Raw genomic sequence first — 67,818 nt, 5'->3', positions numbered from 1 at the left:
CAGAAGTGTGCCATTGCTGCATTCTTAGAGGGACTGACACAAGATGCTCTTGCAAACCGAAGGCCGGGCTGGTACCTGGCGATTGATCAGCAGTACGGGGCCAGGCTGCTGCCAGGAGCATCGCGGGGATGGGAGCTTCTGACTCACATGCGGAGAGCAAACAGCTGCAGTGGTGCGAGACGTCGCCCCACGGCTGTCTGTGCGGCCTCTCTGCAGGAGGCTGCCCCGAGCAAACGCCACCCCATGGGACGGATGCTGGAGCCTCAGCTGTCCCAGCTCAGGGCCCGGGGGAGGCACCGAGAGGGCAGGTGGAGAACTGGGCGGCTGCAGCGGGGGCAGCGACACCTGCGCCACGAGCTGGGGAGGCACCTCTGGCACAGGGGCAAAGCGTGAAGGGGGGAACACCATGCACTGTCCCAGCACAATGAATTAGATCTCATCTGCTAGGACCCTCAGCAAACAGGTTTCCTCTCTGTTTCCCTGTCATTCCATGGGATTTGGAGGTTGGAGCATGGAGGGGGTTGGTCTCTTCTCCCAAGTAGCAAGTGATAGGACAAGAGGAAATGGCCTCAAGTTGCGCCAGGGCAGGTTTTGACTGCATATTAGGGAAAAATTCTTCCTGGAAAGGGTTGTCAGGCATTGAACAGGCTGCCCAGGGCAGTGGTGGAGTCACCATCCCTGGAGGGGTTTAAAAGGCATTTAGACGAGGTTCTTAGGGACATGGTTTAGTGCTGGAGTTGGGTTACGGTTGGACTCGATGATCCTGAGGGTTTCTTCCAACAGAAACTATTCTACTCTATGATTTCTTGCTGGAGTGCGCCCACTTTTGCCCCCTCCTCGCTCAGCCGCCCTTGCTGGAGCTCGGGCGTCTCCCACGTCCCGGCTCTCTGCAAGGTGCACGCAGAGGGGAAAGGCCCCGGCACAGGCAGCCGGCGCAGCAGCCGAGACACAAAGCAGGGATGCAGGGAAAGCTGCTCTTTTATGCCCTGTCTCTTGACTTTCTTTTTGGCCTTTTAAACCTTCTCTGCTCACCTTTCTCTTTTCGGATTTTCTTCCCAAAGTAACTGCAGCAACACAACCCACTGCCTTGCCTTTCGTTCTCAGCCTCACAGTCGCCACTTTATTTTGCCTTTTCCCAGTTTCATGAAAGAACGCAGTCGCATGAATAACAGGATTATTTATCATCCTCTCCCTCCCCTTTCAGGATGACTTGCTGTTTATGGAAAGCACTGGAGTGCAGGAGAGATTGTGCTACAGTTAAACAGACAATGCTTAAAGGGCCATTGCCTGTGCTCTGGTTTAACATTGTATTTCTCACTGATTTCCAAGAAATAAGGAGATCTGTGGCCAGACTGATGGGTACAGCATCAGAAATCACTGCTGAAAGATAAACAAATGCTAGACTCAATAGGATGGAGATGGTGGCTCTGCACGTCACTTTTTGCAAGAACCAAGAAATTCACTTCTGCTGTAAATGCAGGTACGTGTCCCCTTTCTAGCCCAGCGGCAGATCACGGGAAAGAACGCGCTCCTGGTGAGCACAGGGTGGTGGCTGGCAGGTGACAGACCAAGCCAAGACATCTACACGTGACACAGCCAAATGATGCAACCGCCGCACGCTTCTGGGAGGTCTGTTGGACCTGGAACGTAGCGGGACAGTGCTAAAACTAGTCCTGAGACAGCGGGTGGCTGAGAGAAAAGGGCTTTGGAAACGGTTCCTGCCAGCTCCTCATCTGCAACTTGGCCACAGTCACACGGCAGGTTCGCTGCGTAGCTGCACTCCATCCTCTCTGCGTTTCTGATGCCCATGTGCCTTGTGTTTATGGGGGATCTTTATCAGCTTTTAGTAAGAAATTGCATAAGCACAAAGTAATGAGAACAAACAGCTGGAAAGCACTGAATTCCCTGGGAATTTCTACTGAGGAACAGATGCCACAGCACGGGTCGCCTGCTCCGGTCTGGCCACCAGCATGAGTGGGTCTGTGCGCAATGGTGCGCCCCGAAAGGATGGAGGCGCCAGAGGGGATTAGCCTGGGGGACTTGGCTAGTGTGGGCTCGTGAAGCCCTCTGGAGAGATGCTGCCCTGGACCGGGGTCTTCAGGCATGGTCCTTTGAACTACGTGCAACCACTGAGTTCATGTGAGCACCAGGCTCGTGTATTTCTAGATGTAAGAAAATGAAAAAGGAATGTACAGAACTCTACACTGGAAAAAACCCTGAAACCAATCCTTCTATTTGCTCTTGTCCTTCCCCTCTATTAACTGGGTTTCTGTGACAAAAAGGGTCAAAAATTCAATTAGAAAACTTCACAGCCATTACAAACATCTGCAGCTCAAAATAAATGAGCAATTCCGCTACAGCAGGCTCTGCATCTCCTGTGTCCTCCGGGCACTGCTGGATCCTGCAGTCTCTGGTGTGCGCAGAGCTGAAAATGTGTGTATCATTCTCATGAGTTTTTATTGTAAGGGAGGGAATCTCACAGGACAAATGTGTAATGTTGTAAAAGCAACAAGGTTGCATGGATACACGAACACAAACGGGGCGGCTTGCGCTTTGAGGATATGAATTCTTTGGAAGAACAACTATCTCACTGTGTTTGGATGGAGCTTAATAAAATGGACCGCTCCAAGCTAGGCCTCTACAGCCTTCCAAGCTACAAACAATGAAGAATAATATCAATTTTATGGTACTTCGCATGGCTGAGTTACACCCTGGATGGTCTCCACAGGATCACTGCAGTGTGCTCTGACTTGAGGCGGAGGAGAAGAGCTTTACACCCACACGAACGCACCGCATGCGGGACCCCGGGCCGACCCCTGAGCGCGTTGCTTCCATTTACAACGTATATCAGTATACCTTAAGCCGGGCTGGTACTTCCACGGTGATTCATCTGGATGAACTAAGTATTACTGACAAAACACAGCCTGTTTTTAACAGCCTTCACGCACCGGGCAGAGGCCACCCCGCGCTCGCAGCAGCTCCCTTGTCCCACAGGGGTGGAGAGCAGGGAGCAGCTCCCTACACCCACTAAAATAGCGGCCTGTGCTGGTATGCAAGTGCCCTCGGTTAATGCCTAAACATGGTATCTCGCTACCCAGGCTGGCAGGGCTGCCAGTTCGCTCTCCAGCCCTGAAGGTGAACTGCGTGTCACTCGGCGGTGGCTCCCGCAGCGGGGAAGGTCAAACAGGCCCAGCGCTCGCGCTGCCGAAGCTCCTGGGTGAGAGGCAGCCGGGCAGGGGAGGAGAGCACGTTAACAAGGCCGCTGCTAACCACCCATCTTTGCTCTTCAACCATCTCTCCAGGGAGAGCTGGGTCTAACCCTCACCCAAGTCAGAGGAGCAGTTTGGGGGTGGATCAGCTCCAGTGGGACCCCGCACCACCTCCAGAAATGTCACGGCTCCACGTGTCAGCCCACAAGGTGGCGAGGGCCGTGGCCACCCGCTGTGCCCAGGGGCCAGGTAAACATCTTGGAGCCCCTTCTGCCGCTCCACTTAGCTGAAACCTCAGGGCAGATTTGCATCTTATGACTGTTTAAGAAAATTATCAACCGTGAAAGCATCTGGAGAGCTGCACCAACAAAAGTTTCAAAGAAAACAAAGCTTAGCCAGAAGGACGGAGCCAGTGCAAGGATCCAAAAGGAAGAGCTGGAAAAGGAGGAAATAATGTTTGTAGGTGTACCAGCTGGAATAATAACTGTCTTGCTTGTTCTTGCAGCTTTCCTTGTTGCTCTTTATGGGCCAGGTTTCAGGGAAGGGAACAGTTTGCCTGCCATCAGTGCTTTCTGCACTTGCAAACTCTTGGCTGTACTTCACCTGCACCTGCGACAGCTTTGTGCCTGCAGCTGGGGGCAGAAATGACCTTCCCCCACCATGCACACGTGTCCTTCTGAAGCTATTGGGCAAAGCAATGTTCAAAATCAGAGAGAAACCACCCAAAGTGCGTGAGCTTCTTGTCTAGGTCTGTGGATTTAATGTTTTGAACTTTTGTCCTTTGTGTTATACTGTGTTGCACCAATGCTGAATGGTGTGGGCCCAAATCACTGAGAGGTCCCTTTCTGGAGACAGGACACTCTTGGCTCTTGGTCCTTTTTCAGCCGTGGTGGCAGAATGTATCCCACAGAACACACTAGAGCACTTTGGCCAGCCCCAAACAGCCACTACAGGCCCGTCCAAAAAATAACCCTTTACCCAAACTCATTCTGTTTTGTTAATTTTAACATGATTATCGATGAGGCAAAATCCACGCTAAAAATTGAGTCTGAGAAAGTCTCAGGCAGGTTGCCCAGGAATGGGATCGCAACGAAACAACTCCTCTTGCAACTTTAAGGCTCGTCGGGAGGGCCGAGCAAGCGCTGACGTTTCAACCCGACCGCTGAGATAGTTGCCAGGGTTGCAGGTACCACGTTGCAGCCAGCCCAGCGCCCTACGCGGCTTCAGCCGTGTCCCGAACATCCCAGCGCCCGCCGCGCTGCGCCCACAGCCCGGCTGCTCTCCCGCAGCACGGCCCCGCACGCTCCTCTGGCTCGACCCGTGTTTATAACCCAGCCAGCAGCGATTTAAATGAGCTTCGTAGCCGGTGCCGGCAGCCCGATTTGGGGCACCCTGGCTTCACGCGTCACCGCCTCCAGAAAGCACCGGTGCCACTGAAGTAGTTTTGTTTTGTGCCACAGAGGTTCTGCATCTCTTCCCCCATGCCAAGTGCTGCGCAAACCCTGGAAATCCTCCCTCTCAACACTGTGTCGTAGTATAATTCTATTAGAATTCCTGACATTTGAGGGGCTTCTAACAGTATGTACTTACAATTAGGCAAGCAATATCTTGCTTGCTGCTCTCATACAAATAAAAAAGCGCAAACCCTAATTTTCTGGTGTTCTGTTCTTTGTACTGGTTTTCTGTTAAACCTATAAATACCATCCTGTCACTCTTTCCACATGTGTGGCTTGCGGGTATTACATAAAAGATGATGTTTCGTGTTTGATGCACACGTTTAATAGTCTTGTAGACTGGCGGAAGGTGCCATGCTGAAGGAAAGATGCACTTGTATAGTGTTTTCAATGCAAATGTATCTTTGCATGCTTGTAAGGACTTAAACGGCACAAACGCATTTTTAGATCAAACAACAGGCAAAGAGAAAATGTGTTTTGTAAGCAGACAGACAACCCGAGTGTAAAGCTGTTTGCAGAATCTGTGTGAATTGTATTTACGGTCTTTGGTCTCTTCTGGGATCTTACATATTTTGCATTATTATCAAATATTTGCAATGATCCATATAAGCAGCCTAATGTTAAAAGCTACTCCGAGTGTAACTGAACCCAGAGGAAAGATGCTTATCTGAGCTCCACAATGACAGATTTAAAAAAGATGCTGATGCAGTATGTTTCTCATAAAATGAGGAAAATGTAAGAAAAATCAAAACTGCATAGATTTTTTTTTTAATCAAGAGATAAAGTAGGTGTTATCTCTAGGTTGGCTTTTGCAGTGGAATACCACTTGAAAGAGCTACAAATACCCAGCACTTCTGACCCCAGCCACGCTGACCAATGAAGGAAGGAAGGAGAGAAGTAAGTGCTCTGCAAGCCGGTAATGTCAGAATCTATTTCACTGTTTGGTAATTATTTCTTTTGATTACTATGACAACACAGACCATAAGAATTGTTTCTTTAAGCCCAGCAGATGAGACTGTTTTTTTTTTAACTAAAGTCATCACTTTTTACTTCTGCGATGCCAAACAACCTTTGTGTAAGAAAGTGATAGTAACTACCAGCCCTGCTCCATCTCCTTTTTGCCCCGTGCTCGCCAGCGCAGCCTGTGTGGATGGGGCTGCTGCACTGTCCACTCGGACCATTTTGTACATCAGGAGACATTCAGAATGGCTCCACACTGCCTCAGCACTTTGCTTTATTTTTTTAAAAAAAGCACCATTCTCCTTTTTAAAGTGCTTCCAAATCTTTTACATCTCTTTCCCTTTTCAACCCCCCACCTTTTTCTTTTCCCCCCTTGTGGTCCTGGAGACCACCCTGTAAGTCTACATGACATCATGAGAGAGAATTAAACGTACTTGAAAGGCCACTTCTGTTTTGGTGGGAACTTCTATGCAATTGCAAAGTGCCCATTAAAGCACAGGTTGTTTCCTAGAAGCATGTCCAAGCCAGTAGCGTGCAAAGCCCTTCAGGGCTTCTAGAAAGCATTCGCTTTTGAAATGCTGAAGGAAATTCAGAGATGAAAGGATAAGTCTCCCTGGCTGTGCATTTACAGTCTATTGTCTTCCATGAGGGATAGTATCACTCCTCAGTTGTGTTATTGCAGTTAATCCACTTAAATGCTATTGGATTTTCAGATGAGCTGAATTCTTTGCATCTGCTATTAAGATGCTTTGTTTAGATGAGAAAGGGCTGTTATTTAAATCACAATGAGTTCAGGGAGATGTCAGGGTGCAGCAGGCACCTTGTGCCAATCTGTGCCGGGGGAAAGGGGGCATTTTGCTCTGCGGGGCGACGGGGAGGGCGGATGAGAAAGCAGAGCGAGCTGCCGCCGCCCGGCTCCGGCGGCTGCGGGGGCAGCGGCACCGGCTGCGGGGGCAGCGGCACCGGCTGCGGGGGCAGCGGCACCGGCTGCGGGGGCAGCGGCACCGGCTGCGGCGGAGCCCCGGGCGCAGCGCCTCCGCGGCCGCGGCGGGGAGCCCCGCACCCGCGCATGCCGCAGCCGGGTGCCGCAGGGCGGAGGGCGCGCACCGGCACCCCCAGCCGCTAGTTATTTACTGGGGGGGGGCTGGTGTATTTCTTAAGGGGGGGGGGGGCGCTTTTCTCCTTTGCAACAGCAGCGAAGAAGATACGTTAACCAAAAAAACAAACCACAAACCAAACACAACCTATCGCCAGCCTGCCCCCGCTGCTGCAAAACGCGACTCCCCCCCGCCAAAAAACAAAACAAAACAAAACAAAACAACAACCCACAAACCCCCCCCCTCCGTGGTCATGGCGATCTCTTCCGCCTTATATAAACGGCAGGGGCACAAGGTGGATCCCGTAAGGTTACACGGCGGCTGTTGCGCAGCAGCTCCAGCCCTTCCCCGCTGCTCGGCGCGGCGGCTCCCCCGCCCCAGTGCCGCAGAGGGCCGGGGTGGCGGCCGGGCTGCCCCGCTCCCCCCCCGGCCCTCCCCCGGCTCCTTTTTTCCCCCCTGCCCTTCCAGGTGGGCAGAACCCTCTCGCCCCGCGAGCAGGGGCTGCAGCTGGCGGCGGCCCCCACGACTTGTTGTTTGTGGGTTTGGTGCCGGGAGTACCGGGAGGAGGGACGGGGGAGGCGCATGGCAGGGAGGGGAGCGGTAAATGCTGCTCCGCGCTGGAGCCACGCTCCAGACAGGCCACCGCTTCGGAGCGAGCCCGGAGTCCTCCCTCCGCCAGGAGTTGCAGTTCGTCTCCGATCCCCTTGGGATTTAAACCTTCTTGCATATATATATATATATATATTTTTTTTTATTTTATTTTTTCCCCTTCTTCCTCCTCCTCGCTTTTTCTCCCGTGCAAAGTGGAGAAGGAACTGCACCAAGGCAGCCCGCGAGATCTTGCAATATTGCTCCGATTTATCGCTGCTATTATTCGTAATTAGTTATTATTTTTAACCTCACCCAGCCGGGGAGGGGAGCGGGACCGTTCTCAGCGGGAGAAACAATTCGAGCCGTACCAATAAAGATTTTTTTTTTTCCCTTTTTTGAGAAAGGGGCAGAGGGTGGAGGGCGAGCACAGCGGGTGGGGGAGCAGCCGGCAAACACAGAAATCCCTGAGTCCCGGCGCGGAGCGAGAGGCCGCGGCGGCGGGGGGAGGCGGGACCCAGCGCCGCCCGCCGCGAGGGGGGCAGCCGCCCCAGACAGGTGATGGGCGTTTCGGCTGCGCTCCGGATCGACTCCTTGGGTTTCACTTTGGTCTGATCTAAGCAAATATGCAGAAGTACCGGCTGGTCTAGTCCTAAGAGCCAAGAGGAGCGAGCGAGAGCGGCAGAAAGGAGAGCAGCCACGCTCCCGTAGCGAGGGGAACATACAAACAGCGGCAGCGCCGTAATTAAACCACCACCGCCCCGAGGCAGCCCCGACCCACCCTGGATGCGGAGGACCCCCGAGCCACCCCGCTGCCTTTCCCCTGAGGGATGGTACTGAATTCCTGCGCGGCAGGAGCCGGCCTGCAGCTCCTCTCCATCAGCGTTGCCTTCCCTCCGTGTCTAAAGTGCACTAGACCGAGATGAGGACCTGGGCTTGCGTTTTGCTGATAGGTTTTGGCTACCTGTCCTTTACCTTCTGCGAGGTAGGTGAGAGCGGCTTCCTGCGTTCTCGGTCTCCGGGGCCCGCCGCAGCCGGGGGTCGGGGCGAGCCGGCGGCGGAGGGCGCGGGGGAGCGGGCTGCCCACCTGGGCTCCGCGGGCATCTCCGCGCCCCGGCCTCGCCGAGCGCGCTCGCCGTGCCCCAGCCCCTGCGCGCCCCAGCCAGAAAGCAAGTTGCCATTTCATGCATGCCAGAGATGAAGGGGAATGACCGTGCATTCCGCTCCGGGGCTGCTGGCTGCCCTTAAAAATTATACAAATAATATATAATGTATATATATATATTACATATTCACGCCCCGAGGGTGCAGAAGGGCTGCGGCTATTTGCAAACAGAGCGGAGCGCGGAGCCGCCTGGCAGCGGCCGCCCCCGCGGCGCACGGCGCCGCACGCAACCGGCCGCGGGCACCGTTAGTGCCGCGGGCAGAAGTTGGTTGGATCCCCCCGCCCTAAAACGCCCCTCCCCGGTGTTCGAAGATCACCCGGCTGAGAGCGGGCGAGGGTCGGGCTCCAGCGCGGAGCCCCGGCTTGGGGTTGCTACAGGTGGCCCCGGTCGAGGCGAGCGCTGTGCTCGGTGCTGCACGGCGACTCTTTTAACTTTTCTCGGGACCGGGTGTGCTTGGCACGGGGAGCCCCGGCGTGGGCGCTGGTAGGATGGCGGTGGCCCCGTGGGACGCGGTCCCCCTCCTCCTCCCCGGGTCGGGGCAGTCCGCGCCCGCGGGGGGCTCGGGCAGACTCCAGCAGCCGGCTGCCCGGGGTGGGTTTCCAGCCGTCGAGCGGGGCGCGGGGGCAGAGGCGCAGCTGTGCCGGGCACAGGCCGGAGCCCCGCGCAGCCGCCCGCCGGGCCGAGCCGTGGCGCAGTTCCGCAGGCGGCGCGCAGCTCCCGCGGGCGCGCAGGCGGGGGCGGCGGGGAGCGCCCCAGCCCCCGGCGGAGCGGGGGGCGTGCGTGTGTATTTTTCCCCTGCTTTAATCCAAAGATATCCAACAAACACCCTGCACCCTCCATAAAACCCCAAAGCCCCAGGCCCCCAGCCCCGAAGCGCTAAACCCCCGGCGCTGCGCGGGGCTGCGCGGTGACCCGCGGTGTGTGTGTCTTTGAAGGAGGCCGAGATCCCGCAGGAGCTCATCGAGCGGCTGGCGCACAGCGAGATCCACAGCATCCGCGACTTGCAGCGCCTCCTGGAGATTGACTCCGTAGGTAAATTAGTCCCGTCCTCCTTCCTTCCGCGCCGTCGGCCGCCGCCGCCCCGGGGGGAGGCAGCGCGGGCGGCCGCGGCGCAGCGCCCCGAACGCCTCTCGCCGCTCCGGTGGCGCGGCCCGGGCTGCCTGGCCCCGGGGACGGGAGCCGTGCCGGGCGCAGCCTCCGGAGCCAGGCTGCCCTGGGCACGGGAGCTTCGGTTCAAAGGGAGGCGGCGGCCAGGGGGCCGAGTGGGAGTTAAAACTTCGCGGGGGGTTCAGGGTGGAGAGGGACCTGGTGACCCTCCGTGTTTTCAGACCTCTCCGGCTCTCAGCGGAGAAGAATTTCTGTAAGGTTTGTTGTTGGTCTTGCATTGCTCTGTTATCTTTAAACTACTGTCCTAGAGGTATTTAAAATATTTGAAACAATATTTATGAATGAAGTAATGTCTCTTCAAGCTCTGGGCTTTATTAAAAGGAAAATAAACCGGCCACGCTGACTTTAAACAGGAACCTGCGTATGAAGCTTACCCTTAAAAATACACTTTTTTTTTCCCAAAAGAAAATATTGCAGGGTTATTTTCTGCATCATTAGGCATGCAAATGGGTGTAGTGAGAACGTGCAGTTCAAACAGATCATTGCAGCAGTAAATCAGGTCTAGAAGCACTGTATTACTGTGTTTCTTATCACTTGGTTTCACTTGATGCACTTTGTTCCTGGTGATTTCTTCCCTTAGTTGAGAAAGAATAAACCTGGCACGTTTGATGTGCCCAAGGGAAACCTGCATCTTTCTGAAGAGCAGACATGGAGAGAAATGAATGAGTTCTTGCTTGCGTTGGTGCTGGGCCGTCTCCTTTTCAACCATATGCTGTGTGTTTTTGTAAAGTCTGCGCCAGGTTCAGTCACCTTCATTCAGCGTTGCAGGATCCTTCTAGAGTTTTAACTCACTGCTTTTTGTATAGTGCTGTATTAATGAGCAGGAATGGACTAGGAACATGTTTTACAGCCGTAGCTTTCAATTTTCATGTTGATTAGGGACTGAATGGTTTCCCATTACACTGGAGATGGGAATATTTCTCTCTTGCACAATACTTTACCAGAGAGGCTAATTACTAATTACCAGATTTGTTGGCATCAGTTTAATATTTTTGGAGAGCAGTGCTTCGTCGTTATTGCTTATCGCTGCAATTAAAGAGCTTTCACAACAGGGAAGGGGTGTGCGGTGCATATTTCCCCACCGAAGGCTGTTTGGGCACCGCTGCTGCAATTGGCTCCCAGTGAATGCATTGGAGGGCTTGGTGGCTGTTGCAGAAGGGCTGGGGCTGAGCGCTGGCCTTTTAAAATGCTGCGTGTTTCTGCCGCGTTTGAGGCAGGAATCTGTAGCTACCAGAATACATTATTTTTTCAAATGCCCCAGCGTAAGCAGCACATGCTTCATTTTTAAATACCACTTAGAAAGGGAGCAAAAGTTCACGTGGCTCCGTTGCAAGAGAACGAAGCAGACAAGTGAAGCAACGGCGGGAGCTGAATAAATCAGTGGATGTAGCAGAGAGAAATTTATTTCACAAAATAATGATTTACCTCGTGGCAAATATTAACCAGGGGGTGCATGACCAAAAATTGAAGAGGTCGGCCACAAGTTTACCATTTGATTTTGCTGTTTTCCTGCAATTTGTCGGTTTAGGAACCATTAGAGAAACAAGACACATAAATATTTGACTATTTCAACATGAAGCAGTAATGCTTTCAGACGTGAACTCAGTATTAAAGACTAAAAATATTCAGCCTTTCACCCTGTTCTTGCTTTGTGCTCCTTTGCTGAGCACCGGCAGGATTGGATCTTCATAGAGTAACTGGTCCTTACTCCCCACGTTTGCATTTTCTGAGCACAGTCTTCACTGTCATGAGTAATTCTTATTAAGGCTTTATCAGAGTGGCTAATTGAACATTGAAATTAACGTTTTCTTCATTAAACAGGATCGGGCCTGTTTACTATATTTAGTGTTAGCTCGGATTAGCAAATCGAATGTATTCTAGTTGTCCCTGGTAGGATGATCTTGCTGAAATGCGTTTCCTCAGGGCTGTCAGTGCGTTTAGCGCAGGACGAGTTCAGTGGGGGTTTGCACGGTAGATACAGTTCTGTGTCTTAAACTGAGGATCAGAATAAAACCACTCCGGTGCTTATTTTCTCCCTCATTTTAGTGCATGGTGTTGCCGGTCCTTCTGCATGCGAGTAGCCCTGTTTAAACTCAGTGGGTGGACTTGAGAATTAAGAATGATCTTGTAGGGGAAGAGTTTGCAGGATCAGGCACGCATGCAGAAAATGTCCGATATTCCTGAGCAACAAGGCAGAATCTGTGAAAAATGAAGGGAGAACAGTCATTTCTCTCTCCCGCAATGCAAAGCTTGTATTTTTAATTGGAAAAGTAAGTTTTGTGAGGCAGAGTGGGCAGGTTTTTCTTCTATTCTGACAGATTTGGTGTCTATATTGTAGCGCAGAGATGACTGATAACCCCCTTCATAAAATTAGAAACCACACCCCCAGACCATCTGGCATATTACTTAAAGAAAAACACAACCCAACATGGAGCTGATCATTGTATTCAAAAAGGAAAATCCAGGCCGGTTTGTCAGCGCCCAGCGCTGCGTGTCCGGGTCGAAGTCCCCGTAAAGGCAACATACAGATTGTGTTTATATCAGAAAACAGGTTAATTTGCTGCAGTTGGGATCCATAGTGAGCGCCGGTTTTGTTGGCGTGACGGAGAGCGGTGTGTGACCCTGTTTAAAGCCGAAAGCGTGCGCGGTGCGGGAAGCGGCAGCTGTGGTGTGCGCGGTACAGTTTACTACGAGCAGACTCAGCCACCGAAACGGGGGCATTTCCTCGATTCGGTGAGGCTCTCCTTGGCTCAGCAGCGTGGGTTGGCTCCCCGCGCTTCACCTCTCCCAGCTGTCCCGTGGGAGGCAGAGTTCATTCCATCACCTATTATGTTTTCCTCCCGCTGGGAACAGATTTTCCCGGTCGTCTCCCGCGTGGGGCAGTTCGGGGCTGGGCGGGCATGGTTTGAGGGCAGCAACCGCAGGGTCACCTTAGGCCATGTGAATTTAACGGCCTGTGATTAAGAACTGGCAGAGCAGCTTTTGCGAAGCGGAGAAGTGTCCTGAATTCGCCGTTAATGGTTTCGCGGAAAAGCGTGAGGTTGCTGCAGAGCTCAGCCTATTGGAAAATCTCCTGGGGACTTTGTGGCGCTCGAATTAAGGATGTGACGGTGCGGTGTGTTGCCTTTCCTTGCACCTCTTAAGCATGCCGAGAGGTGGGCATGTGCCACGTGTGTCCTGTGTTTCCCCTCGGACACAGCAAATGCTCCTTCTCCTTTACAGCTGGTCAATCAGATCTAGGTAAAGGGGAAAGAAAGCTAAACAAAACAGGATCTTGCAGGCTGCTACTTATATTTCCTTTAATAGATCAAAGTTGAAAACTTAATGACATCGAGCTCTGCGTTTGGATGTCAGGAGGGCATATTTTGCATCAGCCAGAAAGAAGATCAAACAGATTGACGTTGCCTTGGGCTTTCTGGCTCTAGGACCAGTTTGTAAGGCAGACCATTTGGGTTTATTGTACCTTACATTGAATTCCTGAAAAAAAAGAGATAATGAGAATTTGCTAAGCTGCTGCTGTTGATACCAGAAGTCTTGGACCTATACTTCTTGGATCCACATCAACGTGACATCTGTAAGGGTTTGCTTTAAGACTGCGTATATCGGAGATTGTACCTGACATAAACTGTTTGGGAAGGAGATGACAACGGGAAAGTCTAAATCGGTAAATATAAACTAACAGTAGTCTTAGGATACTTTCCACATGCTTGTTTAGGGAGAAGAGTAGTCACATATTGGCAGAATGTCCCAGGAGCTCTGTGATTTATACTCCACGACCCAGTGGGAAAGTGCCAGTTTGACTGAAAAGAACAATTTCAGCTACACTAATGGATTGACCAAGGCTCATGGCAAGAGTTTTTCTACCCATCGTTGATATGTTGTCAGTACATAGAAGATTACAGAGAAATTTCTTGATCGTCTGCCATGAAAGCATTTTTTTGTTATTAAAATGCTAAAAAAGAGAGCGACGTTAATCTGGCTCTGTGCAGCATCCTCCATCTCCGCTTAGTGACAAGCAGTGTTCCATTCTAAACTAAGAACCACCCGTCTCTAAGTTTTCTGCTCAAAGCCTCATTTTGTGAGGCGCTAAGCACCGATAAACACCTTATCCTGCAATTTCATGCTCTTAAGTCACTACAACTGATGCAGACCAGTTACCAGGCTTCTCTCAGGTCATATGGAGAGTGTTGTTTGTAATTACTGTACCATCGTTGTTTTAATGAGATAAATGAAAGTCTTCTGGCCACACATCAGAGTCAATCGTGGGTTTCAGAGGTGACTTTCTGATTTTCCATCCTGGTTGGGCAGGGCTCCCGTTGACTTCAAGACTGCTTGAAGTGCCGTGATTTTCCCGTTGACTTCACGGGGCTGTGGAATTCCTTCCAAATGCTGGTGAGGTCGGGGGACACCAAGTGCCTTTAGCATTGTAGTGTCTTCTGGCACCAGCCATGTGCTTCATAGTTCTGTTTATTTAAAAGATAGAGTCAATGCTGTGTTGATAGAAATGGCACAATTTGTGTTGCATAATGCATTGGGGTTTGACTGGGAGTTGCTCTGCAGTCTGCTGTGCTAGCTGCGTAGATCTCTTTTCTTAACCCTCACAACGAGACGTGAACTCACAAAATGATATACATGCCTAAGATATGTAGCGAGACAGTGCGATACAGTATGAGCCAGAGGCCTTCTTCACCTTAGAAATCATCTTCTAAGCAACACATGCTCCTCGACATGTCATTTTGCTTTATAAACATGATGATAGAATATGGCTAATTGCAGCCGAGTTGAGCAGTTATATATAAGCACATGGCTTAACATATTGGTTAGCTGATCATACTATTCCTTTTAGTCTTACCAGTTTCTTTAAACAAGACAGCAAGAAATCAGTCCCGTTAGGAGGGAGCGGTGCCAGCGCGTTGGATGCGGGATTAGGGCGGGTGGCTCGGGCCGTAGCGCTGGCATCAGCCGCCGTTTCTCTCCTCAGCAAGATGTCTGTGCCCACCAAGCAGTTCGGATTAGAGGCATTAGTTTTTTGTTTAATCTTTTCTAAACACTGCACGCGGACAGGGATACTTCTCGCTCTGAGCCCGGCCTGGGTCTTAGGCTGAGCAGAGCTCACGCTGCTTCCTTTTGAGTGTTGCTTCAAATCGGCTCGAGCCGAGGGAGAGGTTGTGACAGCTCGAGGCTGCCAAAAAGGAGCTGGGTCTGAGGGTGTTGGGTGGCTGAGCGTTAGGGAAGAGGGCTGGAGGGGGACCGGAGCGGATCCTCGTCCTGCACGGCACCGGTCGGGGTCCGGGGGTGCCCGGTGCCACCACAAGGGGTGCGGGAGGCCCGGCCCCGCGCCCCAGCTCAGCGCAGACTTGCCGTGGGGTCTCAGGCGAGCCGTTCTATTCGCCCCACTGATGAGTTTTATGGAATATGGGATACAATATGACAGGACTGGGACTGCGGGTAAGGCCTGCTGTCAGCTAACCAGGTTCCAAAATTTCCCATTGAAATCAATGGGAAACAAGCACTCTACATAGGAAGCAGGAGCCAGCTTATTTGGGTAAATGGAGAGTCTGGACTTCACACTGACTTGTTTCAGGCAAGGGAGGAGAACAGACAGGACCCGCGGGTGATCCTGGCACTACCTCTTGGACCTCTCATTTCATCTCTTAGATAGTGTTTCCAAGGAGTGGAGAGGGACCCCGAGGCACAGAGCTCCTTCTGAGGTGCTGGAGGTACCGCTCTCTTCACGTCCCACCACGCTCTGCTGGTGATTCCACCAGCTCCATGCTCTTCATGCAGGATTTCCTGCGGGGAGGAGGAGCTTTGTAGAGCAAACCCTTACGATGTGCGTTACTAATACGGCTGAGAATAAAACCAGTTCCAGGGTCACAATGAGCTGTGGATGCAGAGTGAACTGGCAGCAGGGAGCGTGACAGTGCGGAAGACACAGGAGCGTGGGATGTTGTAGCGTGTACAGAAGGTAACTGAGTACTGTGTAATAACCATCACGGTTTTCTTTGGAGCCAGCAGTGAAGCCTTGGGGCTCTCCGTGACGTTGCAGAGGGCACTCCGAGCAGCAGCGTGCTCAAAGTCTTAGTTTGGTGCACTGGAATCTGCTCGCAGCCCTCGGTTTGCTTACATTGCCCCGATCCCCTGTTTGCAGACTGTGCTCGTCGCTGTCGGAACCCCGCGGCACGGGACACGACCTGGACTGCTTCACTTAACAAAACTAAATAGTTGGAGCGGTTGTTTTGTTGTTTTTTATGATAAATGAAATGGCAAGCTTTCCGTCCTTGCTTTTTCTCATGGCCCTTTAACCCATGTGGTAGGCTTATTTAGGGAACAAGACAAGCCTGGATGCCGTCCCAGAGTTTGCAGTAGCTTCAGATGCCCCTCCAAAGGTTAGGATACTTCACAGGGGATTTGTTCTGCAACAGAGAGGCTGAAAGGAAACCCATGCTAGTTACTTTTTGCTTTTGATTCTGTCCTAGTACTGCCCTGAAAACCAAGCACATTTACAGAGGCAGCATTGTTGCTGCTGGGTGTGTAATACCATATTTTCTACCATAGCCTCGTGCCAGAACTTCAAAAACCTGCTCGCAAGAAACATTTTAAGTGCAATATCATTGTTCTTACTTCTGCACCTTTCCAGGAAGAAAAGCTTTATTATGCCTTTCACATAAAAATGCAACTGTTCTGCTTTAGATACGCTTTTGTGTCACAGAGTGTGCACTGTTCTGGGGGCTTGCATTGACATGGATATTAGAATTCAATTGTGCATGCTTATACATGACATGTGATGTTTATGTCTTCCTTGCCTTATGCCCTTGCAGTTGCAGTGACAGGAGTTACCTTACGCTAATTGCAGCAGGATTTGGTCTTGTGCCTACGAGCAGCACAGATTTCTATGTATGGAACAGCACTGTAGTGACCTTCATGCGAATAACATACCTGAGGTTTAATATTTTGTTTCCTCTTCTAGGATACGATGATGTTTCAGAAACAAACTTGAGATCCTATAGTGTTCATTCTGCTAAACATGTGCAAGAGAACCGTCCTGTGCCCATTCGCAGAAAAAGAAGCATTGGTAAGAAAACAGCCATTTGTACTTGGGGAGCAAAACCAGGGGGTGCTTGTGCTCAGCCAAGCAGGACAGTTCACTGGGAAAATGGGACATGCACAAAGGAAAAAAGGCCATTTCTAGCTCCTGCCCTCCACTTTGCACAGAACAAGCCGTTGCTGAGAAGCCGTCTTCTGGAGGGTGTCCATAGCACACAGACAAGCACAAATTCTTTACATTCACTTTCTTGTTGCAGCATGTTAGAAAGCTAGACCTTGGGTAGAAAATGCTGTGATATTCCATGTATAATTCATAGTGTGGGGAACAACTACAGCAGTGTGCTTTAAAAAACACCAACAGTTGGTAGAGTTTTCAGTACAGAAGCTCCACAAAAGGAAACAGCTTGACTCTTTATTCCAAAGAAAAAACCAGTTTATCCAAAAAATTAAAAGCCATTGATGGGAACGCTGGCGCATTGATTTGCTTCACTGCACAGGGCAGCAGGCGTGTTTACAGGGGGATATTTTTCTTATTAAACAATAATGATGGTGATACAACAAAGCCCAAATATACATTTAGAGAGATGTTGATGAATTTTGGGACAGGACGCCTGCAGAGAGCAGCGGGTCCTGCCACACGCGGCACCTCGCTCTGCAGGGTGGCGAGTGCCTCCCGTAAACGTCAGTGAGACCTGGAGACGCTCAGTAACTCGCAGGAGTTGCCATCTACCGTGCAGTATTTGATCCGTTAGTTTTCTTGAGTTTGTGGCGCCGAGGGTTGAGAAGAAGAACTTCTCACTCTATTTAGCCGGCTGAAGCGCATCCCTTTCAGAACCCAGCCTAGATTTTCGTGTTACGGGCACTTCTTGTGCTTCAGAAGTGACTGAAGAAGTGCAGGCAGCGTTCAGTCCCTGACACATCCACCCCAAAGCCGTCCCTGCTCCCACTGCCAGGCAAACAGGCCAAGCTGCCTCCAGAGAGCTCCCCATCAAGCAAGTTGTCTCTGCAATTATTTTCTGGACTCTTTTGAATTATTGGCTTGACTTCTTAGGCAGTCCCTGAGTTGAGAAGGATACGTGGTTTGGATTTTTCATGGCAGCAGCGCAGAGTCACTCTGTGATTCCCATGTGGCTGAAATTGTTCTTCACAAGCTCACCTGCCCTGAGCCCAGAAGGCTGTTGTTTTAGCTGCAGGTTTTCTGGTCGTACCACTCTTGTGGTTTTGCCTCATTCAAGAAATAACAAATTAAATACAACCCACCGTGTACAAAGCCTTGATAGCTGCACTCAGGAAAAGTTACATTTGCCCTTTGGGGTGGCAGATGGATGGACTCCCAGAGGTGGGGATGTAAAGGAAACCCAAGACTTGGGATTTTCAAGCTGGTGCAGGTTGTTTCCCTGCTGAGCCGATTCGGGTGTGATACAAATATCCTCAACGCACCTTCTGTGGTGGCGTTTGCCGGGTGTGTGTTTGTGTGATAATATGTGTGCAATGGTGACCCCAGTGTTGTAAAACAACAGCTGCAGTTACGCGGTCACCACGGGGCTGTATTGGAGGACCATCCAACCCTGTTTTGCTGTCGCTTCTGAAGAGCCAGGGTTGTCTTATCTAACGGCCTTTGCTCCCAGCTGTGTTGGGAGCCAGACCCCTTAATTCAGGGCTGGGCTTTTGGGAGTGTTTCTCTAGGGTAGCACACCTGGTTTAACGGTGGGCAGGTGGTACTCAGACCGAGAACATCATCTCAACCTGCCCACCAAGGGTGCTGCTCATAAATGGCGTTAGTAGAGTGTGTGACCCCTCTTGTGTTCGCAGAGGAAGCCATCCCGGCTGTCTGCAAAACACGGACGGTGATCTACGAGATACCTCGGAGCCAGATCGATCCCACCTCCGCCAACTTCTTGATATGGCCGCCCTGCGTGGAGGTGAAACGGTGCACGGGCTGTTGCAACACCAGCAGCGTCAAGTGCCAGCCGTCGCGGATACACCACAGAAGCGTCAAGGTGAGCACATCGGGGCTGCACGACCCTCTGAAGTCTAGAAACTCCAGGTGTTCTTGTGGCTGTTCTGGGGGAGCTGGATTTTATTCCCCATCCTCGTGGCCGCAGGGTCCGATACAACACCCCTCTCCAATCCGAGTGGGCAGATGGCCTTTCAAGTTCCATGATCGCTGGAGAATCTTGGGTTTGGATTTGATTTTCACAGGATTCCCTTTAGGTTTTTATTTTTTTTAATGAAAATAAAGTTGATCGTGTCTTTCCCATGATCTCGCACAGTACAAATCTTAAGAGTTAAGAAGATAAAATGACTCAGGGGGCATTGGACTTAAAAAAAAAATAAATCACAGTGTGGAATGCTGTTTTCTTAATTAAATATTATGCAGCCTAAATTGGGCTTTTATATTTGACAACATAACACTTTTGATCTGAAAAAATGTGTTTCAAATTATCTTACCCCGGGGATAGAAGACTCAGCGGCTTCATGCTGTATTTACTCATTAGACAAAATCCCTGTTGCAATTTTCCAGTAAATATTACGTGAAATATTTCTTATGTTCATTTGCCTTCGCTGTGTTCTAATTTTTATCAGTATTTAAATAAGTACTGTTGATTTACATCTGTGTGTCAGAGATTAGTCTTACTCCGAGCATTTATATTGTTAAGACTATGAGTTCTTGTTGCCCTAAGTATTTTAAGAGCAGAATTTTACAAAACCCAACACATTCTTGAACATAAAATTGCCCGGTAGAGCACCCAGATCACTGTGCTTGCCATGGATTTCCTATTGAGAAAGGTGCTGTTAATGTAGCCCTGGGTGTCCTGGATACAAAATAAGGCATCTAAGCCGTTTCATTGTTTTTCGTGCACACAGACCTGCATCTGAGCAGATTTTGCTTTTTAAATTTTCTGAACATCCGAAAAATGTTTTAACACCCAGATAAGCTGCAGAAACATCTGAATGTATTCCCTCAGTCTTTCCCCAAATAATTATACTCTACACTCGCTTGCTGCCCTTTCTTAGCAGGATTCGCTTTGCAGAAACAAGTTAAAATGAGGAAGAAGATTGGGATCAATAAGTTTGGGGCTGAGAACAAACTGGGGGAGTTGAAGCACTGCAGCTGTAAACCATCCAGAGCAGGCGCTAAACAGCAAGTGCCTCAGGGTTGTAATTCCTAGTGCTGTTGCCTTTGGGTTTGGTGCAGCTTCCAGTTAGTTTTGTGTAGCAGTTTGTGCTTACGAGGCAGCTCGAGGTGCCCAGAAGGAGCTGAGCTGTGCGTTGTGGACTCCCTGTTGGTACCTGTGCCTGTTCCCTGCCCTGCGGCGATGGGGATCATGGGCAGAGCGGTCTGGCTGTCACAGTCCCCGCTGTGGGGACACCGGGGCTTCCCTGGAAGCTGCAGACCCCACAGCGTGCCCCAGCATGCTGCCGTGGTAAAGAAATCAGGGTTTCTCATTCCGTCTGCTGAAAGCGGTGTTAGTCCTTTTAGGTTTGCGTTCATTTCAGTAGGGCGCAAGCTAAAAGTAGGCTCAGCTCAGCAGCTGCTCTTTGTGGCTGTGTAAATATATTGCCACCAGCAATATCAATATACGTCAGCCAGCTTTGGAGGACTATTTTATTTCCAAAGCTCCAAGACTGCCCCAAACAGTCATTAAGTAGAAAGGGGAAAAACGGACAAGAGGTCAAGCAGGAACAGGATGTTCATTGTAAAGGTTGTAGGCTGACCCCACTGTCACACCAGAAATTTCTGAACGGAGTCCATATTTATGCCCTCTGGAGTCAGAGCCTCTTGTAGCTTGGGTATAACTGATGGTTCTATGAGGCGTTTGCCATCCTGCGATCAGAGCTGCTGTCTGCTCGCGCTGTTCAGTAGCCGGTCCGGGGGCTCTGCAGAGGTGGGGGAGCGCGTTTGGAGGGTCTTCTCAGCTGGTCCCGCGGGGCGGCTGGAAAGCCGTCCTGTGTTTTCCCCTGATGTCAGGCGGCATAAAAGCCCCCTTTTGATTAAACGTTGAAAAGGCTTTCCCCGCTTCCTCCTCATTGACAAGGTAGTGAGATCATAGCTGGCCCATTCACACTAGAAAAATGTTCACCCAGAAAGGTCAGCAAGTGGGTTTGCATCATCCGACGGGTGAAAGCAGAGGGTGTTTTCTTTGTCTTACTGAGGGCCACTGGAGTCAAGGTTAAGAGACAGTTGTGCGGCGTGGGAGGAGGAGCAGAGGTGTTTGTGTTGGGGTATTTCTGTTGTGGGAACGTGGTTCAAAGGCTGTGGGGTTCGGGGATGTTCTTGCTCGGCCTTCACTGAGCTTGGGAATTGGAGCTGGAACCCCGCGCTGGGGTTGCTGGTGGAACAGCTTCCCCGAAATGGATCCTCCAGGGTTTCCCCTTCGTGGGGTAGATGGATAAAGGGTGGGTTTCCTCTGCACCACAAGAGGGTGGGATGGTGGGAGCACAGCCTCCTGGCCCCAAAGAAATCTGGGCTTGGCAAGCTGCACCTGCACAGCGCTGCAGAAATCAAACAGGAATAGCACGGCTGGGGGGGCGTTGCTCTTTGATCGGAAGGAGAGGATTGCGTTTCTGTCCGGATAGAGAAGTGGTGATGAGGTTTGGTGAGTTAGAGGTGTTGGTGTCTGTTACAAATATGTTTCCTTTCCTGTCTGCAAAAGCATTTCAGTAACATCTGCAGATTCTGTTGCTTCCGCTGCTTGCGAGAGCAAGTATTGACCAAGTAGCAGACCGTGATTTATCTGGGGCGTTTCTGAACTGAGACTTCCCAAGCGGTTTCTCATCATGTTGAGCATGATGTTCTTCATGTATTTGATCACAGCAGTGTATAACAGTTAATATTATAGAGCAAATCCTGCCTATACTGCTAATTTTGAACAGCCAAGCTGAGTATCATGGTTGTTTGCAGGAACGCTTATTTCCAATCTAAGAAACAAGAGCTAAAACCGCTCCATCTACCTCAGCTTTGCCTTCTGCCTGGCCTTGAGCCATAGCCGTGTCAGCTTTAGCCATTGCTGAATATTCAATGTTGAGCTGATTTGGGGAAATTTAACCCAGTATATTCTTACAGTAAATTGAGGCAAAGACCCAGAGAAAAGGAGCTGGAAAGGGGGGGAATGCAGGAACATCTCCTCAGCTCATATCTGGGGTTGTCCAAAGGGCTTTTGAAGAGAGATGGGAAAGAAATGCAAGAATTCAGAGGGAGTTGTTCAGCAGCCCCCAGCCCCTGATGAGGTTAAAAAGGCCTCGCAGAACCAATTGCGTGTGTAGGAAAAATGGCTGTATATGTAGTGTTTGCAGGTTTAAGAACATTTTTCTTCCGTGACTGTTTCTGTCATCAGGATAAACAGCACTTTGATTTTAGCTGTGGCTTAACTGGAGATTAATAGCACTTGGTTGGGACCTGCGGGCAGGACCAGCTGACAGGTATCAAAGGTCAGTTTAAGAATGGGGGACAAGACAGAAAACCAGAAAGAGGGGCCCGCAGAGGCTGAGAGGAACCCAGCACAGGGTCTGGCTGCTCGCAGGGGAGAGGGGACACAGGGACCCGCACGAGCCGTCTCTCCCTGGAGCGGGTACTGGGTTTGCAGCAGCACCCTCCAGTTGTGCCCCCGGACCGTCCCTCTGTGTGCGCTCAGGACAGGGCACCCCTGCTCCTCGCTCCCAGCAGGGAACACTCAAACCACCCCAAATAACTGTGCACCAGGCTTTGCAGAGGAAGGGGTTTTGCCAGAGGAGCGCCCCGTGGGTGTCTTCAGTGCGTGTTTTGGGATGGGACGCTGCCGGGATCTGAGGGGGCAGGGCTGCCCGCCACTCGCCGTGCCACCCGTGCAGGGAGGCGGCACAGCTGGCAGGGCATGCACAGCTGGCAGGGCATGCACAGCTGGCGGGGCAGGAACAACTGACGGGGTGTGCACAGCTGGCAGGGCATGCACAGCTGGCAGGGCGTGCACAGCTGGCACGGTGTGTCCTGTGGGCATGGTGTGAGTCGTGCCCGCCTGCCCATGGACTTGCAGGCCCCGCAGAATCCCCGATCCCCGTCTGCTGCCTCTACGCGCTGTTGACTTATGTCTTCCTCGCAGACTTGCTGGCTGTAAAGGTCATGGTTGCAAGATGAAGGTGTATTTTTCCTCCACTGTATCAGTATGCGTTTATTTCAGTGTGGAAGAAAAGCGTTCAGTTGTTCTTTGGTTTGATTTCCCGGCCTGTATTTAGCGATCCATCCCATGAGTTTTTGCTGTTGTGAGGAATTCTCTGTGCTCAGACTTCTTTTGCAAGGTCCTGCCCATGATGAATATTGGCTTTGTGCTGGGGGCGTTTTGGCCATTTCTGCTTACAGTCTTGTTCTTTTCCTGCTATTATTACCTGATTCCATCTCTCCTGGAGAAGCTCTGGGAAAGGTGTTCCTATTACATTTCCATTAGGCCACATGTTTTTATCAGATTTTATTTTCATTTTTACTTAGCCACCACACCTCAAGACAATACATAGAGTCCACAGTGAAGCAAGTGTGGTGCCACTGATTATACATCATTTGACGAAGCTGGTCAGTTATTTCACTGCCTTTCTTTTAGAGAGTTTTTAGGTAGCGATACTTTGTGGTTTGAGAGGATTTGAGGATTTTTAGTTTTGTTGCATTAGAGACAAATAAAAGAAGCTGATGTTTGTTGAGGACCGAGCATCTCCAAGCATGTGTAATACACTTAAACTGTGCAGGAGACACTGGGGAGACAAATACAAGGAAGAAACAAAGATGCTAACACAGGGCCAAATCCTGTGCTGTTCGCTTAGCTGTTCTTGATCATACCCACTGAAAATGTGACCTGCGTGTGTCATTGTTCCAGACGAGCATCCCGTGTGGCAGCAGGTGACAGCAGGGGACACGAGCACAGCACCTTATCCTGTTTGTGCTGCTCCAGTTGGAGTGTCCGCAACATCTTCCAGAACAGCATTCCTTCCACTCGTGTAGCATGAAGTAGGGCAGTGGAACGTGTGCTAGATCGTACTTTAACTACAATAAAAACCAGCTTTGAATTGCTGTATAAATTCATTATGTTCTTCAAAGTATTATCTTGGTTTTTTTCCCTTTTGTTTAATACCAAATAGCCACAGAACTGCATGTATCTTTATGTTTGGAAAACCAAGCAAAACAAGGACAGACTTTAAAAAGCTTGATTACGGTTTATTTTTGTTGCGCGTAGTTTTCAATCCGACTGGCTGATTCGAACAGCTGTAAGAAGCATGGCAGATCTGAAAGCTATTTTGTGATTCCTGCGCCTCGTTCTTTGTCTCTGATGATTGAGGTGTCTTAATTACTGTTTGTTTTTGTAAATCTTAAGGGTTCGTCATCCTTTGATGCCAGATGACTCAGTTGTACCATAGATTTTCAAATCTTTGTGTTCCAAGGCTTGATGGAGTTGGGTTCTGGTAGGAGATTTGGCCATGGAAGTGTTTCAGCAGAAGCATTCTTGTTTGTCACGGCCAGCTCTTAATTGGTTTGTATGGAGATCTGATAGTTTTGGACGGTACCTTTCAGCGTGGGCACTTTGGTTATTGCATCTGTCTCTCTGCGTCTTTGGTTTGCTGGGTAAATGGAAATCGTCTCCAGACCCTGCTGACGAAGAGGTGGGTCTGAGCTGGCTCCATGGGCGCCAAGGCAGATCTCCCATCGACTGCAGTGGCACCAGGATTTTGCGTCTGTTCCTGTCATTCTGTGGCCCTTGGTAGTTTGTGTCTGCAGAGCGAGAAGGGTGATTCTGGAACTGGAATGTGTTTCGTTTTGTTTTTCCCCAGTGGCGCTGTTCTCCTTTTGGGAGGGCCAGGGAATGATTTTCATAGTATAAAGGTTGATTGGGAGCATTAAATCCCTACCAAACACACGAGTAAACCATTACTGGCAAAGTCTAGTGTAATTGTGGATGCTGAATTTGGTACTAACTGCAGCTTTTGGTTGGGTCAGACTTTACAGCTCTGTCGTGTTGCTTCTGCAGAGACAACCTTCTGTTCTTCTAATTCATAATGCACACCTGTGCTATGTAGTCTTCCCGTTTGCAGGGACAGCCACATCGCAGCCCCCTTTGTGACAGATAAATCACTGGTAGGACTGAGAGGCCATGATTTAGTTTCATCAATTTCCATTGCAGGCAAATGATTATCACCTATTCATGCAGTGTTTAACACGACTGTAATCTGAACACCGGACCCCTTGCACACGTCGAGCACTCTCTCTGTCCACGTGGTGCTGTATTCCTTTGCATGGCCGTGATTATCATGCCTGTAACACCTAGCGCAGGTCTACACGCAGCGTCCCACAGCCCACGTCGGCAGCCAGCTCGTCGGTGTTCCTGCCCCCTGTTCCGTTCCTCCTCTCCTGGCCGCCGAGTTGGTCAGGACGTCCTCTTCTTCGGTGTCCCCACGCCCCAGCGTCCTCCTTTTCCACATTGGTTTCCTTCGAATGAGAGACCCACATGTATCCGGAGCTGCTTGAGGATGCTCCTTCCTCCAGCCTCACCTTGCCCTCCAGACTTGGTTGTTTTAAAGATGCTTTGACCCAAAGTGGAGCAGTGCAGTTGGAAGCAGTTGGGTGGATGGAGGGGAATAGTGGGAATAGTGTACTTGCCAGCTATCCACAATAAAGTCAAGTACTGGATCCAGTTTGCGAGTGGTAGTTCCCTTGGACCTGAGAACAGTGCATGGGAACTCGTGTAAATGAGTCCCAGGTCATTGCAAGGAATGAGTAGGGTTGAGTTGCTGCTTTCTAAGCTGATATTCAGACGCTGGTTGTGTAAAGAGTTGGGCACTTAACTTTCAGAGGGCTCTGGAGACACCAGTTTTAAATGATAAAACCTATTCCAAACCAACCTAATGCCTTCAGTGTGAGCCTGCAGCTTGAGAGCAGTGGTGAGCTCAACATGAGCACAAGATCCCGCTGGAGTGTCAGTCTGCAGGAACATCCGCTGCTGTGAATCCCTATGGAAGTTTATTGTGATGTGTGTGAAAACCGAGTTGCTTAAAGCTTCAAAATGAACGGGAAATTGTTTTATCTCTTGGGGGAAAAGAAAATTGTTTCAAACTGCTGAACTTGAATAAACAAATAGTCTGTGCAGTAAATGGTTACACGATGCACAATTAAGATAAAACGTGATTAGTATGCTAACATTTTATATTGGTTTGGCTACATTAAAAAATAGATGTAGTTATCTGTCTTCAGCTCTGAACTATGACTGTGTTAATGTGTCTCAGTACATACCTCATCGTATTTTATAGGTGGCAAAAGTGGAATATGTTAGAAAAAAGCCAAAATTAAAAGAAGTTCTGGTGAGATTAGAAGAGCATATGGAATGCACCTGTACATCATCAAATACTAATTCAGATTATAGAGAAGAAGAAACTGGTATGTTTTCCTTTTATTTTTGCATTAATGCTGATGTCGTATGGACTTTATTTTTATATTAGTAAAGAATGTAAAGCAAACTTTGCTTCCAGTGAACTCAGCAGAGAAGCTCCCAGCTGCTTCTCTGTGTGCTGAAGATACAAAATTAGGGATAGTTTGTGCTGGATAGAGTTGGGATTTGAAGTTTAAAGTGTGTCAATTCTCATTAGGTTAGCCTTTAAATAAATGCAAATGTCCAATAGGATTGAGGTCTTGCTTAACTAAGTTAAAGTTTGTCATGTTGCAGCTTATTGGTGAACTCTGTTGCCTAATTTCTTTAGACTGTGTGGAGACAAGGCTAAGCCTGAGATTTACTTGACCTTGGGGAAAATATTAATGAAATGAATATAAAGCACTTAGGAATAAATTCAATATTCAAGAGTAAGGAGTTTTGAAACAACATTGCCCGTTCCCGTTGTTTTCTTACAAGAATTTATTGTCAGTTGTCACGTTCAACCCAAGTTTGCCTTATCAAGTTTGCCTTATTTACGTTACCATGGGGGAAGATTTATGTGGAAAAAAGATTGATTTTCAATCTGACTTTGGTAAAACCACCTCAAATCTTTAGCTCAGATCCTCCTACTGGGGTGCAATCAATCCAGAACTTGACACGTATTCGAGAGACCCGCTATAGGAAGCTCCCTTTGTCCTCAGTCTGTGGGAAGCTGCCTCAAAAGTGTGTTCACATTTCTGCTGGGAATTTAGGGGTGCAGGAGACCCAGCCCAAACGTAGGAGTCGGTGAGGAGCAGGTAAATACAGGAGGAGAGCTGCCCAAAGGCGATGGGCTTTGTCTGCTGTATGGTGTCCAGCGTGGAGACATAAATCTCGTCTAAGCAAATGTAAACTCAGCTGCTGTGTACAGAGCAGAAGAATTAGGATTTGTATAAAAGCAAAGTTAAGCCTCTGTGATTTTGTTTGCCATCAATTTATAGTCTGAGCTGAGCGTTTTAGCTGAAACTAGGTTATGAGTAGATAAAAATCGCATTTGAAGTTATTATTTTTATGTGTGTATGGTTTGGTATTTTTCCTATGTCTTCTGCTTGGAAAAACAGTTTTCACTACATCAATTCTAGTTTTTCCAAATGTCTTTAATCACCAGAGACGAAGCAGTTCAGATTTTAAGGTGAAAACTTCTTTGTGATGTGTGTGAAAAATGGAGTAGAATTGTGATGGAAGAATTATAGATTTCTAGGATTTAATTCCTGATAGGAACGTAACTCGCACCAGCGAGTGGCTGGTGAGCTGAGAGCAAATGTTGAGTACTGCATGGGAACAGTAATCATAGATGGATCTTGGACATGACGTTTGCAATGCCAACTTTGTTTATTATTTCTTTACTTTTGTATAATTACTTTGTAAAGGGAATGTCCAATCAGATGTTATAAAGTTATTGCTTGAACGCAAAGGGTAATGAGATTTCTTTTAAATGTAAAAGGTTTGAGTATTTGTGACTTCAGTGTTCAACGAAACGCGTTACCTTAGGGCTTTTTACCAGCCCTGCCCTTGTGTTAACAGGAAGGCCTAGGGAATCAGGTAAAAAACGGAAACGAAAAAAGTTAAAACCAACATAAAACCTTCTGGAACTATTTGATACTCAGGTAGGACCTATATGCTGAACACCCTAATGGCACAAGTACTGGAAAACTTAATCAAATGTCATCACTTCAACTTAATCACTGTTCGAAATCTTGACACTTGCTACCTCAAGGCTGCAAAGAGATTAGATTTGATTGGCTTTGATAATTCTACTTGCTGGTATTTTTCCTTTAAGCTCCACATCACCATCAGCATCTTACATTCTTCAGCTACTTCCTTTTCTTGCTTTTTTTGTTTTTGGAGGGTGCTAATACTTCAGCTTCTGAAATCTCAAGTTCCATTGCCTCTGCTTTTGTTTCATTATTATTGATTTCCGAGGTCGAAGCATCACATAATAATGCATGAACGAATTTCCAGGTTCCAAATTGTCGCTTTCCCAGTCGTTGGCTGTAAAACATTGAGTGTACATAGAGAAAATACCATTATATGCATGGCCATCAACCCCATGTTTTGGCATGAACTGGGGTTGATTTACATGCATCTGCAGTGGTCTGATGATCTGCCTACCTGACAAGGAAGATGCTTAGAAATGCCATTTGTTGTGCAGGGTTTTTGGTCTGTTCAATCTCATTCGGATGACGACTGTCATCAAAATCCATGAGGTTTTCAGTGCGGTGAAAAACCCTCTCAGTGCAAAATTGGCTGAAATCCCTTGGCCAACATATTAGCGATGTATGATGATGGCGATACACCTTCCAAATTCAGTATGGAATTCCCGTTTCTTAATGACTCGAAACGATGCGAACTGCAGCTCTTGCAATTGATTGTGGTATTTGGAGCGGGAAGGATGTGGAGTTTGCAGTGTATGATGTGCCCAGCGCCTGGATGATGCTCAATTGAATTTCAAGCACCTATTTTTGCACATAAACTCCCAAGGGCAGTTTTCATTTATACCGCTGTATCATTTCCAAAGAATGCTAAACTTGCTATCCTGTTTCAGATTAACAGGTATTTATTGGGAGTAGTATGATAGAAGCACAGATTTTCTAAAATTCAACTTTAAAAGTGAGCATGTAAACTCAATCAGAGCAGCATTTAGAACTTCTTGTCCCAGGTTAGTGACTCTTCATGCAGAACAGTTTTTCTTAGTCATCTGCTTAGAGGATGGGACATTTGATTCTAATCATAGAGTTATTGTATCTTTTTTCTCTCCTGCAGATGTAAGGTGAAAATAAGCTAGAAAAAAAACTTCTCTCTGGGACATGGATGTACATGGTTTGTTACATTCCTGAACCTACTATGTATGGTGCTTATTGACTGTATACGTTATTTGTTCTCCTGTGTGAAAAAAACTGGCTCAAAAGAACACTTAATGAGAACAAAGAGACAATGTACATTTGTTCAATGTGACATCAAAGCAAGTATTGTAGCACTCTGTGAAACAATAGGAAGCTTCCCTGTCCAAAACAAAAAGAGAAAACAAATGCAAGAAAAAGAGGAAAGAAAAAGAGACAGTTGAATGAATGGAGGATACCAAAAGTACTCAAAACATGACAAAAATCTGGGTGAATAGTGGATTTCTGTCCGAGGAGTCAACGGTGCTTTACGTCAAGAAATGTGCCCGCGTTCTTGGTGGAGACGATGGACACTGCTGGACTTCAGGCACAAAGAGCAGGAATGTATGAAACGATCGAATGCCACGCAGACACTATAGAACAATACATCCTGGCTTGGTGGTGTTTCAAAGTCCATACAAAAAACCTTCTGGGGAGCCTTAAGTGGATTTTATTTTATGTTATTTTTTTTTTTTTACACCATAAAGTGATTATTAAGTTTTCTTTTTACTCTTTGCCTAGCTTTTTATTATCTCTTGGACTACATTTGCCAATAACACGTATACAAGACTGGTGTAACAATAAGCAGAACACAAAACGTTATGGTATTTCTCCTAGTGGGATGCAAACTAATGAGATGTATTAAAATAAAGATGGTATACCTATGCATAATTTTCTAGACGTTTCTTGGTTTATGTTCCCCAACCTCCCCCATAATTTAAAGCATTACAGAAAAAGAAGAAAAAAAAGAGAGATGTGCGTGAACAAATCATAGGATATCCATGCAAAAAGCCTTTTTCTTTTCCTTTAGGACTTATGCCAGTTGCCTACTAGTGATATTGTGTTAGCGATTGTCATTCTTCTCAGTATACAGATACCTTGATTTCACATGTTGGAGCTGTGTGAAATGTACAACTTCTTGTATCTGCATTGTACGATGTCATGGTGGCATGGGAACTACCTTGCTGCAAATATTTGAACAAAACCTAAAATTCTTTATTTTTGGTAAAATGTTATGCTTTATGTGTATTCAACAGAAATATGTGTTTTTTGTAAAGGTGAAGTTTGTATTTTTATCTAAAAATTAACAGTTTTATATACCTGAGAAAGCCTGCTATGTTTTCTTGAACCAAAAAAAAAAAAAAAAAAGAAAAAAAGAAAAAAAAAGCATTTTGTGGTCATATTTTTGTAGTAGAATAGCCCAGATACCATCGAAGTCTATTTTAACTGTAGCAGGGCAGATGAAAGCTCCGGCAGCAGCCCCGCGTTCCCAAAGCGGGTGGCTGAGTCCGCTGTGCTTTGGGAGCGCGGGGCCGTGGGTTGGACCATGTGCCCTTGGCTTTGTTCTGGTTATCGCCTTGGACGTGTAAAACGAACCACTGGACTCTTTCGTTCCTGAAACACCTACAAAGAGGTGAAAGGGTTTTCTTGTCTTGAAGACAGTGTTTCCGCTCAAATAAAACCCATCTTAAAATGTGAATGGACTGTAGAACCTTAAAACAAGAAAAGCGAGAGAGCTTTTTCCATGTCTCTAACTATAGTTCAAACATTCCCCTTGTGTTCCTGTGGCTCTGTCTGATTTCAGCCCTCAGAGCAGCGGTAGCTCACAGGCGTTATTGGCTTCAGATGCTAATGCAGAGATAGACTTAGTCCCCGTTCTATTTTGTGATCATTTTCCCAGTGTATTCGTGGAGCACCAAAACTGGAAATACATTTAACTAAGATTGTCTGTGCTTGTTTTCCACTAAGTGTACTGTTCACAATGTTATGCACATGAATGTATGTGTCTGCGTTTAAGAAAAGTGTATAAAATGTAATTTATATATTTATGTTTCAGTGGGATGCCAATAATGTTGCTCCGGTCCTTTTTTTGTCTAAAAAGATATCTAATGAAAAAAACCCCACCATATATCCATTAAAACCATGTAGATGAGAAGCGTTATGTGGCCCACTCAGACACTGTGCAGAAATGAAAGGATGTCAGAGTCACTTAAGTGGAATAATGCGCAAAGCAGCTTTTGGAGCCCTGTGGTTGCGCTGGCCTAAGAAGGCTGCGCTCAGATCTGTGGGCCAGGTTCCCTGGAGTAACTCCCTTGGGTATAATGGAGCTCTGCTGATTTACATCACGAGTAAGTCTGGCCCTATAGTAAAATCTTGGAAAAAATAAAAAGAAAAGCCAGCTGAGAGGCTTTATTGGTGCCAGCAAATAACCGTGTTATGCCAAATTCAGCAAACCAGGAGAGAATGGAGACTGAACGGAGTCTTTTCCAGTAGTTGTTTGTTTGAGACTTGTAGTCTCGAGTTAATTTTATGAACCGCACAGGAGTCTTTGTTGTCAAGCGCAGTGTTTATATGGCACGCAGCAGCAAACACAGAAATCTCAGGGCTATATTCTCAGCTAGTATGAATTGGCAATGTTTTTGGCGTGGCTGCCCCTAAGCTCATTTACATCAGATGAGGATCCAGTCCGTGGTTTTTAAAATCGCAGGAGCAGTGTCACAACGTGAGCGTCATTCGCTGTGGTCCAGCTGAGATATTGCCTGCCAGCCCTTTGGACATCGCGGGCTGTACTCTTAGTCCTGCTTCTTCAGAGCGGCAGATCCGCCCCGAAGGAACAGTATCGTCAAAGGTTGTGACACAGGAGACGTTAATTCAAAGTTAAGTTGGACATTTCAAGGGCCATATCCTCAGCTGGTGTAAATCACCATCGCTCCATTGCCTGCAATGGAGCTGTACCAGCTTACACCACTTGAGGGGCTGGTCCCTCATTCTCGCTCATCCCGTTCACTACTCGGTCCTGCAGGGATCTCAGATTTTCGTGTACTGTTGATGTAATCCTGTGTTCTCTAATACTTAAGCACAATAAGTGAATATAAGAATGAGTGTCAGACTTAACTTTGAATGTCCAAGCTCTGAATCGGTTTGTTTCACCATTGTGGCTGTAAATTAAACGGTTCTCTGTGCATTTGTGAATGCCGTGTCATATCTTCTTCCGCTGTCTCCTGGAGGTGGACTCCACCTGGATCTTTACAGTGTTAGAGGGAAGGGTGTGAGCAATTGGAGCCGCAAGGGCTCCGGCTGACCGCTCTGTTATTTGTGGGGTGGGGGCCGAGAAGGGGGCTTAATGAAGAAATTGATGGTTTTGTAAGTCACGTTTCCATGCAGTCCTTTGACACCTCGTTGTTTTCGTCCTTGCGTGCGCTGGGTGGAGATCTGGGGACAGAACGTTGGTCTGGTTTGCATTCTGCCGTCCCTTGCTCTGTCCAGAGATTCCGAAGTTGTTGGTCTGACTTAAACTTTTTTGAGGTCTTTTCTGGTGAGAAAGTGTATGTATAGGAGACTGCCCGAAAACAGTCTCAGTGTTATAATATGGTGCATGATCACTGATTCGTCAATTCATTACATTTAATTCTGTGCTTCATCTTTCCAGAGCTGCCCTTCGGTTGCTTTTATTGAGTGGAATCAAGGATTATGTGCTTTGCTTTCCTTTTCTCCTGTCCTCCGCCCCGCTTGGCCTCTGCTTTGTTAGACAGCCCCCAAGGTTCCCGGGCAGCTCCAGCACTCCTGTGTCTTTGAGCTGAGGCTTTTTACTCTGCTTGGAACAGCATCTCACGGGTCTGCTCCCTCCGACCGGCTCGGGGTTCCAGCTCTGAGGTTCTCTTGAGCGTCCTTCTCGGGTCCGTCTTGTCTTTTCGTGGTCTGCTTTCCAGCTGTTTTCCGCCCTTCCCATCCCTGTGTTTCTGCCTTTCAAAAGTGATTTTCCCTTCCTCGTATCTGTCTCATCATGTGTCTCTTCTCTCTCCCGCCTGACAGAGCAGCCTGTGATCTATCTACAAGTTGATTGCTTTATCTAGGTGTGTTCCCGCAGATCCTGTCTTCCAGGCCTACAACTGACCCCCAAATGGAAGACGAATGCTGTTACATAGACACACAGTTGTGGAGAGAAATAATTCATGTTTGCATTTGGAAAAATACTCATTACTGAAGGCGCCTTGCTAAAGCTCCATCCAATTCAGCAGCAGCGTAGCTCTGGAGCAGCGGCATTGAAGCTATTCCAGACATCTGACACTTCAATTAAGATCAGTGGCCCCATTTATAATTTAATTTGAAAGCGTACCCAAAAGCAAAGATGAAGTTTCAAAGCTACCTCAGATTTGCATGCTCATATTTTACTGTAAATTGAAGCAAATCGCGTTCGTAGGCCCCTTTCATGGCTTTGAAAATCTTACTCTGATTATTTATCTGACCTTCTCTTGGGCTGGAAATTGTGGTTTTGCTTTAAAACAGAAAAAATGTGGAGGTTTTCAATTGAGTAATTTTCTTGGTGTTTGTAATCTACAGCTTCTAGTACTGGCAGATCTCAGAAACAGAGTCAGGTGAACATTGTTTAATCCCAGTTACGTTTGCTTTAATTTCCGGTAACAGAGAAAAGCCAATCAGTGTTGCGTTCCTCAAAAATCGATCTGTGTTTTGTATTTATTATTCCTTTTAATTGCTGTGTGTTTTCCCACATTTTAACAGCAAGGTATTATGTCATGTCAGAGCTCTTCTGTGCCGCTCTTTGCCGTAGCATCTCCGCGGCACAGCCTTGAACTGCTTTGTACTCGTATCTCCTCTGAAATAAAGAACTATTGTTATCCCATTTTAGGCGGGCCCGAGGCGTGGAGAAGTGGCTGTGCGAGGTCACACAGCAAGGCTGTGGCAGAACCAGGGCGAGGACTCAGGTCTGAGTGCTCATCCAGTGCCCTAAATCACACGACCATCTTCCCTTTCCAAGAATGAATCCTTGCACCCTTAGAGCTAAATACTGAAAAGATTGAGGGTAAGTCATTTTGCCTAATTATTGTGCATTGGATACGTGATCAAAAACCACTGCCGCGTCGGCAGAGAATGTAGTGGCTGATGAAAATCCAGCTTTCTGCCCATGCAATTACGTGGCTTTTTATGCTATCATGAGCTAGTCATTTCCTGCATCTCTAAGGAGTCAACCTTTTGTGACTTACAGTGAAAATTGCGCTCATAGGACAAACCAAGACTCCGATTTTATGGGAATTTAGGAAAATTCAGTAGATAATTTTCATTGTACTTCAGTGTCATTCACTCCTTTTATGGCGTGGGTAACAGTTCCCAAGGGAACTGTTTTTATCATGGGTCCAATCCTGATATTTTTCTTCCCAGCCCCTAATATGGAAAAGCACTTGAAGAGGTGCCTGTGTTTCACACTGGTGCCTGGGCACGCTGGTCACTTTGGGCAAACGTGCCATGGACCTCGGGCGAATGGAGCAGCGTTGGTGCTTTATCGCTCTTTTTCGGAGGGGGGTGCCATCCTGACACAGCATCCCAGGTGTGGGATGGGGTCCTTGTGTTCTTAGAGCGTTGAAGTGTGTTGTAACGACCCCAAAGATGGCGTAACGACTGGAATATACAACTGGAAAAACAGCTGGAGAATTCCAATCTTTTATACTCCCGTGGTAGTTGCCATTTTGGAATTAATATTTGTTCTTTTTTGGGAAAGTGTTTTCCTGGCATGGCTGGGTTTAGGACTGCAGTTACTAGTGCCAGAGCGCCCATTTAACGTTATCTCTTAGGGTACCTCAGAGAATATGATTTGAAAACTCAGGGTCATACCCATAGCAGACAAATTTGAGATGGGAATAAATAATGAGAGCAAATTTCATGAGAAATTTGGCAACTTTTAGTTTAGGGGGGACAAAAAAAAAGGGAAATAGGAAATGAACGAGATCAAAACGTGATCTTTCATTTTTCGGTTGTGGAATGTTACCTATCGCTTTAGTCATTCCAAGTATTTGCTGCATCAGGCTAAATTATGTGCTGAAGTAGCTCAGAATCAGTACAGCACATAAAAAGTTACGACCGGTTCGTGTTGAACTGCTGCCTATTATCACAGCATATGATTGTCAGGTGGGGCCTGCAATCACAGTCGTAAATCAGAAAACAAGTCATAGGTTAGGTACTGTTTTCCTTGGATATTGTCTCTAAGTTTGTTTTCCATATGCGAGTCTCTTGAGTGACGTTCGGTGAGCTTTTCAGTTAGGTGTAAAGTCAAGAGTACGTAGTTCCCAACCTGAAACTAAGGAAATACCAACTCTTAGTCTTGTTCGTAATCAACAGATGAAATTCTGGCAATGTCCTGGTGATAGGATTTCTGTCACTGAAGGCTTCAGTGTCACGTTCTTCCAGTGTCACTTCTTCCCCCGGAGGGGAATCCAATCATCATTATATTTGACTCTTTAGCAGGCCATCAAATCTGACTCGCTTTGAGTTATTAGCATCTAAAAATTCCTGTTTGGACTGATACTTGTTCCTGCCAAATGTCTTCCAGGAGCTCAGATAAAAATACACCAAGAGAGGTTGACTTGTGTGCTTCAACAGAAAACAGATCCCCAGGGAAACTGGGAGTCCAGTTTGTAACAAGTGTTGCACACTCATCTTCCCAAGATCAAACCTAATGCCTTGGCCTCTATGACCATCTTTGATCTTGCACGATGGGGACAACTGGTTTTAATGTCCATCTTGGGAACTGAGATGAGCCCATAGCGCTTGAAATCCCCTGCGGATTTTGGAAACATCTTGATTCTTGAAAGCAATCACAAATAGAAGAAAAGCATTTTAAACATTTTTGAAAACCCTGGTTTATTTGACAGATGAGAAAAGAATCCAGGAAATACTCTGTTATACGTACAGTGATAATTCAGTGAGAAAGTAGGTGTTCATAGCAAATGCTCATGCTTAAATATTTCAGCAGTTAATGATCATCTTTACAGACCATAATACTTGAATACTTCACTTATCGATACATCAGGGCTTGGATGGACTTTGAGACGTATGAAAATAGGACACTCCTTAGGCCAATGGTAGCTCCATGTTCTGGTAACTGATCAACCAATTACATAATTGGCCAGATCAGTTACTTGCATAAATAGATACAACTCCATTGACTTCAGTGGAGGTGACAGTTACCTGAGAATTGACCCGAAACTCTTGCCGCGAAGCAGATAATGGTTTCATGTTTTGCTGTTTAGTGCTGTAAAAATAGACTCATTTCCTGGAGCAGTTAAAACAAGAAACTCTGGAAAGGCAATTTCCCACAGAGACTCATCCACGCTGGAATTCGCTGGGGTCCCCGGATGTGAACATGTGCTGTTAGAAAACATAAAGCAGCAACTTTGTTTAGGGAAGCCTCTGACCTGTCAAAAATGCAAAGCATTCGTTACCAGACTTTTCCTTGGCAATTAGCGGGTAGAATTACTCATAGAAATTGTTTCGTTTGCTCACAAGGGGAGAAGCAAGACATAAATTCAAGATATCCCGTTTGACCACAAGAAAGAAGGCTCTGCTCAGAGGGGGCCTGTGAGCGGCCTCACGTCCCGTTGGGGATGGACTCCAGCTTGAAGGCCTCAGTGAAGCACCAAGAGCCTCCAGAATTGCTGGGCACCCTTGGCTGGGATTTTTTTTTTCAGCAGCCCAAGGGATTTCAGCATCCAATTCTAATTCATTTTTATAAGGCTTCCAAGAAACCCCAGGTGACTTCAGAACCCCTCTGTCTGTGTTCTGCAGCGAGGCCACTATTGAGCCAGGGATGTCACCATGAGCGTTTCCTTCCTTGTGTCGGTAGTGGCACTCAGCCTTAGGTTTGCTCTCTGCTGTTGGGTGTAGGTGCTCCCCAGTAGTGACTTCCAAGTGCCTGTTGTGTGCACTATTTGCTGCTGGACAGCCTGACTTTTCGGATGGGGAGTCCTCCTCACTCCAGCCATGCTTCACCTTTGCCATAGCACTTTGGCTTCACACATCTTTCCTAGACGAAGGCGGTGCTGATTTAAGCTTGAGAAGTTCGAAGGGGCCGGATTTTCTGCGGTGGGCCCTGTTCTGCTGGAGTCTGTGGCCCAGCTGTGCCAGCTGTGTGCGGCTGGAGAAGGAGGGAGAGGTGCCGCAGCACTTCCAGGAAGCCAAGATGTGCGTCCTCGTGCTCAAACAGTCCTGTTGGAAGACACATCCTCCCTGGCTGCCACCGGGCACTGCAGCGTCCCCCTCTCCCCCTCGCCTTGAGAGCTGATGTTTCCCCGATGCCAGCATGTCCATCACGCAAAGGACGGTCTCATGCTGCGTTGTGTGGTCGAGGTGACGTGGTACCCGCTCGCCAGCAAGATTCCCATGCAGACTGAGGGCTGTGCGCTCATGCATTTGGGAGTGAAGACATCTCTTGGTCCAAACTCGCGGTGAAATACGCTGCTCACAGGTCTCTTTGGAGCCAGGAAGCTGCTCAAAACCATGCAGGATCTGAATTCCCCCTGTCTGCAATGGGCTTCCACAGCAAAAATGACAGAAGCAATTTATCTCAGATAGAGTGGTTTCTTCAGCATGCCACGTATGAGTCCTGCAGGTTAATGCTCAGCTTGCATACTTTACTGATTGCCACAAATACGGCTTTTAAATCAAATTGTCACTATTAATTCAGGGATGTGTTTCTCTTACGTGTGCTTCAGAGGAGCTTGCCTGACAGCTTGTGTCCATTTGTTGTGAGCAGCCTGCTGGCCAGCGCAAAACGGTTCGGCTGTGTCTGCGTATCTAACGGGGGTTTGGGGACTTTGCAGCTGGGGTTGGCGAGTGCAAATGTTTCCCATTAGCTCTCTGCATTCCCCTAAGTTGTGATTCAGCAAGAGCGTCAGTGGAAAGCTGAACTCGAGGCATGCGAGATGTTTCTTTGAAGTTACTCCTGCTTAAAGTTAGGCGTGATCCAAGCTGGCTTGCTAAAGCTGAGGCCCTGAAGAAGCCTACTGTGCTATCATAGTCTAAGCTTAGTCTTTTCCTTTTATGTGTTGCCTGCAGTGATGCTGGTTTCAGGAGCGATCTGCAGCCTTCTCAGTAAACTGTTCCATCGTGTGGAGGGAAAGCTGTAACTGTTCAGTGCTTTCCACCAGCAAGCTCAGCTCCACTAGCAAGCCCATGGCAATGCCTGCCCTCTCCGGGCCTCTAAGGTCTCTTCCTTCCTTATTTTCTTCAGCACGTTTCCTTTCCAAGCCAAGTGAAAAAAATTAATCGTAAAAATAGTACCTTAAAAAGGTGGGAAATTAAGCAGATCATCTAATCTCGATTCCTTTATCTCGCTTAATTAAGGAGAAGTTTGCCAATAGTGATGTGGTATTTCCTAAAACAAGCATACATGAAGAACATTTTGAGCGACTTCAAAAGAGTTTTTGGGCTAGATCAGGAAAAGATAAAACCAGAAGTGGAAACTTCTAATACACTTTATAGCTCATTACTTACAGGAAGTACATTGTTGCATAGGATACTAATGAATTCTGCAGGGTGAGGTTTCCAAAACAGAAACAATTATGGCACCTTCTGTATCTTACAGGAAGGGTCTCAAGGTTTTTGCAGTTACGATAGATACGCAGTGCATGTCTTGGGTCGTATCACCCAGAGAGATTCTACCTCTGGGAAAGGGCTTTTTAAAGTGTGTACACTATTGAATTTCTGTAGCAACTTCCTGGTGTAGGTGCGGAAAGTGATCAAGGGAGCGGTAGAAATGTATCTCGTTTCCAGTTGCCCCGTTCGGCACCCTGGGAGGCAGAATCGCTGCCCCGCGTGTGTCGGGCCGCAGGGGGGACAACAGGCGCACATTGGGGTGACTAAGGATGAACGTGGTGCTGACGTTCTCAATCAGGTAGTGAGGCCAGCGAATTGGGAACAGCAAAACGTATACTCACATTTACTAGTGCATTTGTCTGGAAGATTAATATTTGACAGATTCTTAATTAAGTCAACTGAAGGAGTAATCCTAAAGTCCTGGTTTTGGACAAGGGCCTGAATCCCATGCTCCTGGATTTACTGGTAGTGAGTTGATGCTGTCAGAAGTGTTGTGAAGCAGGAATATTTCATATTTGTGAAGCACCTGGAGATCCTGCGGGTGGCAAAGAGCAGTGTCTGCTGTTCAGAGGGCTCCCTGGTGTGAGCAGCTCCCTGGATGGCGACTGCGGAGCTCAGGGCTTGTGCCCCAGGCTCAGCTCGTGGTCTCGGGTCCAGACGTGCTGTCCCCAGGGCTTGTGCCCCAGGCTCAGCTCGTGGTCTCGGGTCCAGACGTGCTGTCCCCAGGGCTTGTGCCCCAGGCTCAGCTCGTGGTCTCGGGTCCAGACGTGCTGTCCCCAGGTTCGCACCAGCCTTGTTGGGTGCTGCTCCCTGGTTGCACACACGTTGGGTACCTCGCTGTCCTCCCCCGGGAATGCGTTCGCACACCAGCTCTCGTGTCTCACTCAGATTCAAAGGGTAGTTTGCTGTGTGTTTAACACATTTTAGGCAGCAAGGCATTTCCATCAGGGCCGAAGCACACGGGTAGTGAAGCCTGAGCATTTTTTTCTTCAGGCAAGATGTTTAAATATCGGGTTAGCTGTTCTTTCTATCTTTAGGCGCCCGGATTCTTCTAAACTTGTGGTCACTGGAAGGCTGTCTGATTGAAAATCAAGAGGCGTTTGCCCTTGTGAAAGTTCCTCCTCACGCTTGAGAGTGAGATTTGGACTCCTAAGTCACAAAGATGCTTTTGCAAATGTTCTATCTGTGTTTCTGCTTCTCTATAAATCAACCTGCTTGGCCTGAACTGAATGTTTAAATAATAAACAGCTGAAGGACAGTCTGAATGCTTTTTGCTGAGTGTTTCCCTTATGGAGCGCTCGGGGTCCCGTGGCATCTGCTCTGACCTGAAGGACCTGCTTTCTAGAGGCTTTTTTACGACGCTGACAAACCCCACATTTTAACTAGCCCTTAAATAAGCCAGTCGCTGGTAACTATTCAGGACAGGGATTAGGAGAGTATTCTTGCTGGGATACAAGATGGCTCTGTCCATGTGCTGGCCAGGGATGAAGGGCTGGAAAACTGTGTGGTGGAAGAGACTATTAATGTGATTTTCCACAACTTTCCTTGCAGCTGCATTTTTGAGGAGAGCGAGCGAGAGATGGCTGGGCTTGCAGTAACATGTTGTGCCGTCGTAAATGCTACAGCCACCATCTGTTTCCAGCCCACGACTTGAAAGAAAACTGAGCAGTAATCTCATAATTCACATGAGCATTTTACACTTGTGAACCCTTCCCAACCTTTGTCTAATAATGAGGGGAGTGCATGGTGCTAAGGTTTGTATTTTTCCTGTACCTGTTAGTGTTTATTTGTATGTCTCTTTCTGTTTTGTTGGTTTGTTTGCCTTTTTTGTTTTTCTTTTTCCCATTAAAATAATTTCTCTGGGAGGAAAATCAGACCAGTTCCACCATCAAAAGAAACATAGTAAAGGTGAAATCCCGATTCCAATGGCCTTGCTGTCAGAATTCTCCAGGAGAAGGTGCGTTTACCATTCCTCACCGTGTCTGTCGTTGTCACTTGTCGATTAAATAAAGACAGACGTTAGAAGGTGAAGAGGCAGGTCGCTGAGCTGCCCTTTCCCTGCAGAAACGGAGCTGCCAGAATAGCTGGACATGCGCATTTTAAACCCGCACCATCAGATCGGATGGTAACGGTGGGTTGGATTTTAATGAAAACAAATTCTTCTGCTAATCTTCGCTTCGGGCCGGCCATCCGTGGGATTAAGGAAACCACCTGCTGTGCCAAAGACACGCTCAGGTTGGGGCTGCGGGTGGGTGGGAAGAACACGAGCATCTGAGAGCGACTCTGGTGAGCCGTGGCAGTCTGTCCCGCTGCAGTCTGTCCCGCTGCGGCGCCCTCGGGGGAGCCGAACGGTTGGGATCATTTAGCTGATGGAAACACCGCTCCCCTCGGCCTGCAGAGCGCAGCTACCAGCATTACGGATTTCGACTGTTCTGCAAAACCAAGGGCTGCTGCTTCTCTGGGCCTCCTCGTCCTCGGAGCCCGTTTGCATGTCTCCTCCCAGCACAGCCGCTCCGGCTGCGCCAACTCCTGCTCTCCTCTGGCCTTACGAACAATGACTTCCATCATCTCGACCAGGCTGCAGAGCAGTTTTAAGGATGAAAGGGCTTCTTATTTCATATATCCCACTGCTGCTAGAACTGTAAATCCTTTATGGACTGAGTTTATAGCAAACTGCTACTGCAAGCAAGTGAAATTTATTTTGTGTTGTCATACGTATGGTCAAACTGTCTAGGAAGTTGCCAAAGAATTGAGCTGCTGATGGACAACCAATTCATTCTCTTCTCATTTTATTTAAAAATAATAAATAACTGTCAATCACGTGAACTTACTTTGACATGTGCTACCTGTTGGGTGATCTTCAGTATTTCCAATATGTAAGTGGAAGAAAGCTGCCAGCTCTTGCCAGGTTCAGCAGAGGTGACATGAATTCCCACCAAGCGAAGGTTTGTGGGCTCACTGGGGTTGGGGACGGGTTAAGGACCATCTCCTTGAGCGCTGCGGGCTGTTCTGGAGGTGTTAGCTCAAGCAGTGAGGGAGCACCCAGTACAACTGCTCAGCCTTTTGAGTCCTTTGTCCCCACAGAGGCACCTCCAGCCTCTGCTGCGATCAGTGGTGAAGCGTTATCGACAGCCGTGGGCCTTCTGCCTTGCACGTTGATCAAAGATGGGTTGCTGGTGGATCTCTGGAGTCCAGAAAGCCAGCCCGTGTCTATTTTGGTGCCTTGTGATGGTAGATGAGCTAAAAAGGAGATAGTAGAAACTCCTCAAGCCGACGGGGTGTGAATCACACACATTTCTGTCTCGTTTTCTTAGAGAGCAAACAAGCCTGAGAAGTTACTTGATTTTTTTACCCAGGCTAACCAATTGTATCTGGGGGTGTTGGGAACTCTGGTATCAGCCTTTCCCCACTTGCTCGCCGGTTGCAATCCCTGCAGCCTCCCGCCCCCACATCTGCAGCGTACGGCCACATCTGCAGCGTACGGCCACATCTGGATCGTCTGCCCCACACACGCGGGCAGGAGCTTCTCCCCCCGCCCCGACACGCACGTGGTGGCTTTGGTGTCCGCGGTGTGATAAGCATCTTGTTCTGGCATGAGAGGGAGAGCGAGGGGGCGCGGGAAGGGCAGTGCGGGGAAGGGCAGTGCGGGGAAGGCCTCTGCCATGGAATTCCCAGGAACAGGATTTGCACATTTTATGACCGTTCAGTTGGAAATGCAACCGAGCTGAATTACTACTCCTTAATCCTGCTTTCTCACTTTCCTCCCGCAGCCTCCTCCCTTCCAGCTTAGGTAATACAGAAACTTATAAACAAATCCCACCGCATGAAAAACAGCAAAGGGGGTGGGGGGAATAAAGGACGTGGGTTAGGGCTGTGATGGACAGACAGGTGGAAGGCAGGCACCAGAAGGGAGGATGAATGGTAAAAGCCTTTGATGGAAACACTAAAGAGCTATTGAAAATCCAAGGGGTGGGGGGAGGGAGGAGGAAGAATAGCAGGAGGAGAGAAAGCGCGGCAGCCGTGCCCCCGGCCCCCCGCCCTCTTTCTCAGGATGTTGAAAGTATTTGTCCTTCGTTACAAAATGATTGAACTGCCGCCAGCCAGGCCACCCTTCCAGCCTCGGCACTGGGAAACTGGCACTTCTGAAAGCCTCCTCGCCTCTCCAGTTTTATAGCTTTCCCGTTTCGTGGGGGGTTTTGTGTTGTGCTGTTTGCAGGGTTGTTTTCAGATTTGCCGCGCGTCAAAGAAACTATATTTTGTTGCTCTGACAAACACAGAATCCAGGTAATGAAAGGAAGAATTAAAAAATAAAGGCCCATTTTTATCGGCACACCCAGCTGTCTGCCTTTTATTGAGTAAGAATTTCATGCATTTGGTATTCGCAATGTTGCATTAATATTCCTTTGGTTTATCTCTAGTGCTTTTTGAAGGAGGAATTTCATCCTGTAAATAAAGCTTCTACTTTATTGATGTCTCTGCGTGCACAAAAGCAGTGCCTGTTCTGCACAGCCAGAGCAGTGGAGATGATCCTGTTATATCATAATTAAAATGGTTTTGCACCAGACGAATGCAGACAGCAGTGGAGAAAGATCATCTTTCCCTTTTTCAGAATGGTCCCTGAAGCTCTGCGGTGCCTTTGCCCTGCAAGATCTGCAGATGGGAAGAACTCTTGAAGATCCACATATGAGAATGTTATTGCTGCCAGAGGCTGTATTTATATCATGTATTTATATGTGTATGTATTTATATAAGCCTGGTGTTCCGAAGGACCGAAGCCATGCATATTCTCAAGATTTGTATCTGGGTGTGTGTAGCTGCCTCTTCCACCCAGGCTCTTGTTACCCAGGGGTGACCCAGGGCCGTGTGCTGCCCGATGCCACCCTGTGCCGTCACTGTCACAGGGGCCGGTGGGCTCAGGGTGTCCTGTGGGGTGCGCAGGGTCCTGTGTGTCCGGGCAGGAACTCTGAGCTGGTTCTGCGTGCCGGTGTCTGTCCGTCCGACCAGCCCTGCAGACAGTCAGCTGTCCTTTGCCTCCAAGATTAGATCGCGGGATTAGGTCTCTAGACGAGCTGGCCATGCTGTATAATTAAAATAGGCCTAGGAGAGCAGAGGGGCAATATGTGACCTGTACACAGCTCAGTATCAGGGGGCTGTGCTTGCTCACAGCCCCACTGCAGCTGAAAGCAGATCTCTCCACTAATAGAACTTTGCAATAGCACTTTCCCTCTGAACATCTCCAGTGCCTGGTTATAGTCATTAATGTTTGCAATGCCCCACGGGAGGTAACGCCACCTTTATCCCCAGCTCTGAAAGAAGAGAAAGGGTAAGAGGTTTGCTCAGGGTTAGATGGGGAGTCGCTGGGGATGGAGCTCCAGTCTCCTGCCTCCGAAGGAGTTTGCTGCGGTGACCAAAGCGATCAGCCCCTGCCGCTCCGGCGCTGGGCTGTGACGTGTCAGTCGCACTTTGTATCTGAGACGCTGCGTCTGGGAAGGTATCGCTGCCCTTGCGAGCTAACTTCGAGTTCTTGAGCGTGGGTGAACACTTGTCATCGTGCCAGGATGACACAAAGTCTAGAAATTATGATGGCAATTCAGGTCATGGTATAATGGGGGAAAAGTGCTGCCTCAGAAGCGTCCCCGTCTAGTGTCACTGCTGGTGATCATTTAAGCTGCAGGACATGGCTGTGGCAAAGATCAGGTTGTAGCTGATATGAATCATGCCTTGAAATAACACTTTCCTTCTCACATTGTGAAAATTGCAGAGGTATGGGAAGTGAGGGAAAATGGGATTTCCCTGGAGGTTAAAGATTTTCCTTTAATCAGCTTTCATAATGTTAATTAAATGTTTGGAACAATGGCTGGGCCCCGGGATCCGCCCGCTCTTGCATAACCATCTCACAATACCGTTTTCACTTTCAAGTTTGTTTGCCAGCATGATTCAAAGCGAGAGTCCCGTACCACGGAGCTCCCTCTCCTTCCTCTCCCAGAGAGACAAGACCCAAACTGTCCCCTCCGGAGGAGCAGCCTGGAGGGATCACAGCACCTTGTCTGTCATCGTCACCCCATCTGCAGATGGGCCCCATGAAAACTTGCTGGTATTTTGAGACTGGTACATATAAATATATACCCACCCATATGGAGAAATGGGTGTGTTTATAGAGATCATCACATGGATAGATATATTCTGAGATGGTAAGATATATCACAGTGCCACTCGTTCCCTGAAGCTTTCCCGTGTTCTGTAGCGTGGTTGGTGAGTGCCCATGGGAGCCGTCGTTTCTGGTGCTTTGAGCAGTGGGTTTAATACAACCCGGGCGTGTGTCACACGAACACGGAGTGCTCGGGGGTGAGAAGACTTGGGGAATGGTTCAGAGACAGGGGCTGACGGGGTTTCCCCAGGGGCCTCCTGTCTGTCCTGGAGGTCTGAGATGTGTCCGTGTGTCCCAGAGCTGGCCGGTGATGTGCTGGGAGCACGGGCGCACGGAGCCACAGCCGGGCCACCTTGGCTCGGGTTAGAAAAGCCTCTTTTCAGAAATAAGGTTTTAAAACTTAAGAATGTCAGACGCTATCAGAAAAAAAAAAAATGGACCTATTATATTTTAGGTCAAAATGTTATCCAGCCCAAGATTTTTAAATATGTTCAAAATGCGGTTTCTGCAGAAGGACCATTAATCAGGCACGGGAAGAACTGCCTTTTTTAAGCCGCAAAGATGAAAACAAACAGCGGCGAGGGCCGCTCCGTTCTCCCGTTGTGCGGATGGTGGGTCTGGGTGCAGGAGGGCACCTGCATCTCGCTTCCCTAGCAACACGGCGACATCTCTGCACAAGCTGTTTAAATACGCCGAGCCGCTCGCCACGCAAGCTCCGCATGGCGGTTTCCCCTTGACGCACGCTTTTGTCTGCTTTGTCAACACCAACGTTAGGCGGTTTTTATGTGACTTATTTCTGATTCATTGGTTCTAAATCAGTAGCTCAGAGGCACATACCTTTCGCACAGGCGGGGAAGGGATTGCCTCTCTTCTCCCCACCTTTGGAAACTTTGACCTGCTAAGATCACAAACTGTAGGAAATCTCCGAGGCGAAGTCCCAGGTATGGCCGGCAGTAAAAGCCTGGAGTAAACAGATTAGAAGTGTTTGACAGGCCTTTTAAGGGAACTTCCATGGTCTGGCACGGTTTGCATACACCACAGGCAAGATTAATTTCAAGACTGATTTTGATAGCGCGTAGACTTCTTCCTTAAAATAGGAATTGGCTGTGTAATTAATATAGCTATATGTGTGTGCGTGTGTGTGTATATATATATATATATATATTTTTTTTTTTTTCTGTTTGGCAATGTGGGACACGAGAGATCGAAACTTCCTTTCCACACCCCTTTGATTAGCACAGGAGTGGCAGGAGGAATTTTTTCACTCTTGGTCATTCCAGGCAACCTTTGAGCCCGTTTATTCCCCTCTGTTCCCATTAAGGAGCCGCAGAGGCCACGCGAGCGAGTCCCCGGGCAGCTGGGAGCGTCAGCTGCCTTCAAAGGCTCAGCCAGCCCATCCGAGATAAGCCCATGGCGAGGTGTGTAATGCGCATGAGATCAGCCCTGTATCCCACACGGTTCCTGTGCCAATCGGATTTCAAAAGGGAAAACTCATTTCATTAACTTCTAAGTCACTTTACAGAGTGGTCAAGGGTATTGGGTTTGGGTCTTGCTCATCTTTAACCAAGGGCTGTTGGCTGTGGGTTTTATCACCCGTTCGCAGGCCTGGGGTGGCAAAGCCCTGAGCTGCTCCCTCCTGAATGCTCCCTTGCCAATGGCAAAGGACACCTTTAATTTACACACGAAAGAAACGCAGAATCCTGTCTGCACATTTTTGGGCTGAGACAAACACAAATTTTGTTGTCGGTCTGGCTTGGCATTACCTTTCCAATTCTCTTTTGTTTTCTCTCTCCGTGAATCATCTCCCCATTTCGCTTCTGTTTTGTTTGTTCCTTTATTCTGGCTTAACCTGGAGGCACGAGGCTCCCTGTGGGAACATGGCCACGCTGTCCATCGGCGATGGAGAGGTGCTGCAGCTGGTACAGCCCTTCCTCCTGCTCAGGAGCGCATGAATCATCTCCTGAATATGCAATATCATCCAGGACAGGAGCCAGGATCCTCAACAGGCACATGAATTCCAGCATCTCTGGAAACATTATTTCCACATTTTGGGCAGACTAAGAGACAGTAAGTAAATAAGCAAGCTGTGGCATTTGCGATCTCTGTAGTTTTATTAAAAGTGACTGTTTGCGCTCTAAATGCTCTTGTGAGTATTAAAAATACAAAGGCAGAAGCACGTATCCCTGCTCTGATACTGCCCAAGGCAGCTTCACAGTATGGCCCATTTAATGCCATTGAGCAGTCCATTGAACAATTACGAACCCACCAGAAACAGTATCTGCCTGCTTTCCTCCTGAAAATGCACATGTACTGATCCATTCCAAACCCAACCAGCGCATCCCAAACCCAACCAACGCCCCCCAAACTCAAGTGACACATCCCAAACTCAAATGACACATCCCAAACCCAACTGATGCATCCCAAACCCAACCGACCCATCCCAAGGGAATCAGGGAAGATTCACTGCACGATCAGGTAGCGATCAGTGTTTTATACTGATACAGCATTTTATAACATCAGCTTATTTTCCTAAGATCTCATGTACTGTGCTCATGAATTCAATAAAACTGCCCCAGAATGAATAGACAATTAGATTTCACAATGGAATGTTTGAGAAATACAGTGGGAGAGGAACACTGTTCTGATCGAGCAGAGAAATACTAGTCAGGAGGGCTATGATATTGTTTTCTCTACTCTGTTATTAAGACCAATAGCTGAGACTTTTTCTGCTTTGTTTTCATGCCAAGGTTACAGCTACATGTTCACCTTCATCGGTCCTTCTGACGATAACGCTGAAAGCGAAATACCATTAAAATTATCTTCCTATACATTTAAACAACTCTGGCACTTTTCCAGGCAGTATTTGTGCCCCTGTTTATGCTGCAGACCCCGATGACCCTAGAATACTTTTATTTACAACAGCATAAGCATCATTTCCATGGCAACATGCTTTTCAAGCTGCAGATTGAGGATTGCAATTTCCTAAGCAATAGAAGAAGCAATGGTGGATTTTTTTCCTAATCAGCTAGTAGCAACTTTCATGTGCAAAATGATCAGCCACAACAAATCATTTAAAAGCTACATTATAATCAAGGCAATTTTAAAGCTCAGCATGGTTAGCCTAAAAATAAAAGAGAGTGAAGTCCAGTTATTTAGTGGAAATGAAGATCATGTAATGATATCCTTACTGCTGCTCTAGTAAATTGGCTTCAGCTTGCTCTGCGATGCAGCCTAATGAGGACCAGGGCGGTTTACTTCACTGCAACGACACATTATTTACAGGAAGACTACTACATAATTGTAGTCCTATATGGTTTCGGACAATGCTTTCCCATATTGCAGGAGAAGGCTGTTTGAAAACGGTCCAAGCTATCAACAAAGGAATGTTACGAGCAGATAAGTTGGTTAGCGGCTCATGTGAAATTGCGCTTAGTGCTTTCTGCCTTCAGAGAGCACTGGGGTGGAGCTGATCCCCAACGTGGAAAACCCGCCCGTGCACACACGTACGGCAGCCAAGCACTGCCCGTGGACGTGGACGGAAATCCTGTGGGGAAGCATCACTCAGCAGTGCCACAGTGCTGCTTCCCTCCCCAAAATCCGTTTTCAAAAACGTTAAGTGTTGTCACTCCACAAATGGGGAAGCTGAAGTACTGGAAGATGCAAAGATGTGTCTGAGGTTGACGCGGCTGGTGGTCAGAGGTGCCCCCTGGAGCCCCAGGACACCACCTTGGCTACCAGGGCTGTGACCCATTGACCAGAGTCAGGTCTTGGAAGGCTGGATCCATCCCCTGCGCTGCCGGCTTGGTGGCCACACGGCTGGGACACGGCTGGGACACGGCTGGGACACGGCTGGAGGACGGCGCTTCTCACAGCGCCTCTCGCCATCTCTCGCTGCCACAAAATGTGTACTGGAAATGCAGCTTTAAGGAACTCAGAAAACGCTGAGGACCTTTCTCCTGCTGGATTGTCCTTGGGAGGAGTGAAATGTCACTTCATGTCCAGGCAGATTTGCTGCTCACCTGGCTGAACCCAGGAAGCTGGTACGGACCCGAATGGGTGGGCTTAGCAGAGCTGACACAAACCTCTCTATGTTATCAGTTACTCATGCCTCTGATATCCAAGTTAGACCTTAATGGTGAGGGTGTCACTACAGAATTATCAAAAATAAATTATCTAAGTCATGCTAGAAATTATTTTTAAAAATAGCAGTTGCTGCTGTTTTTTTTCCCCCAGAATTACTTGAGTTGACAGGTAAAGAAATATTAAACTACATTCTGTAATGGTAGAGGTACATTCCTCCTTGATAAAAAACATGTTCATACTGATTTGCTTTGGGTCTCCAATATGTTTTTGGGCAAAACTTCCACTGCTTTTGAAAGCTTTAGGACAACAGAGGGGGCCTCCAGGTTTAGGGGACCCCCACATTCTGTGAGGTCATGAAGTCTCCCGGGGGAAAATGAGTAAATGCTACTTTTAAACACTAGATTTTCCACACCAGGCACAAGTTACATTAATATTCTGGGGTGTCAGATATTGGGCCAAGCACGCTGCAGGTCTCAATGTCAAAAGCTTTCAGGACATCAAGCGCTGGGCTAGAAGACCTAAAGGTCCCTTCCAACCCAAACCGGTCTATGATTCTTTGGTTCCATGACTAAAGGCTCTGCACGCTGGTGTGGACCAGCCTCAGCACCCCAGCATCCTCCTCCCTGTCGAAGTCAGTTGTCAGAGTTGATTTGGAGTCTGAACACCTGGGTTAGGAAATGAGAGAACCACAAACTGTCTTCTGCCCTGGGGAACACGCTCATCCCCACGTGGGCTGGCGGCGGAGGAGCAGGAGGGTTTTTCAGCCTGCCCTTATGGTTGCAGACTTGAACTTGGAACTGTTTGTTTTTGCTACGCCACCCCTTCCGCCCTAGTTAATAGTCAACTTTGAAACCCAGCTTTATGTCCCATGTGTTTAATTTACATTTCAAATGCCGGGCCAGCGGGGCAGGCTGTCCAAATCACTTGTCAGCACAAGGGAAGGAGGTGACACAGTGGGAGGAAAAAGTGAGATGCGGCTCCAGCCCAGTATAAACGCTCTGGCAGCTGGGCGATGCTGTTACGGGAGAGTCCCCAGCAAGTGACAACTGCTCACCTTGCTCAAAGGCTGAGGTCTAACCCAGGCAACACACAGGGACCGACTTGTCTCCTTTGATTTACACTCGGTTTCTCCAGCTCTACAACCCTGCATCCTGTTTTCCTTGCCCGCCGCGGCTAAACGTGGAGGTGAGGGCTTGAAAAGACCTAGAGAGCAGAGTTTCTTTTGAAACCAAAAATAGCCTGTCACGGTGTGGGTTTTTTTTTTCGGTCAGCATGTTGCAATCTTAAATTTATCACCGATCCGTAGCTGAATTGACATACAGGAAACCTCTCTAATTCTGAGTCGGAGGGCACAGGGCAGAGTGAGTTCACCGGCCACTCTGGAAAACTGTCTGGCTGCAAATATCATTTTCAGCTGCTCTTTGATGAGTAACATCAAGGAGCAAAGCGGCTGCACACACCACACGGGCCAATGCCAAAGGGTTTGCGGGGCCAGTCAATGCGGCATTGAGGAAAGGGGAAACATTTGCAAAATCAGTCAAAAATGAATTAGATGTGTTTTAAAGCAATTACTTTCCAGACTGTTTACTCAGAGTGACACAAGTATGATCGGCCCGTCCTGAGAGACCTTCACGGGTTTGACCTGATGGATGCGGTGATGCCTGATCCTGCCCTCGCTGATACCGACCCGAGTCAGTAATATTAGATTAAATACAATTAAATTAAACAGTATTCCCTGAAAGGAAAACAAACTAATACTGTCCGGAGTTTCGGCAGCTCACGAGCAGAGTCTTGCTGGCTGCCATGCACTGCCCTGATGCATTTGTACAACGTGATGACCTCTTCTGTTTCATCTTTTTAAATAAGACATGAGATCTTTGGGCTGCAGAGGGAACAGCCCCTTGTGGAGACGGCAGGTGGAGAAGCCAACGTGGAGCCACAAGCCCAGCACCCTCCGAGGCCGCTGTGGATCTCGTGCCCTCCTGCCACGGCTTCCCGAGGTTTTACTGGAAATAGCTATTTCTGCTTCTTGCAAGCACGTTAAAAACTACCGGCCAGGTTCAGCCGACATAAACCCCCATAAACTCGTTCACCAGCCTTATTCCTGGAGAACTGCTGCTTAGTGCTCTGTTTCTTCATAGGTACAGTCTCTCTCTGTTCAGTTTAACGATGGTGCCTTGCTCTGGGTTTCACCACACACGTCCTCTATATTGCTAAAAGGGCACGGATGAACATGAGTTGTATTACCAGAAATCATATTCCCGTTCCTTGGCTCATTTCTCCCTCATTTCCCATTACCTTCCTATTTTAAGACTGCATGCATGAGACACCTGTCAGCTAGATCCACTCAAGTATTTATCCAGTAATTTAATCAGTGATTTTCATGGTAGGTTGCTAACTACATTGATGATTTTCTCCTCATTCACATAACTTGGGTTGCAGTGTGTTGGGGAGCTGGAAGGCTGCAGGTTCGTGGGGGTGTGTTAATTCAATGGAGTTCATAAACTGTAAAGAGTTTATTCTTGCAGCCCCGAGGCCCGTGAGGCTCCTCAGCTGCGTGGGGCACTGGAGGAGAACGCCCAGGAGATTGCCAACAGCTGGGCACCAACGAGCCCCTGCAGCAGCCCCAGCTGTGGCCAGGCTCTGGCACACCCAGGGAGAGGCAAACAGAGAGGGGTAGAGTCCGCTGGAACAGGGTGAGGGATTTCAGCTTCAAATTTCGGAGGGCACCCCACTCCACCTCTTAGTCCTCGAAGTGTCCAAAGCCAGTCATTCAGGAGAGAGAGGCTGCAATCTTTCATGGGGGGCTCGCCCTGGCAAAGTGAGCTCTTAAGCCAGTCCCAGCTTTCAAGCTGGGCAGCTTTAGGAGATACACCAAACCTCCAGACTGTGCTCTTGAAACCCACCGTGATCCCAGACTGGAGGACTCTCAGCCAAAATGAGCTCTCCAGAGCCAGCACCACGACTGAGCCCCCCAAATCCATCCTGCTGTGTGCCTCGGGGTTCAGAGGACCCCAGGTCCTGCGCTTTGGCCGGTCAGCCCTTTCCTCACCTCAAAATGGGGCCTCAAAGAAAGGGAGGAGTGAGAAGTGACACCCGTTTATAGTGTGAGTAACAGCTCAGCAACATGCTCCCCGGGGCAAGGTATGCTCCGCACGCAGGCTTTCAAAAGAACTTGAAGAAAGAAGGAATGAGGAACTAACTCAGCACGCCCTGTAGGTAAGTTCTGGCTTCCTCGGGGAGAATGGTGGTGTAAACTTCCAAATAGTATCTGTTTAATGTGTTATAAACAGCTTGTCATTTTTTCTTATTCCCCCTCCTCAACCCTGAAAGCACTGCTTCTGTACCAGATAACGCTCTGCCTTGGCGGGATGGGAGAGATGTTGCATGTGCATAGATATAGATACTCTATTGTCTATTTCCATTAATAGATATTAAGAATGGGGATAGAAATCATAATCTCGCTCTGCTGCATCCTGTGCCCGGTCTCCAGGAATCCTGTTACTTAATGTTCGAACCATCCTTCGGAGGTAGATGAATATAACTACCCCCGACTCATTGGTGGGACGGCAGCGTGCTCAGACACTCGCTCACCGCCAGCGCGGCTGGGGACACGGGGGACGCGGCAGGTCTGTGCTTAGCGCACGCGTGCTCGAGGGCTTGGCCGGGCTGCTGTGCTTGTTATCTTGCAGGATAGGGTAGGAAGGCAGAGAGAGATTAGGGATTTTATCGTGTTCCCAGCAAAGCTCAGTACAGAGTTTCATTGATTTCTGTGGAAGGGAGGCTGTCCCTAAATAGTTTGCACAGCTGGGAAAGAAGCCCAGGCGATCCCACTGTCCTGTGCTTTCCTATAACCAGCCGGCTACACTTTCTACACTTAGTTTTTCTTTTTTTTTTTTCTACTGCTTTGCTCCAAGAAAAATGGGACATGTGGAAATCTACACTCTTCTACAACCATCCAGGTTGCTCCAGAAAGAAGCAATATTCTTATTTGACAACTAATATAAATCTAGAATAATTGCATGATGATATAACCCTGCAGAAAGGCTGCATTAAGTCTGGAGGCCGTGCCGTTCAGAATACCTTGGCAGCCTTAACAAAGCAGCAGATAAGTGGAGATTGATACAACCTTGTCAGAAGAGCGGCTTTTTCTTCTCCTGTAGTACATGTACCGAGCTGAAATTCCAGAAGCGATTGCGTTTTACTTGGGTATTTCTCCTGCAGAAGTGGCATGAGCTGTATTAGGAAATAACTTGGAACTTAGTGAAATTCAAGACATTTTTAGTATATCAGTAACCTCAAATAGTTCTTGCTAATTGCTGAAGTAATACTGCCTCGATTTTTTTCAAACACCATTAGCTGATTTTTAACCAAGATAGAAATATGAAAAAAATTATAGGCTGGAATATCTCTTCTTAAGGCTTTTGTAGATGCGGTCAGAGCAGGTAGCCCGGTGTGCCCTGGTGTTCTCAAAGCCATCTGAAAAGATTGTAATAATAATTGCAGTGTATTAGTTAGTCCTCAGGGGTAGCTCCGTTTTCCATGCATGTAACCTTTACTGCTTTGGGATGCAAGCTGTTTGTGTTGGCAGCCTGAGACAGCCCCATAACTTCACCATGATAAACATTTTTCGTTTGGCCTGTAGATATTTTTTCTTTCCCATTTTCAAATCCATCTGTCCCGAGAAGTCAAATTCCTGATTTTATCTTTCACCACCCACCCTCCTCGCTTAGAAAAGGGAACCGCAGAACGATCTCCCATCCTCTTGCCTTGATCTCTGCTTTTCTCTTCCCTCTTCTCAGAGATTCGTGTTTGTGTTTCACCACGTTGGTGTTAAATATTTCTGTCTCTGATACTTCTGGACTCTGAGGTAGGGAGGTTCCATACTTATTATTTTGTGATAACATCTGAAATACTTTTGTTGAATTTACAAGTTTTAAGAACAAGAAAACAACCCAGAAAAAGATTTCCCTCCTGCCAGCAAGGAGTATTACATGTAGGATTTGGATTGTTAATTATTGTGTCATTACCGGGAAGAGAATTCTGTTCTTTGGCCTTAGCAAAGCTGTTGGTGAGGGTGCGTGCATGAGAAGAGAAATGGGCTCTTCCCTGTCCTTTCTATCGCTTCAGAGGAGAAAACAGCAGCAACATCTCTGCAAGGAAAATGGCTCGGTCTAGCTGGCAGTGGTTTGCCATTCAGCAGGTTCATTCAGGCTCTTTTCAGATGTCCAGCATACAAATATAGAAATGTGGGTGTTTTCTGGCTTGGAAAAGAGAAAAATAGCCATTTTGATGAGGACAGTGGGACTGATGCAGAGTAGGACCTGAGTACCTGTTGAGAGCCCTCAGCTGGTTTTGATCTTCACATCATCCTGGAGGCAGCTGCGGGGAGGCTGTCATTAGATTATAGAAGCCCATGGGGCCGTTCCACGTGTGTGGAGGAGGCGCAGGGTCTGTGCCTGGTTCCTTTGGAGCGTGTCCTCCACGAGCCACGCAGCCTTTGCACCGTGTGCTCTCAGCAGCTGCCCGAGTGCGATTAGACCCGGACGGACCCAGTGATGGGGGGGAGAATTCTGGTCAGGACTTGTCTTAGTGCTGGGGAAGTGGCAGAGGTTTGAGAGACACTGGGAAAAATGCCTCTGGTAAAACACGTATTTCCTCACCAGTATTTCAGGTGTAGGAACAAAATGATGTTGTTTCTTGCTTCCCATGGAGTGAAAAGCTGTTCCTCCAGGTTCATCCCAAATCATCTGTGTGACTAATTCCTGTTGCAGTTAGCAGGGAGAGACGCGTTGGCCTGTTACAGAGAGGGTTAGCGGGGATTATTTGGTTTATTATTGGTTCCTACACTCCAGAGCCACTTGTGCTCCCAGCCAGATGTTCAGAGGTGATCCTGGCATCTGTGTGGTGCTTCACCAGACCCTCAGGGTCCTCACTGACAAATACCTGCAAAAATACTTTAAACCCCCTTGGCTTGTCACAGGAACCATACAAAACTACTTCACAGGCTGGATTCAGCTCCTTGGACTCCCCCTTGGCCATATGTGGTGGGTGGTCAGGCTCTTGTCTGGGTTCTGAGCCTCTGCCTCATTGGGGGACTTACGCTGACAGTCAAGGTTGCTCAACAGCTGGGACCTGGTTATAGATAACCTTTGTAACATTAATGATTAGGAACAGATGAACTTTAATAATAATTATTAATATATTAGTATTAATATATTAGTATTAATATATCTCATAATATTTCCAAATACATATATTAATGAACTAGTGCAAATTTCTAGCTAATCAGCATCAGGTTTCTTTGCTTATGGGCTTTGCTCATTTGGAGTCTACTGCTTATGGGGGTTTGAAATAGACTTGCAGGATCAAAGCTTTTTTTTTTTGTAATTTCCATTGCTTCCAGCACCATAATCTGAGGAAAAGTAATCCATAATCTGAGGAAAAGTAATCCATAATCTGAGGAAGCGCTGGACCAGTCTCTCCTCGCTATAGCTGGAAGGTGTCCTGTGTAACTCGAGGGTTACTGGGTGTGCACAAACAGCCACGTCTCAGGCTGCCCTGTGTGTCAGGGGAGAGGTTTCCACCCCATGCGTAGTGGCAGGGTGGCAATTAGCCCAGGAAGAGCGAGTGACATCAGCCGACCCTCGTCCCGGCCACAGGGACACGCAGCGGCAGTGGTTTCAATGGCAGTGGATTTTAGTGCGTGAAGCAGCTGCCCTCCCATTTCCCCCCTTTCCTACCACCCGCTTTGCTGCCTGCCCCTCCAACCCTCCCTTGGTGGTTTCTTTGCTCTTCAGGAAAAGCACATTTTGCCCCTAATATTTAGAAATGACCCCATTTTTATTTAAATATCTGTCATCTCCTCTCCCCGTGGCTCATTCAGCACGGTAGGGAATTTGCCCCCTCCATGGTGTCTAGGAAATGTCTTTGTTTAAACGTGCTCTGCCAACCTGGTGCCATACCCTAAGCTCTCAGATATCTGTTTCCTTGCACGCAGGTGTCATTCCTCTGGATCTTTTTAGTTCTACTGCTAAACTGTATCCCATTTATTCTGGTTAATTCTCCCTTCCCCTCCAGCCCAGTCCACCTTTCATCCCAGCCATCTGGAAGACTGCTGTTAGGCAATGCTACTTTAGTCTAATTTGTTAGAAATAATTGATTTATTACTGCTACATACCTTTCCTGATTTTCCTGGGCATGGCAGAAATAACAGGCTGTTCTAGTCTTGACGAACTTCATATAAATTGCATTCACATACAACATATCTCAGCGATAAGGGGACCTGAGCTCAAAGGAAGCCGCATCATATCTTAACTCCCTGGAGTTTTGAGAGGTTTATTTTAATAATATCCTGACTTTAGCATATACAATCCACGGTATTTGCCAAGCTTAAAACCACAGCCACAGGAGGATCCTGTCGTACGTTTTGCAACCAGTTCTCACATCAACAGAGCGCTGATCCTGCATGGAATTCATTCCACATTTTGTTCATTATCTGAAGGAGTTATCGAGGCAGCTCTGCCTGGCTGGAGGTACCAACATAGTGCAGACAGATTTTTTCCCACAGAACTCTCCGAAGCGATACTGTCAGCATGACTGTATTTAATGGGCTCTACCCGTGCAGTCAATCTCTCAGTGCAGGAGAAATAGTTTACAATCTCTGAAACCCTACACTGCTCTCTGCCACGGAGCAGGAAAAAGTAACATCTATCGTCATTCCTTTTGCATGTCGCTGGATCCAGGGGGAAGGGAAAGCTGCTAAGACAATGAGGACATTGAAAACAATATTCTAAGAGGCAGAGCAAGGAAAGAAAGAAACATCAGTAGTCAACATCTGCAAGCAATCTTTAACCACAGCTAAGACTGCCTTTAAACTCACGTGTGTCATACCCTACTTACCTTTGCTTTAGGCTTAGTATTAGTTTAGAAATAACCGGTCATCTACCGTTGCTGTTGCTGAGTGAAGAGTCAGGACAAAGCCCGTTGCATGCAAAGAGGTTTCCCTCCAAGTTAAATGCCATTAGGCAGAAAATAACTGACATTTTGGGAAGATAACGTGGGGCAGCTTTATGTGCCCCCTGAGTTTTCTGTGCCGTACCCCATGGCATGCCGGAAAGAGCTTTGTGCCACCCGCGTCGTGGTAAAGGTCATCTGTCCTAAAGTGATTTCTGTGAAATAAAATGGCGTGTTTCTCCCTTTTTAAAGAAAGGTCTAGTTCATGAATATGGCAGAGAAATGTCATCACGCACTGATTGGGGCTGAGGTAAGCGGGGGGGGGGGGGGGGGGTCGGTGTGACCTTCACACCTGAAATCAAAGCCTCTTGGGGTGTGGAAGAGGGGTCGGTGGGTGTCGTCTGTGACACCTGGCGCTGGGGTGCGGGTCTGCTCTGCACTATGTGTGACATAAGTGCCATAGGAGGGGAAATATAGTAATTTCAGTGTGCTTTGGCAGGATTTGGCATTGGAACACAGATGAAAAGTAAAATGAGCAGATGACCCAGCCCAGGCAGCAGCAACCAGAGGGATGGGGAGTGCCCTACCCGGGCATGGGCAGCAGCACAGCCCCGCGTGCGGCTCTTCGTGATGGAAAATGCAACGTGGTCATGACAGGGAGAGGGTCAGGGCCTTATGTGACACATCTTCCATCTCTGTGAGTCAAAACACCTGCTCCCAGCGCCTTATTCTTCAAGTGTTACTGAGTTGGGAAGTGTGGAGGTCGTCTTGAAATACAGACATTGAAAGCCTACCTTATAGCTCAAAGCTTTAGGATCAATGTTCATTATGTCTTACTGCATGTGCTATGCGTGTTAGTCCTCTTTTTAAAGTCATAAGCTACATCAATTTTAATTGTCCAGCTCAAGATTGTTCCCTTCTACAAGGTATAGGTATAAAGTTGAATGCTCTTGGGGCACAGTTTAATACTTAATTCTTCAGTTAGACTGGAAAAACTCCGGAGTCTTCTTGCCCACTGTGTCTTCCTCCTCCCCCCGTTATAAAAAAATAAATTACCAAATGTGCAGGTTATAAATAACACAAGTTATCTAACATTTCACCATATAAGGAATGAGCAGGACTGGAAATGCTGGTTTCTTTTTTGCCTTTAGCATTCAAGTTAAATGGACAATGTAGCGAATTGAATATTCCGAGCAAAAAATGGTTTATGTGTAGTTCTGGTGTTCTTGTTTCTTGCTCTGAGCTTTATTGGCCCATTTGCTGGTAATTCAAGGGCCAAGAACCATAAGTTTGACATTATGTTGCTAAAACATCTCAGTCTCTGACCAAAAGCAAGGGAAACCAGGCTCCTCCGCTCCTGTGTCACGTCCCACGTGAGGGCAGGGAGCACATAGGGACTGTTTGTGGAAGCCTATGGGACGTGTCTCTACTCACCAAAGAGCATCACGAGCTCAGTAACACATCTCCATCGCTGTCTCTAGCCAGAGAACAAATGTTTTGGGGGCAAGCACAGGCAGTTAGATCTTTTGTCACACACATTAACCTTGGGGTCAGGACTGAAGCTAATCTAGGGCTGGACTTGGAGCCTGAAGTAATTGGTTGGTTTACACCATTTTTTCCCTTATTAAATAACGAGTATCCTTCCAGGCCCCATTTTCCCATGAACAGGAGCTCGTTCAGCTCTGGCAACCGGTCCCCTTCCCTCTGTGCTTCTCTGAAGCCTGAACTGGCCTCCAGTTAATTCATATGGAATTAAAGAAGGAACAGGAGATATGAAGCTGTTCTGAGCCTCATACATGGTGATATCAGCTACTGAAAAGCAGTTTTGTATCCCCTGGTAACACCAGGCTCAAGAAACATTTCACGAATAAAGAATCTGGCTACCTGGTTGTTAAGAGCCCAGCACTCGCTTCAGTTATCTCCTGCTCTATTTGCACACAACCAGGCACGAAAACATTTCTGCAAGTAACTCAAAATAATGGAAAAAATCACTGATTTTGGAAGCAAAGTGAGTTAAAGCAATGAACCGCAGTCCATGTTCTTTATGCATGTACAGCGGCATAAGGAAACTGTGGGAAGCTAATTTGCAAGCCTGTTTACTGAATACCTGGAACAACTCCCATTTCCCATTTAAATTAGCTACAGGAAGCCAAGTGTCTAATTTGCTTCTCCAATACCTGCTTGTTCCACTCATTTATGTCCTTACCCTCATGCATTTTAGCAGACCATCTCTCCTTGTACTTCAGATGTTTATTGCTGCATCTATAGTCTGCAGCAACCTCTCCAGGGAAATATAAGTGCAGGCTGCCAGCGCACTGGGCTGGCTGCCTTTGGACCCGCTTTGCGCTTCATGGGCACGAGCAGCTATTTGGAGTTCAGGAGAACAGCAGGTCAGGTTTATAACATCCAACAAATCCCTGGGCCAAAACCAGTGTGCAGCTCTTGCAAAAAAGGCTTTGAGGAGCAGAGTCCTTTTTTGTGGTCAGTGCTCAACCTGTTCTGTGTCCGGAGATGTCTGCCTCTCCACTGTTAAAATAAACAATGCCTAAGCAATGTAATAGTGGTATTTAAAGCAATCCCTTCCACACACAACAGCATCTCAAAGCTTCTTTACAGCCTCATCTGCTCAGGGCTGTGAAAAAAGCCTCCTGTGTTACTGATTTTACCCTCTCCTTGGAGAAGGAGGGGACATGGCTTTGGGCGTGAGAAGTGCTCATGGAAAATGCCCTTGTTTTAGTCCCTGTGCTCTGTTCTCCAGAGCCTGTGCGCTCGAAAGCTCGGCTGCGTGTCCCTAACCAATTAAGGGCTGTGTTAGCGTTGCTGCTTGCTTTTCCAGAGGCAGGTTTCTCAATGGAAAATTGTGAGAAGCGTCAGTAAGTAATGACAGTTTTGAGAGCACTAGTCCAAGGTTTCATCTTGCCCATGGACATAGTGATATAATGGTTCATCATCTGTGGCCTCTTCTTAACCGAAAGTCAAGTTGGAATATGCTGGTAATGTAGGCAGTGGAAGGTAAACGACTCGTGTTTAGCAGCTGAAAACTCTTGTTTGCTCAGGAATGAGATTTGCAATAGCACAAAGCGTGTTGAGCAGTGTTTAAATGCCTTCTCCAACCACTGCTGGTAAGACACATCCACCGGCCAGCCTGCCCCTCGATTAGAGGCTGGCTTTCCAATAGACCGATACATGCCAGCTCATCCTCACACATTTTCTGCATTTGTTTGCTATTGACAAGTGAAGAAAATTCCTTTATTCTTTCCCTCAAAAGAGGTCAGGATTTATCCCTGAATGATTACGTGATCTGTTTCATGCTAATTAAACAGAAAGCGAGTAAGAGCTATCGTTTATGGAGTCCTTAAGCCCAGAGGTCTTATTTTACATTTCAGTACAAGACTGAAGGAAATTGAAAACGTTATTCCTTAGAGAACTGAGATATAAAAACACTGGGAAATATTCATGTAAGCAGAGCACACAGAAATATCTTTCATTTATGTTCCCATTTGTTAAAACAAAACAGTACTTTTTTAAGCAAATGATGAAAATGGAATACTTTCCTCACAGTAGGAACATCACTGGTATCAGCCTTAGAGCCAGAATGACCATCTCCCCCTCCCGGCCTGGAAAACATCCTTTACAATGCAGTCGAGTCAGAATGTGGTTCTGTAGGTGACCTGTCTTCTCAAAGCCATGGTATCTTGCTCAACGTTCTTCTTTAAAAGAATTGTTTAAAATGGGGTTGGGAAAAAGATCTGTCATTCTTCAAGTATCAATGTTTGATCCACTGTTTTGACTCTTTTGAGCACGTATCATTATGTCTTCCTGAAATACTTTACATAGCGAGTGAAATGCCTAACCAGTAGTTAAGAATGGCATATTCTAAATCAATGCTGAACACTAAGTAGTTCAATGCAGTTATAATGAAAAAAAACCCCCAACAACTAGCAACCTGGAACCTGCAGCTGCTTCTTTTGCTTCCTCCATGATTTAGGGTTAATTTTACAAGCTTTATTACATTACATGATCTCACCCTCTCCGTACTCAATGTTCATTGAAATGATCTTCCCGTGAAGCCACAGGATGCAGTTTGGTGGAGGAAGAGCTGGGCATAGGTGGTAAATGTTTCTAGGACTGAATCACCCAGCTCTTGATAGTATTGCTGAATTAAATTACAGTTCCTCTGGAATCTGCCTGGAGAGAACAATTTTTAAGCAATGCTCCCAGTAAGACCGGTAATCCGTGGAAGGAAACCTTGTGATCAATCAAAGTACTGCTGGAGAAGATGAATTATGGAGAGACTTTGACTTTAATTGGCTTTGGATACAGTTATAGGTAAAATCCTCCTTTTGCCTAAGGTCTTAGTTGATGTATATGAACTAGGGGTTCAGTGGAAGGTGTGTGGGGAAGGCAGCAACAACCCGTGAGTGCTAAACGAAATAGCCAAAATAATTTATTTCAGCCACGGCCATTAAGCAGAGACTGGAAAGGTCCTTTTTCCAGCGGATGACTCAGTGACCTTTGGGCTATGGGTGCAGTCACCCACATCATCCCCGCGGAGCGAGCCGAGGGTGTTCTCAACAACACGGGGGCGACTGAAGCCACCGCCGCAGGATTTCACAGGGTTGGGAAAACTAGACCACATGAGTGTCCTTCCTGCGATGTGGGAAACACAAGCTCGGCCATACTATCCTCCATGGCACCTTCTTGGAGGATTGTGAATGTACCTATCAAAATCCCCTCGATTTCATGGGTTTTCACTGGCTACTGACACCAGTGAAGTTGCTGCAGGAATCCTCCCATGCCCAAAGCAGCTGTTTTGCACCTGGTTTTATGGGAAACTGTGAAATGAGATTTTCTCAAGATTTTTTGGGGCTTGAGGGTGGGACGAGACCTGCTGAATTTAAAACAACTATATGGAGCTTTATTACTCAAGAAAAATCATACATTCTGGAGGAATTCATTACTAGAAGTCTAATGAACTAGCAGGACCTCAGATTTCATGTTTTGATCTTTTACTGATTTCCAATGAATATTTTTAATCAGGAAAGCTGACTACGATGACTAATCTTGGAAAATGTTTTCATACCAAGAGTAAGCCACAAAAGATTTGCTGTTTTCTATATAAATAACTCACAGAGAATAAACATAATACTGTAAACTGATTTCCAGTTATACAAAGTACTGTGCTAAGGCTGCTGCAAATGTTTCCATCTAGATGGAAACTGGATTGTTAGTTGAACGTTTTTATTAGTATCTGCTTTAGTTACATTTCCATTTTCTGTTAGAAAACTGATATTTTTTTGGCTGAAAGCTCTTCCCTCCTCCAGCTCCTAGTGCAAAAATGTCCAACCATTTTCTACTAAACAGGTTTTTGGCTTTCAGGTTTCCAAGAAACAAGGCAAATATATCCACCGTATCCCATGTCTAAGCCGCTTGATTTTACTACAGCGCTGGGTAGGTTCACGGCTCGGTAGGACAATGGTGTGCAATGCATGCCAACAGATATGCGGGAAAATCGTGTCTCTGCCCCCACAGCTTGCAGCGTGCGAGGAAGAAAGAGGAAAGATGTGCATAAGCAGACCTTTAGCTATATTTTATGAGCCCAGTCAGTCTTTCCTGCATAAGAGCTCCAGTGAAAATATACCTCGGGGTGAAGGTTGGAAGAGGATGATATGGGTCATGTAGGTGGAAAATCATGGAAAGGAGAGAAGGAAATGTGTGAAGGGGGAGAAAGCTCGTAGAGAGAAGCAAGAGATCAGAAGAGGCCAAAACAACTCCACAAGTGAGGAGAGCGGTGGCAGGAGGTGGGGGACATGAACACATAGGAGGGAGCAGGACAGAGGGGACCCCACAGTCAGTGTCACTGCAGGCAAAGGAAAGCAAAGCCTGATGTTTCGGAGATGAGGAGGCGGCAGGGGCCCAGAACCACAGCTCTCCCCATGGCAGCGGCTTTTCTGTGTGGGGGGTCACCCCGTTTTGTGTCCTGCCCAGGTTTCTCTTGGAGGGGAAAGGGGGAACGAGCAGGCTGTGGTTTCCACCCTCCCGTCGCTGCTGGGACAGCGGTGTTGATCCCGGGGCTTTGGCAAAGGGGCGGCTGGGAGCTCTCAATGGGCTCCTCGGGGGGAGCAAAGTACAGTGTACGGTGTGATTAGACTGGTAGCTGCAGATAAAGTATTTACCGCAGTGGAAAAACACACACAGATGCATTTCATTCTTCTCCTATTAAATCGGTAACAGGCAGCAGGGCTGAGCGAGCCAGGCGATCCTATTACATTTCAAAAGGTAGCTCTAAGGATTCATCTTCCCCTCACTCCGTGCTCCCATATGTTGTGTGAATGAGATGGCTTTGCTGAAGCTACTATCTCCTGTTGGCAAGATGGGTATATTCCAGGAAAGCTATTAAGTGAAACGTCTAAGTCTGCTGCTGATGGTGTTTTTCCTCCCCACCCCCAAAAGCAAACTTTCTTTCCTCTGGCTGTCTTGTGTATTAGTACACATGAAAATTTTACTGATATGAATTATATAAATCCATGGGAGAGGCAGCTCTGCAGTAGCACAGGAAAGAGATGCTCTGTTGTAACACAAAAGCACATCAAGGATGAATGAATATTACAGAAAAACAGAAAATCATTAACAGTCCACAGGCCAGCTAAGTGTGCTGCCCATAACGTATTCATATTTGCTTTGGTTTCTCTTCTGATTCTGACTAAACATAAATTAGAAAAGCTGTTCAGCCATATCGTGGATCCCAGGGAGAAATGCACCTTAAAAACTGATGACAGAAGTGCCTTCTCTTCAGCAGTCCCCGCTGGCTTCAGAAGGGTGACAGACCTTCTGGTGAGTCACATCCCAGTGGTGTAAGATGTCACCACCTCTCTGGTAGCAGGAGATAGCACCGTTGGTCAAGTAGCCCCCAGACCTCCAGTGGCCTCCATCTTCATCTTGTTCATACCGACATGGCTCAGACATGGTGGAGCAGAGCGTGGAGGAAGAGGGTGAGACCTTCGCCTGGCAGGTTCGGGGGTGCTTGAAGTCTCAAGGTCAGGACCCAGGTCTGCATCATCCCCTGGCAGAGCACAAGCAGCCTGAGAGACTTGCCCAAGCAACAGTGGGGGAAAGCCCCATCCGCAGGGGGTGTGTGGGCAGGGAGCCCTAGCGGTCCCCACATGCCCGACCTGCAGGAGGAAGCAGAAATGCCAGGAATGTGCCTCATAGCAATGACGAGCCAAGTCACAGGAACACCTGGTTTCAAGCCATCTCCCTAAAACAGCTTATGGGGAAAAGAACAGCCCTGGCTCTCACCAGCGCTCCCTGATAAGTCATTAAATTGCTCCCCAGCTGTCCCCAAGCCATGTTCACTCAAACACCACTTAGACACACCATTAGGTCTGTTCCTCAATAAACATTTCCCTCTTTGTGAAGAGACAGAGCCCACCCAAGCCCGGCCAGACAGGGAAAATTTGCTCTGTGCTTGGCCATATGAGTCAGATACAAGAAAAAAATCATTGTGTGCATGAAAGTCCTTTTTGTCTTGTGTGTGGGGGTGAGGGGCCCTGCTGGTATTTCAATGCGATTTTCTGTTGTTTTGCTGAAGTTTTCGTTTACGTGCTGTGCTCTATTGATAAGCTGAGGACACTTCTGGGAAGCCTCATATGGAGATGGTCCCATTCATTTCCTTCAGCACGACCAAACACAAGTGAAGGGCTGCACCATCAGATCTGAGATTAACGTTTCTTGAGACATCTAAATAACTTAGGGGCCTATTTTCTGGTATTAACATTTTTTAGCAACAATAGTTGCAGCTTAGATGATGGATTATTGCTTCTGATTGAGAAATGACCTATGTAAGTCCTCCAAAAAGCCGTGCAGCTGCTGTTCCAAACTACTGCTGGATTTCCAAGGGGTTCTGCTCCAGTTTCCTCTGTGTGGGATCTGTGGCTCCCTGGCCCCAGGGTGCAGGTGATCACCCTTATTTTCTTGATAGCTACATGGATAAGGTCCCAAAATTTTACCTCTTGAAATATGGGGTCGTGGTACAGAAGAGGCTGAGATCCACTGGTCTGTATTTATAATTTCATATTTTGTGCCAATCCTGCTATTGTTTTCCCAATATACAGCGCTTTTATCTTCCCCGGGATCCACTTCCTCTGGAGTATTTTCTTGTTTTTTTTCTTTCTTCTTCGCATTTTTGCACTGGCATCATCTGATAGAAAATGAAGTCTTTTATTTTGTTTCATATAAAACTGGCATTTTTGAAGCAAGATGTTGCTACATTTCCTAGGACTTAATTGTATTTAGGTCTGATTGTTCTTTATTTGAAATCCATGGCTAAATTCCTGTCAACCCAGTAAGAGCAGGTTCTATAGAGAAAGAAAAATATTTATAGGATTATGAAAAGAATGGATTATTACATAAGCTTTTTCCAAAATGGGAAGAGGTAATTAACCAATTGGACTGGGTTTGCACGGCCTATTTGTCTATCAGGTATTGTAAACATTTCAATACGTTTCCCTTATTCATTTCTAATTCCCTGCTGAACCAATAATATTTCCAAAAATACTGAGGCAGGGGGAGAATTCATCGGTGTCCTACTAAATGATAGCTTGCCTATATTTTCATGATCTAGTCACAGTAGGAAAGTTAGCATAGTAAAAAATTATATATATATATATATATATATATATATATATATATATATGATGCTGAAATGGATGTAATTGCTCTCCTGCAGTATCTAGGGCAGAGAGTGCAAATCACACGATACAGAAACCTCCTGGGACAAGCAGGTGGAGGAGCAGAACAGCAAAGTGCAGCCGTGCTCCGCTGTGCCCAGCGGCGCGGTGACGGTGACAATGGCTGCGGGGACCTCTGCCACCCCCAGTCGCTGCCAGAGATAGTGAGTATCTATGGTTAAATCATTTGGCCTCATCAGGGCAAACAGGAGTTGGCCTCTGCCATGCAGGTTTGGGTGTAAAGCAGTTTGTCGTTAAGCAGGTTACCATGGATGAATTTGCTGTGAAAGGGTTCTCGGAGACACATTTGGGCTTCAGCGACATGAACTGTGTGACTGTAGGTGCGGTCAGCTGGTTTGCATCCTAATAACTGGGGCAGGATTAGAGGTAGTTACAAAAAAACTTTGGAAAATGCCCAGATGGCGAATAAGTATCGATTTCCTTTTACAGAGGAATTTTTAGGAGACCATGATAAACTCTATCTCTTGCCCACTAGTCATTGAGGCTTGTTTTGGGTGAAGAGCTGTCACCTGAAGGCATGGTGGGTCCCTGCCTTTGTGCTGGTCTCCGTGTGCTGCCCTAACACGAGTGGTTAATAGTGACAGCAGTGAGCAGGATTAAAATGGGTGCAGCCCAAACACGTCTCTTGCATCAGTGACCCTGTGTTGCAAAGGGGATCCCAACACGTTGCTCAACGTCCTTAGTGACCGTCGGCTTTTAGAAACTTGCAGCAATAATCAGTGCTTGGAGGCCTGAGCTGGCAGCTGATTCACCCTTCCCGTGCCTGGGGACAGGTCTGCCTGTGTCTTTTGGTCTAAATTTCCATTTTTCTCCAGTAGCATCACATTTGGGTTGCCAGGACACAGCATGACAGTGCAGCCCTAAGGACAGAACCGCTGCTGGCCCAGGGCTGAGCAGTTCTGGTTGTATTTTATCCGAGAGTGACGCTGTAGGAAGTTAATACTAAAGTCACGTCACCGCTTCACTGCGTTCCCCAGTAAGTCCTCAAGCAGGCTCTGTTTATTCCTCATGGAGGTGCTCACACACACAAGACCATGAAGTTTCGAGATGCCAACGCTGAAATGACCTTTCCAAACCATCTGTGGGTTGTTCATCCTTTTGTCCTCCTCCCTTCTCCCACCCCTCACCATTCCTTAAACCTCCAGGGAGATGATGCTGTGAAAGATCACTTGGAAACCAAGCAAGGAGCTGTAGGCACCGTTTGCACCTGCTGTGAGGTGCACAATAGCCAAAGGCTGGAAGGACTTTATTGGTTCTTCTAGGGGGAAAGCCTCTTGTGAGCTCTCAAAATAGGACTTCGGCAAGCCAAAGCTGAATTTCCTCCCGGTCCCACTCTCCACCAGACAAGGCAAAACTTGATATTATTACTGCAAGAGGTGAGGTTAGCTCAGGACTCTGTGCCAGCAGAGGCTGGAGTCCCCGCTGTACGTTTTGGAGCTGGAGCACGATGGTTGCAGGATGGGGTAGGTGCCCAGTTCTGTGGAGTTGCAGCTGGAACCAAACGGCTGGTGTGCCCTTGAAAATCCCAGCCCGCAATTCCTTCCTGCTGCGGTTACAACAGCACAATGTGGTAATGTCTGCCGCCTTACAGAATCCCTTTATCTGGGAAAAAAACAAAGTCCTGTCAGGCTAATCAGGGAATTAGCAGCATTACAAAAGTGCTCCTCACAAATGCTAAAATGCAGACATGACTCAGATTAATTTTCAGATCAGGAAACTTATCTATCTGGTGTGCAGCGCTGGCCTGTAAGGGAGGTTTCTGGCGTTAATGCGGATTTGTTTGGTGGCACTTCGCAGAGAAACAGAGGGCTTTTTTTTTTTAAAAAAAATGAAATTATTATTATTATTTCAAAATCTACTGGAAAGGATTTAGCAGCCTTTTAGAAATGTTATATTTTCCCTGTTCTGGGGGGATTTTTGACCTTTCTCAAAGATTTTAATTGTCCAGGATTGTCACATCTGATTTCTTTAAATACCCATAAGAGGAAAAACTCACAAAGTAAATGAAAGGTTAGCGAACTTTGCTTTATTTTGCTCACAATGCGAACTTTCAAGCTATTGGAAAATAATTTCCTTTTATTCTGAGTGATAGAAGTTAAAGATAGGAATGACCTATTAGATCACTGTGAGCATTTCCTTGACAATATGGTTCTGTTTCATTAATCGGAAGAGAGGAACACGGATTTCGGCAGCTCAGCAGTTCCAAGGGCCAATAGTGGTGTATGGAGACCCTCATGGTGAGGAAGACCTGAGCCAACTCAGCAGGGACCGGATGCCTCCACCACTGGCTTCTGTTTGGTGGCCTTATGAAATGAATGAGTTGCGTCTGTCCGATGCAGAGTGACCGGGGATGAATAGCGCACAAAGCATGACTATGACTGCTCCATTTATTGGCTGTTTTGGCAGCGTGGTTGAATAGCAAATGGATGTGGAAACTGCTCAGAAACTCCCAAACAGGGACCTAGCTATGTGGAGGAACCTGCACTTCCTTCACCCTTTGACATT

General features: G+C 47.5%; 1 protein-coding gene across 6 annotated transcripts; it reads left to right on the top strand.

The window, feature by feature from the left end:
• Nucleotides 1–7,124: 7,124 nt before the first annotated feature.
• Nucleotides 7,125–41,196, top strand: PDGFA (platelet derived growth factor subunit A). 6 transcript variants are annotated; one of them, XR_014185356.1, is made up of 8 exons: nt 7,125–8,293; nt 9,410–9,506; nt 16,612–16,716; nt 18,501–18,688; nt 25,953–26,079; nt 33,638–33,811; nt 39,928–40,333; nt 40,441–41,196. XR_014185356.1 is itself a non-coding variant. In XM_082064975.1 (7 exons), exons 1-6 carry the CDS (start codon nt 8,231–8,233, stop codon nt 33,769–33,771), a joined length of 714 nt encoding a protein of 237 aa, XP_081921101.1. In that variant the 5' UTR covers nt 7,125–8,230; the 3' UTR covers nt 33,772–33,811; nt 39,928–41,196. The 6 variants fall into 6 exon arrangements, 3 of the variants coding, with proteins under 3 accessions (XP_081921101.1, XP_081921102.1, XP_081921103.1); XR_014185357.1 differs by lacking the exons at nt 33,638–33,811; nt 39,928–40,333; nt 40,441–41,196 and adding exons at nt 27,635–27,717; nt 28,656–28,769; nt 28,874–31,954 and having other exon boundaries at nt 7,126–8,293; XM_082064975.1 differs by having other exon boundaries at nt 39,928–41,196.
• The last annotated feature ends 26,622 nt before the right edge of the window (nt 41,197–67,818 follow it).

Source organism: Streptopelia decaocto (assembly GCF_964273445.1).
Source record: "Streptopelia decaocto genome assembly, chromosome: 13".
Taxonomy (NCBI): domain Eukaryota; kingdom Metazoa; phylum Chordata; class Aves; order Columbiformes; family Columbidae; genus Streptopelia; species Streptopelia decaocto.
Note: the sequence above shows the minus strand (reverse complement) of the source record. Positions and strands in the feature narration are given on the sequence as shown.

What these genes read in the sequence shown, in the direction of transcription:
- PDGFA (XM_082064975.1), top strand. Translation starts at nt 8,231, where the DNA reads ATGAGGACCTGGGCTTGCGTTTTGCTGATAGGTTTTGGCTACCTGTCC. An exon ending in TCGCAGAAAAAGAAGCATTG is followed by an intron (nt 16,717 to 18,500) that starts GTAAGAAAACAG and finishes TTGTGTTCGCAG; the next exon opens with AGGAAGCCATCCCGGCTGTC. An exon ending in TTATAGAGAAGAAGAAACTG is followed by an intron (nt 26,080 to 33,637) that starts GTATGTTTTCCT and finishes ATCCCATTTTAG; the next exon opens with GCGGGCCCGAGGCGTGGAGA.